Consider the following 60948-nt stretch of genomic DNA (forward strand, 5'->3'; position numbering starts at 1 on the left):
CAGGCTGGCCCCAACAATAAAACTTTATTTACAAACACAGGACCGGGCCAACCTGAAGCCTGTCTTGGCTGATCGTTCTAAGGGATCTGGTTTGATCAGTGCTCCCCCTGCAGCAGGGCAGCTGGCCACTAAAGGCTGTGGGACTCAGAGCAAATCCCTGGTCCCTCTGAATCCATTTCTTCACCTAAGAAATGAGGGGATGTTCTGGGCGAGTTTCTGGGTGAGGTTCCGTGAGGAGAGCGAGATGAGACTGGCCATGGGCAGCGCCCCCAGAAAGGCACACTGTTCCAGCACTCTCTCTGCATCACAGACCACCCAAGACCTCGTGGTGTAAGACAACCATTTTACGACGCTCCCAGATTCTGCGGGTCAGGAACCTGAACACGGCACAATTTGGGACAGTTTGTCCTGATCCCCGATGTCAGCTGGGAATACCTGAAGGATGACTCAGTGGCTGGAGGCTGGAATCATCCAGAGACATTCTCAGTGGCAGGTCTGGAGACTGATGCTGACTGTCAGCTGGGAGCCCAGTCGGGCTGTCGCCAGAATGCCTACACAGGGCCCCTCCCACGGGACTCTCTCTGTGTGGACTATTTGGGGTGCCTTACAGGATGGTGGCTGGGTTCCAAGGGAGGGAAGTGGAAGTGCATGTTTATGACCTAGCTTTAGAAGCCACATAGCATCACTTCAGCCGTGCTTTGTTAGTCAAAGCAGTCACAAAAGGGAGGGAAAACAGGCCCCTGCTGCTCAACAGAAGGAGAGTCAGGGTCACATCATGAGAAAAGCGTGTGAGATGGAGGATGATGTCATGGCGTCCTTGGGAAACACAATCAGCCCCACACATGTGGCGGGAGGGCCCCTGAGGTGGGCTGGGCCCGGGATCTCCTGGTTGAGGACGGCATCAGTGCTGTCCCTGGGAGACACAGTGCTCGATCCCTCCCTCAGACCCAGTCATGCCTTTCAGGTCAAAGCCAGCCCGTGCCCAATCCCGGATTTCCTTCCAGAGCTAATCCTGGGGCCTTCCTACACGGGGAACATATGAGCCATCACAGCGCTGTGAAGCTTTCTTCTTATAAACAACGGAGGAAGCAAAAGCGAACGCCCCCTACCCACGCATCGCCCCGGTGACCGGCTTTGTAGGAGGGTTGGCCGAGCAGCTGGGGAGATGCGAAGACTAAACCAGCTGGGAGGAGCCTCCTCAAGCCAGAGGACATGATTAAGGGCTGAGCGCTGGAGGGTGGAGCTGGGGCCCTGGCCTGGGCCCACAGAGCGGGGCCCCTCAGAGAGCAGATGGTCCAAATAGGGCCCCTGGAAGAGGCTGGGGCACACCAGGGTCATATGGTCCTGAGCGGCTTTCAGAGTGGACAGAAGCGTTGAGATGAGGGTCCTGAGATTCTGGGGACGATGTGAGAGCCAGAGCAGCCTCTGTGAGATTGACAACAGCTCCCTGATCCAGCCGGTTCCAGACTTCCACCTCCTCCACCATCTGACTCTCCCCAGCAATGGGAGGAGAACCCAGGCCTCAGAGAAGGGGAGGGGCTTGCCTGGGGTCCCACAGTAAACCGGTGGCCAAGCTGGGACTGGAACCCGGGGCCCTGCCTCCTTCCACTGCGGTGGTCCAGCAGAGGCCTCTTAAGGTTCAGAATCCCTTGTAAATGGGTCTAACTAGTAATCATGTCCCCTCCCACTCCTGGCACTTCGCGTGCTGCGTGTGACATGCATCTCCTCACCTAACCCCACAACAGCCCTGAAGGGTAGGGACACTTCCTGGCACCTCCACATCCCAGAGGAGGGGCTGTGACTTACACAGGGAATCAATGGTTGAGCTGGGACAAGACCCAAGGCCTGGTGCTCATGCTCAGGTGCACGTTTAGGGGAGCGAAGTGGCCCACCCCGGGAGGGCCGGGGACTCTGGGCTCTTGGAAGCCCTTGCTGAGGCACACTGGAGCTTCCTGTCTCAGGTCCTTGGCAACCAGAACCCCCAGGAGCCCCGGCCCGATGTGGCTGTGTCCGCAGCAGTTTCTAGGGGCTGTGGGAGGAGGTGGGCCCCACAGTCATCTTATTCTCAGCCATCCGGCCCCAGCGTTCTGAGTTAGCACCAGGATTGTTGTCCCCATTTGAACAGATGAGCAAACTGAGGCCCAGAGAGGAAACCAGGTCCCCCCTCCTGGAGGAGTTGAGGGTGGGGAGCAGAGGCTGCAGCTGCACCCTGGCTGACATCCTGCTCACGGCCCCTCCCCGGGGCGAGCGGGGTGCGGAGTACTGATGGAGGAAGAGCAAGGAGCCAGGGCTCCCTCCCGCAGACTTCAGCTGTGCAGACAGTCCTGTGACTCATCTCCACATCCTAGTGGCCCCGAGGCTGCCCTGGCCTCAGCTTTCCTGCCCAGCCTTGTTCCTCAGCAGTGAGGGGGGCACCAGCCCTGCCCATCCCCACCCCTCATTCCCCGGGGAGGACTGTGCTTCAACGGAACGCCCCAGATGGGTAGGGAGACCACATCACTGATTACCCAGACTGGAACACTTTGGGGAGCTATTAATAATGATGTGGGGACAGTAGGCACTCACCGAGACTGTCCAAGGCCAGCAGGGGTGTCTCCTCACCCTACTGATGGGTCGTTGCTTAACTCAAAGTATTAGAAGCACGAGGGTCAGACGCGGAGGCACAAGCCACAAGCTAGGACAAAAGATTCTGGGGCAGGTATATTTTTGAGAACTCCTCAAGTCGTGGGGCACCACTTGGGGGATTCAAATCTATGTGTAGAGGTTCAGAGCACATACTCTGACGTGGGGCTGCCTGGGTTCGCAGCCTGCTTCTGCCACTTATGGGCTGTGTGAGCTCAGGCCTGTTACCTTACCTCTCTGACCCTCAATTTTCTCATTCATAAAACCGACCTCCACCCATGGGATTGGTGTGAGGACAAAATGAGATAACGCAGGTAATCATCCACAACAGTGCTGGCACAGATTAAATGCTCAGTAAATGAGGTCATTGGTATATGGTATTAGTTTTATTGTTGTTAATTAGTGATGCCAGGTACTGAGACAGGCAGTCCTTGAGGCCTCAGACAGGGCCCTGCCCTCAGGTTATACACAGTCTCATGGGAACGAAGGCCAGGTTAAGGACAAAAGTGCTGGGCATGAAGGATAGGCCGAGGGCCATGGGGTTCAGAGATGTAGGAGGGTCTTTCTGACTGGGGGGGGGGGGGACATCAGGGTGGGCTTCCTGGAGGAGGTGGCCACTAGGCAGGGTGGTAGTCCAGGTTCTTTGCAAGATCAAGGTCATGGCTCTTGTTTCTAAAGAGCTTACAATGCCCCCTTTTCTCAGGATAAGTACCAAGAAACAAAGTTCCCTGAAATTCTGCTTATCTTTACGACAACTTCCATGCTCTCTTTGAGATGTCAAATATAAAATTCTTTTCCCTCAAGAGTTCCTTTTGGGGTCCTTGAGCTCACATTTCGTCTGCCTATTGTTTTGTCCCAGTTGCAAAGAGCACAAGTCCCTAGAGCTTGCTGAAGCGGGAAGCGGAGGGCTGGGGTGTGGTGGCGAGTGGTGGAAACCGTGGGAGCAGGGCAGCCCGGCCTCGGCGGGGGATGGGCCAGCCTGGAGCCGGGGGCCATCGCTGCCTCTGGGTCCCTTGAGTTTGGCTCTGGGCCTGTGGGCTTTGGTCCTCCCCCCGAGGACTTCTTTTCTGCTTTCTATGGACATGGCTGACACAACAGCCCTCTGCTCTTGAGTTTACACATGCTCGGTTCAGAAACTGCCGACCATCTCTGATTCCCAGATCCGAATCCCGGGAAAAGAATCTTATTGGTAAGCTTGGTTCACATGGCTATCTCCTCGTCCAACTGGCTTGTGACCAAGAGGCCCACGGCGCGGAATAGCAGAGAACGAATTCACTCTGCAGGAAGGGAGAAGGCTTTCCTGGGAGGAGGGCACAGCAGGGGCGAAGGCTTAGAGGTGGGCAGTCGGAGGCTCTGTGTGGAGGACGCCGAGCAGCTAAGTTTGTGTCGGCCCCTCTGTGGTTGCTTGAAGGGCAGCTCCAGTGGCCACATCCCTTCCCCGGCGCCTAGTGGCACAGATGTGGCCCAGAGAGGGAAGTCACAAGCCAATCGGCAGCAGAAGCAGAGCTCAGACGCCCTTCCTTCTCCCAGCCCAGGTCTGAGTGTCTGAGGTGTAGGAGGAAGCCCGGGTGGAGGAGCAGGGAGAATGAAATCAAGAAATAACAGGCTTCACAGGAGCGATAATGACACTTTAACTTGAAAATTGCAAGGAGACAGGGCTGTGGAGGCGTATGCAAATTTACATGCAGATGAGATGCAAATGAGCCTGCTTGCTCCTGCCTGGTGCACCTGGATGTGGCTCAGTGACAAATCCTAATGGGCACCGCATGGCTGCGTGATTGATTATCAAAGCCAGCTGGGATGACAACTGCACGCCCCTCCTGGGAGCTGGGGGAAAAATGAGACTGTTTCTAGAGTGCTCTCTGATGGAGCATCCAGAGGCGTGGCCCTAACTAGTTCAGGGTTGGCAAATTTGGGACACATCTATTATCTCTATCCCTGCTGGCATTCAGGGCAGACATCATTAATCAATCGTAGAATTCTGTCTTACTGAGCCAACCAGGTGCTCTAGGCAGTCCCTACTAATAGATCAAAGTTGGCTTTCATTCATTCCTTCATCCATCCATTCACTTAACAAACTTTGTTGACTTTCTTCCCTGTGCCAAGGATACATTGAACAGGCAGGTTCGGTTCCTGTTCTCAGGAAACTCACAGCGTAGTAGGGGATATGAGCATTAATAAAATATCGCAAAATGCCAACTGAGATACGTGCAATGAAGAAGTACATGGTTTTTCTGAAAGGGGGTTTTGACTCCTTCAGAGTAGCCAGGAAAGACTGATGCTGTTGCTGATGTGGAAAGATAAGGAGGGCTTAACTAATTTAAAAGGCGGGGAAGAACATTCCAGACCTTCAGAGCAAAAAGAGCCTGTACGCAGACCTTGTCAATGCTACGCCCAGATTCCCTAGGATTATTTTTCGTGTCTGTGCATCCCTCTTCTGGCTTTTTTTTTTTAAAGCTTTATTGAGACATAGTTCACATATCGTAGGGTTCTCCCACTTACTGTATACAAATCGATAGCTTTTAGTGTGTTCACAGGTACATGCAACCATCACCACAGTCAATTTTGGAACATTTTCATGACTTTGAAAAGAAACCCTTTACTCCTTAGGGATCCATACCCTCCCACCCCGCACCCCAGCCCTAAGCAACCACTAATCTGCTTCCTGTCTCTACAGATTTGCCTGCTTTAGACATTTCATGTAAATGGAATCACACAATATGTAGTCTCTTATGACTGGCTTCTTTCACTTAGCATAAAGTTTACAAAGTTCATCCATATTGTAGCAGATATCAGTCCTTCTTTCCTTAAAAATTTTTTATCGTGGCCAAACATATATAGCATGAAGTCTGCCATTTTAACTGTTTTGAAGTGTATAATCCAGCGACATTAATTACATTCACAGTGTGCAACCATCACCACTAACTATTTCACAACTTTTTCATCACCACAAGCAGAAGCTCTGCATCTGTTAAACAACGATTCTCCGTTCCCCCTTCTCCCAGCCCCTAGTAGCCTCTAGCCTACGTTATGTCTCTGAATTTCCCTGTTCTAGATATTTCATATAACAGAATCATACAATGTTTGTCCTTCTTTGTCTGGTTTATTTCATTTAGCCTAATATTTTTTAAAATGGTCCGTATTGTAATGTGTATTAGAAATTCATTCGTTTTTATAGATGGATAATATTCCATTGTATGTATATACCACATTTTGATGGACACGAGTTATTTCCACCTTTTGGCTATTGTGAATAATGCTGCAACAAGCATTGGCATGCAAGTATCTGTATGAGTCTCAGTTTCCAGTTCTTTCGGACATATACCTAGGAGTGGAATTGCTGGGTCATTCTATGATTACCTTTCTGAGGAACCACTCAAATGTTTTCTATAAGGGCTGCACCATTTTACATTCCCACCAGCAATGTAGAAGGGTTCCAATTTCTCTACATCCTCACCAACATTGTGATTTTCTTCTTCTTTGGTTATAGCCATCCTAGCAGGTGTGAAGTGCTATCTCATTATGGTTTTATTTTGCATTCCCCTAATGACTAATTATGTTGAGCATCTTTTCATGTGCTTGTTGGCCATTTGTATATCTTCTTTGGAGCAATATCTATTCAACCTCTTTCATCCATCTTTAAATAGGATTGCTTGTCTTTCTATTGCTGAGTTGTAGGAGTTCTTTACATATTCTGGATATTAAACCCTTATCATATATACGATTTACAAATCTTTTATCCCATTCTGTAGGTTATCTTTTCATTTTCTTGGTAATGTCCTTTGATGTACAAAAGTTTTTAATTTTCATGAAATCCAATTTACCAATTTTTTCCTTTGTTGCTCATGCTTTTGGTGTCGTATCTGAGAATCCACTGCTAATCCAAGCTCATGAAGATTTACCCCTACGTTTTCTTCTGAGTTTTGTAGTTTTAGCTCCGACATCTAGGTTGTGGATCCATTTTGACAATTTTTGTATATGGTGTGAAGTAGAGATCCAATTTCATTCTTTTGCACGTGGAAATCCAGTTGCGCCAACGCCATTTGCTTAAGAGCCTATTCTTTCTCCGTTGAATGCGCTTGGCAACCTTGTTGGAAATCGATTGACCACAGCAGTGGAGGTTTATCTCTGGACTCTTGTTCAGCTCTGGTGTCTCGATGCCTGTCCTTACGGCGGTGCCACACTCCTTTGATTACTGTAGGTTTGTAGCAGGTTTTGAAACTGGAACCATGAGTCCTCCAGCTTTGTTCCTCTTTTTCACGTCGTTCTGGCTGTTTGGGACCTCTTCCAATTCTCTATGAATTTGAGGATTGGCCTTCCAATTTTGCAAAAAGGCCGTTGGAGTTTGGACAGGGATTACGTTGAATCTGTAAGATCGCTTTGGGTAGTATCGATATTTTGACAATGCGGAGTCTTCCTATTCATGAAAACGGATGTTTTTCCATTAGTTTGGGTCTCCCTTAATTTCTTTCAGCAATGTTTTCTAGTTTTCAGCACGTAAGTCTTTCACCTCCTTGGTTAAATTTATTCCTAAGTATTTTATTCCTTTAGATGCTTTTTATAAATGGAATTACTTTCTTAATTTCCTTTTCAGATTGTTATTGCTGGTGTAGGAAAACACAACTGATTTTTGTATACTGGTCTTGTAACCTGCAGCTTTGCTGAACTTGTTTAGTAGCTTTCGTGTGGATTATTTGGTATTTTCTTTTTTTCCTTTTTTTCTTTTTTCGTTTTTTTTTTAAAGATTTTATTTTTTCTTTCTCTCCCCAAAGCCCCCTGGTACATAGTTGTGCATTTTTTTTTTTTTAGTTGTGGGTCCTTCTAGTTGTGGCATGTGGGATGCCACCTCAGCATGGCTTGACGAGTGGTGCCATGTCCGTGCCCAGGATTCAAACCAGCGAAACCCTGGGCCGCCAAATCGGAGCTCAAGAACTTAACCACTCTGCCACGGGGCCAGCCCCTGGTATTTTCTATATATAGGATGATGTCATCTGTGAATAGAGACTATTTTATTCCTTCCTTTCCATCTGGATGTCTTTTCTTTCATTCTTTTTCTTCTTTTCTTGGCTAATTGCTCCTTTTCTTGTCTAATCAGATACCTTCTATTTTTTTCTCTTCTCTCATTTTCTTGTCTAACTCCCAGGACAACAGTGCATAGCAGTGGTGAAAGCAGGCACCCTTGTGTTGTTCCTGATCTGAGCGGGAAACTTTCAGTCCACCTTTGAGTTTGACGTTCCTTCTGGGTTTTTCGTAAATGCCTTTTATCGTGTTGAGTAAGTTCCCTTCTATTCCTAGTTTTCCGAGTTTTTTTTTTTAATTGCAAAAGGGTGTTAGATTTTGTCAGATGTCTTTTCCGTGTTACTTGAGATAATCATGGTTTTTTCCCTTCGTTCTATTAAGATGGTTTATTACATCGATTACTCTTCTTGTGTTTAACTACCCTCGCATTCTTATGGAGAATCCCACTTGGTCACGCTGCATAATTCTTTTAATACGCTGTAGCGTTTGGTTTGCTAGTATTTTGTTGAGGATTTTTGCATCTCTATTTATAAGGTATATTGCTCTGTAATTTTCTTTTTTCGTGATGCGTTTATCTGGCTTTGGTGTGAGGATAATGCCTGCTTCATAGAATAAGTTAGAAGTGACTTCATTCCTTCTTGGGGCTGGATAATATTCCATTGTATGGATAGACTACATTTTGTTTATCCATTCATTAGTTGATCGATATTTGGGTTGCTTCTTCCACCTTTTAGCTATTCTGAATAATTCTGCTATAAACCTTCCTGTATAAATGTTTGTGTGGACATTGTTTTCCTTTCTCTTGGGTGTATACCTAGAAGTGGAGTCTCTGTGTCACATGGTAACTTGATGTTTAGCCATTTGAGGAACCTCCAAACTGTTTGCCAAAGGAGCTGCACCACTTTACATTCTCACCAACAGCGTATGAGGGTTTCAGTTTCTCCACATCCTTACCAATATGTGTTATTATTTGACTTTGTTATTCTAGCCAGCCTAGCGAATGTGAAGCGGTATCTCATTGTGGTTTTAATTTGCGTTTCCTTGATGGCTAATGATGTTGATGCTTATTGGCCTTTTTTGTACCTTCTTTGGAGAAATGCCTATTCAGATCCTTTGCCTAGTTTTTTTGTGTGTGTGTGAGGAAGACTGGCCCTGAGCTAACATCTGTGCCAACCTTCCTCTATTTTGTATGTGAGACACCTCCACAGCATGGCCTGACAAACTGTGTAGGTCTGCACCCAGGATCGGAACCTGCAAACCCCCAGCTGCCAAAGTGAAGCACGTGAACTTAACCACTACACCACTGGGCCAGCCCCTCCTTTGTCTATTTTTACACTGAAATTTAAAAAAATTATTATTTAGGGGCCGGCCCCATGGCTGAGTGGTTAGTTCACACGCTCTGCTTTGGCGGCCCAGGGTTTCACCAGTTCTGATCCCAGGCACAGACATGGCACCACTCATCAAGCCGTGCTGAGGCAGCGTCCCACAGTCCACAACTAGAAGGACCCACAACTAAAAATACACAACTATGTACCAGGGGGCTTTGGGAGAAAAAGGAAAAATAAAATCTAAAAAAAAAAATTCTTATATAGTTGTAAGAGCTTTCTATGTAATCTTAACACAGAATATTGTCTTCTATGGGCAACGCCCTTCCAAGGACTGCCCTCAGGCTGGCGGCCCTGCGGAGCGTGCTTTTGCAGAGAGCACGAAGTGCCTGGAGGGGGATGGCACCCTGCAGAGTTCCCCCCCCCTCCCCCGCACCATCAGGCAGAGGCTGGGACTCTGTCTGAGACGGCACCTTGGCTCCCTTCCCTTCTCCGTCCTGCTTCCCTCTTCCCTCCACTGGTTCCTCTCGTGATCGCCTTTTCAACAAGTCACTTGCACTTAATCTTCACCGCCATGCTTGCTTCTAGGGGAAGTTGACCTCAGAGAGAGCCTGGATGGCTGAGGAACTGAAAGGAAGTCAGTGTTGCTGGAAGTCAGGGACCGTGGAGCTGGGGGAATAAGGCGGGGTTAGAGGGTGGGTGGAGGCCTGGCCACACGGGGCTCCGTGGATCACGGCGAGGGGTGGGTTTCTATCCGGACAGCCACGGGACGCCACTGGGCAGTGTTAAGCGGGGACTGACGTTACTTTATATTTTGCAAGTTCCCTCTAGTTTCTGTGTGGAGGACGGATGAAAGGGGCCCACGTGGCTGCAGGAAGATCCTTGAGGATACTGTTTTAGCTGTTCCTGGGAGAGCGGGTGGAGGCTGCTCTGAGGGTGGGGAGGTGGAGGGAGAGAGAAGTGGAAAGTTAGAGGAGATGGCGGGGGGTGGATGTAGGGCCTGTTGGGAACTGTAAGGACAGCTTGCAGGTTTCCAGCCTGGGCACCTAGGCGGATGGTGAGGGCACAGAGAGGGGCCGGGGTGGGAGAGGAGACAGGGTTCCACACACAAGGCGACACAGTTGGCCATGCCTGGTCTGGCCCAATCCCCCCATTTCACAAACGAGGAAAGTGAGGCCTGAGGAGGTGCGGTGGTTCACCAGGGTCCCTCATCGTGCTCCAGAGGGGAATGGGACCCCAGGAGTCCTGCCACCCAGCCAGAGCACTTATTCTCCAGGGGGCCCACTGACTCCCGCCTCAAAGAGCTATTTTTCAGCTGGGAGGAGGGGGTTGGGGCCAGACGGGTTTGTCCTGGGCTGGAAGGCAGTTTACAGCCCCCAGAGAACAAACATGTCTGTTTGGTGAGGGCAGGCTGTGCCCTGACCCCAGCCAGCTGTCCTGCCGGGGTCTGGTGTGGGTGACTTGAGGGTGTGAGGGGGTGGCCGCCTGTCTCAGAGGGGCTGACAAGAGGGAGGCCCATCTGCTCCCCTGGCTTTGGCAAGGATCAGAACTGGGCCCAGATGCTGAGGTTTCCCCTTCTCCATCCCTCTTCTTGCTATGTGACCTTAGGCAAGTCACCTCTCCTCTCCTGTCTTCTGTCTTCTCATCTGTAAAGTGGGGACATCCTAGAGTATGACTTTTGTGCCCTCGGGTTGAATATCAGATGAGGAAATGGATGGACAAAAGAGTACTTTGTAAACTGTAAAGTGCCTAAACTTCTCTTTGGGCTCCGTCCTACCTCTGCCTCAGGCCTCTGCCCAATGGGGTTCTCAGGCTTTGCTCCCTCACCAGACAGCCACCCCTCTGGAGAGGAAAAAGGCCTGGTGTGCAGCTCGAGGATCCCAAAATCTTATTATCCTGGCCCAGCAGGCTTGACAAACCCATCAAACAGTTGGGGAAAACTGAGGACCAGAGAGGGGAAGCAACCTGCCTGGGGTCACGCAGGCAGTCGGCCTCGGGGCAGAAGTGGCACGTGAGGTCCCTGACTCCCAGGCCACTCTCCTCCTACCACCCCTAGCCCACCACCCTTGAGCTGGAAAAAAGGGCTCCCATCTCAGTGGGATATTCACAGACTTGTCAGTGGCAGACTTGGGGTTCCCTGTCTGACCCGCCTTCTTCCCGCCAGAACAGGCTCAAACTTCCTAAAAATCCCACAGAGGGACATGGCCCCTCTGCCTCCCCGGCAGCCTGTAGGGGCCGAGGCTCTGCCAACGCAAAACTATGGCGTCACCAGTGGGGACTCTCTGGGGAGCCCACGCCACGCCCCCATGCAGGGCGGGCTAGGGCAAAAGTCAACAAATCAGGTCTCTTTGGCCTTCGAGAGACAACTAGGGATCCAGAAAACAAATTAGGGAATTCACATAATTCAAATTGTCATTCATTGGTGGCCTCTGGAGAAATGTCTTCTGTGACTTGTTAGGTAATGAAAGCAGGGGCTGGCCCGGCTGGCGCCAAAGTATAAGACTAGATACCATTTAACAAGCACTTACGAGGCTCCACACACTTTAGCTCATTTAATTCTTACAGCAAGCCTCTGAGGTCTGAGTATTCTCATGTCACAGGTGAGGAAACTGAGGCACAGAGAGGTAGCGGAACTTGGCCAAGGACTCACAGCCTGTGAGGGGTGGAGGCTGGGCGGGAAGCCCATCTGTCCAACTCCAGAGCTATGTGACTGACCACTGTACCACACTGCCTTGAGTGCTACCGGAGATGGGATGTAAGTGCTAGTGCTGCCCAAAGGACCACGCCCGGCCCAACCACAGCCCCTGGGTACAGGGCGGTGGCCAGACACAGCAGGACTTCTGAGGGGACCAAGTCCATGGCCACTGCAGAACCAGCAACCAGCCCAGGCGTGTCGGAGGCTGAGTCCGAAGCATCGGCGTTGTATCAAGTCCCAGCTCTGCCACTCACTGCGTGGCCCTGGGAGAGGCACTGCCAAACCTCTCTGAGCCTCCGTTTCCTCCTCAGTAAAACGGGCTGAAATCAGTCTTGTCTTCATAGCATTGCTGTGCAAAATTCGCTGAGCCCTGGGAAGTTTTTAAAGGGCTTAGCACCAAGCCAGGACAAAGGAAATGCAGAATAAATGTTAGCAGTTAATATTATTCTTCATTATCTTTATATATTATTCATTGTATTTCATTTCTGCATCTCCTTCTCCCCCAGGGGCTGCTATGAGTAGAGGAGTTGTTGGGGTTCAGTTCTTTTTGGAGACAGAGGGATGTACAAGATGGCTTTGGGGACTGCGCCCTCACTAGGATTCTTGGACCATCCATCTCGCTCAGCCCCCCTCATCCCTAGCAGTAGCTGTGGTCGCTCAGAAGTCAGTTTCCATCCTTGCACTCCAGGTACCCTGGCTCCCTGCCTGTGGTCCCCACTGGCTGGATGCTGTTGCTGTGGCAACAGCATTTTAAGAGCCTTCGGCTCCCCTCTGAGGCGACAGGCACGGATGGAGATGGGCTGATCAAACACCGCTTGCATCCCCAGGCCTGTCTGGATGGAAGACGGGAGACTGGGATGCAAGAATCAGAGCTGGCTTGGGTGGGGGCCAGCTCAGACCCCAGCCCCAAATGTTTCCCAACAGCGTCCCTCACCTCGCTGAGTCAATGGGAAATACCTGAGCAGCTGGTTACAAACGCAGATTCCAGCCACTCCTGGCCCCAAGGGTCTGATTTTAATTATCTGGGGTGGGTTCCCCTAGGAAGCTGCCTTTGATCAGCCTTGCTCGTGGTTCTGAGGCAGACAGGCCTCAGACCACACTTGACGAAATCTTGAGTCTTGGAAGATTCTTGAAGCCACTGTGGGTATTGAGGTTTGTGTGGCTGTCTGCTGAGATGACTCCTGAGAAGCCCTGTTTGTCCTCATAGGCCTGTTCCAGTGCTGCCTGCCCCTATTCCATAGCCTCATTTGTGGGAGGATGTGCGCTCCACCCTCTTCCCAGAGCCAGGAAAATTCCAGGGCTGGGCGGCCAGAAGGCCGTCTTGGTAATGCATCCTAAGGCAGAGATGTGGGCGCACTTTCCAGCATAATGATGTTCAGGGGAGGCTCTAGCAGGGCGGTTGAGAGGCTGGCTCTCTTCTAGACACTCTGACATCAGAGATGTAAAGGCCTCTCCCTCGGGCCCCCGCACCACCTGCTGAATGGGGACGTGGCTCCCTACCCCCTCGCCCGACCCCAACCACCAGCAGAACCCTGTGATGCTGGGCACCAGAGACTGTGCCTAAAGAAAGGTGGGGACCTGTGGGGGAGTGGATGCAGAGCCTGAGGAGTGGAGGGGAGGGGAAGAAGACAGAGAACATCGGAGGGCGAGAGTCCTTACTCTCCAGAGGGCAAGGACAAGACTGTGGGGTTCCTTGACTTTGAGACCGATGGCCCGTGTCAGTTGGAGGAGCCCAGGGAGACAGAGTAGAGAGGGCAGCAGACATTCCATCGCCCTTACCCTTCTGTGGGCACTAACTGGCTGCCAGCAGGTGATTCTCTTCACCGGAGGCCAATGGCGCCAGCGAATAAATAGCACACGGTAATTTACTTGACAACAACACCCTTTATTCCCTCCCCAGACTCGCCTCCCTACGCCTCCACCAGGGGTTCCTGGGATCACAGCCAAATAGATGTGCTCTCGAATCCTTGTCTTGAGGTTTGTTTCCATGGGACCCTGAGACAAGGCGCCCCTCCGGCATCTCCCCACCCATGGTTCTGTATGAGGGCAACTCTGCCCCTTGCTCTCCAAGGGGAAGCTGTGTGCCCCTGAACTCCAGGCGGGCATCGGGCCTGCCTATGACTGACACCCCTGGAAGGGTCCGTACCAGCAGCTCTTTCCACAATGAGACCCAGGGCCCGTGAAGCCAACCACCTGCTCCACTGCATCCTGCCTTGACCTCTCTCTCACCGTCGTCAATGTGCGTAAGTCGGATCTTCCTGGAGTTTTCTGGAGCCGGGAGCGGGTCCAGGTGCTCTTCCCCCCAGCACAGGCCAAACACACTGAGGGCTCAGGAGCCATGTCTCCATGGGATCGGCCAGGGCTCCCCAGCTCCCTCTGCAGCTGGGCCCCAGCCCAGCTACCCCCTGGAGCCTGGTGACATGGTGGGGGCTCCCAGCTAGAGGGATGCTGGGGGACTTGTCTGTGGCGAGTCCTCCAGAGACGTCTGGGAGTCTGTCCCCTCTGAGGAGAAGCTGCCCCCAGTGGGGCGGGGGCTCTGACCCTGCCTGGCGAGCCGCTGCCAGGAGAAGAGTGTGGCAAGAGACCATTCAGGGGCAGGATCAAGGGGTTCACGGGGGCCCTCACCATCCTCAGCCTCTACAGCCTGGCCAGCTTCCCTGGGCTGGGGGCCCACCAGGAAATTTCTGTTGTGCCCCACTCTGGGGGCCCAAGGAGGCCAACAAGATTTGGGTGAACTGTCCAGGCCCAGTGGGTGCTGGAGGGGCAGGTCCCGCTTTCCCTTAGAGGTGACCTCTGCATTCAGACCCTGGCCCTTGGTGGCTGCCCCTCTTCGCTCCGGGTGTGCCGAGTGGGCAGTGGGACCCGCTGGGCACGGACAGTGGGCCATGGCCTTCTTCAGGAGGGTCTGGATCTCCTCGTGTCTCACCCGGGCCTCCTCCCACAGGTCCTGGCCCAGGCCTCCCCGGCTCAGGGAGGCCACCTGCAGCCCCATGGCCGTGAGCTTCTCCTCAGGGAACTCGGACGCCAGTCGCTGCAGGTAGCGGTGCAGGCGGCGCTGGTCCCCAGGGCTGGTCCTTTGGGCCTTGCCCAGCCTGAGCTGCGTCATCAGGTCCTGACAGTCCCTGTGGAACCAGGTCATCTGGGAGATAAGCAGAGAGGGAGTGGGGCTGTGGGGGCTCGGTGTGGACAGGGACGTGCCTCTCGGAGCAGAGAGGGGACCTGAAGAATAAATATTGCTGGATCGAGTTAATAACAAGCACCCAATCAATGAGAGGGGCCCCTCAGCGTGGCCATGATTTCCCCCGCTGACAATGATGACAGTGGGCTTCCTCTCTTCCCAGGACACACACGCCTGCCAGCAGGAAAGAGTCCCCAGCACCCCTGGGATCTTCGGGCACCGGCTGATAGACCTCGGGGCCAGCAAGCACTTACCCTTTCTGGGGCTCAGTGTCTCCTCCTGTAAAATGGGAGGTTGTGCCAGAGGATCATGAAAAGGCTTTTGAGTGCTGAAAACTTGGATGCTGGAATTGTGCGAACCCCTTATGAGAGGGGCTGAGAGAGGGGGCCGGCTGACGTTTATTTGCCAGGCTCTCTTGTGTCTCATGTGTGACACACAGAACTGTACCCGCAGCCCATTTTATGGAGGAGGAAACCGAGGCTCAGAGACATGAAATCACCTGCCCCAGATCCCAAGTCAGGGAGGAGCTGGGTTTGAACTCAGATCTCTCCGGCTTTCCAGACAGCATCTTCCAAGCAGCTCCTAGCACAGAGAAACTGGCCCAGGTAGAGTCGCACCCCTGCAGTCACCAGTGACGGTCAGCAGACCCAGCCCCGAGGCCCCTCCCTCTAGGCCCTGCGCCCCATTTTGGGCTTCTGCCATTCACCCAAAATATCTGCAGGCTGCAAAGGAGCCAAGCCGTTCCCAGCAGCGTGTGAAAAACATAATCTTTCTCTCCATTAATTTAGAAGCCGACAGCGAGCTGTTAGCTTGTGGGATTGGAGAGCCATTTTCTCCGAGGAAACCGTCTTTCCGTGGATTAAGGAATTGTCTTTAGATAAATGGCTTCCTATTGGTGGAAGCACATGGAGCTCACGGCCGCGGAAGGGCTCCATAAATCTCCGTTAGCCCCACAACTGTGGTATTATTATTTAGTGCCCAAGCCGCTGCCCGCACGCCCTCCACCCGGGGCTGGGCCCAGCGCTGGGCTGTCCTGTCTGTGTGTCTGTCTGTCTGGGACTCCATCTTCCAGGCCGAGCTGGACAGAGATGGAGAGCACCTCGGAAATCATCTCGCCCGACCCCTTGTTGTGTGGATTAAAATTCCACGCCAGAGAGAAGGGGCCTGCGCAGGTCAAGCAGCGGGGACGGCCATGGCGGGGCTTGGGGTCAGAGCTGCCACCTCCTGTGCCATTTCGAGGCAAGGGTCAGACTCCACCCTCACACACTTACCCCCCGCCTGCCTTCCTCTCCTAACTCGTACTCTTCCTCCCACCTCTTGGCCTGTCGTCCTCAGCATTTCCGAGCCCCCTGGGCGCTGGCCCTGTGCTGGGCACTGCGGACAGGACCAGGAGCAGGACCAGTCAGCCCCGGCCGCCGCCTCTGGGAGGTCACTCACAGGTGACAGACAAGGGACAAGCAGGTGACGAGGCAGCAGGATAACGTCAGATCACAAAGGGCACCAGGAAACGATAAACACAGTGTGATGAGAGAGAACGGGGGTGGGATCTGGGTGTCAGGATGGGGTTCTCGGAGGAGGGGACACATGAGCCAGAGCACTGAAGAAAGACAAGAGACCGTCCGGTGGAGGGGAAGAGCGTTCCCAGCTGAGGGAACAGCAACTGCAAAGGCCTCAGAGCTGGACTAAGCTTAGTTTCTCCAGGGAAGGCCAAGGGGCTGAAATTAGTAAGCAAGGGAGAGAAGCTTCCAGACACCCTTAAGCCATGAGGCATTACTACCCCTCCCACCACTACTGATAATAATATTGATGTTAATAATAATCGTTCCAAATTTGAGCAAAGCTGGGGGGTTACTTACGTTTAAATTAATTCTCCCACTACCAGGCACTAGAGCTGGATGGTCTGGGTTTGAATCTTAGCTCTGCCACTTCTTAGCTGTGTGACCCTGGGTGAGTTATTTGACCTCTCTGTGTCTCCTTGAGTGTAAAATGGGCATAGTAATAGTGCCTGCCTCATAGGGTTGGCGTGACAACGAAACGATATGCAAAATGACAGGAACAGAGGGCCTGCCACGTAGTAAGAACAACATAAGCATGGGTTGCTGTTATTATTATAGTCATTATTATTGACGAGGAGCTGAGGCCCAGAGCAGTGAAGACTAGCGTTGAGGTCACACAGCCCCTGTAGGCGTAAGTCGCCTTTGACTCAGTCTCAGATCCAACCCCTGCCTCGCTCTACTGCACAGCTGGGAGTGGGGCATCCCATCGCAATCACTGCCCACATCCGCCTCCCTTGCCTGCTGCCCCAGAGAGACAGAGAGCGGCCTGTTCTCCTGGCGCCCCAGGCGTGAGTTGACCGGGGTCCCTCCTGCTGCACTCTGAAGCGTCCTGTGTTCTCTGTCCCCTATGTGCTGGGTCAGCGTGACAGCTGGGAGAAGGGGTCAGCCTCTTCCCACACTCTGTCCTCGGTGGTGAGTGCGAGGGGCGGCTGAGGGCACTGGGCTGGGGCCAGAGATGTGGGTTCCTGACCCAGCTGGGTTACAGCTCCCTCGGGAGCTCAGTTTCCCCATCGGAAAACCGAGGGGTTTGGCTTCATGGTCTTAGGAAGGGTGGGGCTCTTCGGGCAAATCCTGCTGGACCACAGACCCTCTGGGAAACCTCGAGCAAGTCACTGTCCTCTTTGGGCCTCAGTTTCCTCATCTGTGAAATGGAAACCATGTTGGTGCCCCTCCCTTATAAAGATATGGTGAGAATTAAGTCAGGCAGGGTTTGTGAAGCGCCCACAGGAGGGCCTGGGTGGAGGACACAGTTGATAATGTGGGCTCCCGCCTAAGGGTCACCTAATCTTCACCATCCTCATGCTGCTGGGACATGGGAGTTGGCTGCCACCCCCCCACCTTCGGAGAAGAATACGGGGCATGTTATGGGGCGCAGACACATCTGTGTTCAAATCCCAGCTCTTCCTTCCTCCAGCTGTGTGGCCTTGGGCAAAGTGCTTCCGTCTCTGGGCCTCAGTTTCCGCATCTGTAGGATGGGGCTGATTAACCGTGGCACACTGGGCTGCTGGGAGATGAAGATGCAGTTCCTCTCGCCTCCCACCCCAACTCTGCGCTCGCCCCCCACGTACACACACAGTGGCGCTACCCCACCACCCCCCCCCGCCTCCTGGCCAAACTCTGGTTCCTGGTGAAGACTGAGGCCTCTGTTCTGAGGGTGCTCAGGGCAGCCTCTGGGCCCAGCCTCAGCTGACTGCGCCCTCCTCCCCCGGCGCCCCCACCTTGTGCAGGGCAAGGTGAGACAGAGGAAAGAGCGCTCGAATGGTGCCATGGGCTTGCTGTGTGACCTTGGCTAAGTGACAGTCCTTCTCTGATCCTGCTTCCCCAACTCTGCCACAGAGGCGGGGCACGAGGTCAAGGTTCTCAGCCTGGTCCTGACCCCTGACGTCGCCTGCAGAAATCCATGTGTGGAAGAGTCTACGGCTTTGACGGGATGCTCAGAAATCCCCGGGCTCCTTCCCCTAATCCCAGAGTTGAAGAAGCAGGTGATTCCTGAGGGTCCTTTGAGAGCTGACACCAGGTCAGTGGGAGGCTGCCTGGTGTAGTGGGACAAGCTGGGGTCAGGGGTCACCCGCCCTGGTTAGGAAGGTGACTTAACCTCGCAAACCCTGTTTCCCTTCTGGAAAACGCGGGTCATGCTTTCTCCCACTCAAGGGACGACGGGAATGAATCATGCAAAGAGCCTCGTGCTGTGTCTAGGCAGCTCCCTGCCCCCCCCACCACCGGGCCTCGTGGGGGTTGCGGGGGTGTCTGTGCAGGCGGGCCGCAGGGCTCACCCTCTTGCAGAAGTGGTGTAGGTGCAGCTGCGTCTCCAGGTCTGTGCGCTGCCGCTCGGCCGCCATGTAGAAGTGGGTCAGCTTAGCCTGGAAGGCCCGCTGGGTGGCGGCGAAGGCGGCCAGCTCTGGGAGCTCGGCTCCTCCCGCCTCTCCGGCCCCTCCTGCAGCTCCCAGCTGGGCCGCCTGCTTAGACAGCTCCAGGCCGCGCCGGTACTGGGCCTGAGCGGGGAGAGTGGGGGGTCCACTCAGCTCCCGCCTGGGCTGCAACCTCCCGCTACCCGCTGCCGAGTCTGAGACTCCCTGAGCCTCAGTTTCCCCATCTATACAAGGGAGACTCAGGCCCTTGCCCAGGCCGCTCACTTCCTCTAGCTGGACTCTGCTTAGTGTCACCTCCTTCTGGGAAACTTCCCTGACCCCAACGTCTTCGTGTCCCCACAGTCGTCCCTTTCTGCCTGTTTCCCTGTTTGTCCCCCGCCCCCATCCCCCTGGCCTGGGCTTTCCCTGAGGGCTGAAACAGAGGCTCAATCACCCTGTGCCCAGGACCCAGTGCACCAAGGATGCAGATTCCCCAGCCCTGCTCTCTGGGGCTGACTTTGTAGGCCCAGGGTGGGACCCTGGAATCAGCATTTTAAGAAGCCCTCAGAGATTCTGAGATTGGTCATCTGTGGACTTGGGGGTCCTGGAAGGCTTCCTGGAGGAGACACCATCTAAGCGGAACCATTTGTGATCTGCGCTGGCCTCCTCACTGTCTCTGGAAGCTTCCTCGCACTTTCCCACCTCCGCCGTGCGGTCCTGCCGTGCTGCCCCCTCTGCGCCCCTCCCTCTGCTCGGGTGTTGCTCCTCAGTTTCCGAACGCACTGCAGCCTGCAGGAAGAAGTCCTCAAACGCCGCGTGGGCCTGCTCCACCGTCTCCAGGCTTCCTTCCCGGGGGGTCAGCGCTCGCAGGCACCGGCTTCCTTCCTGCTCCATCCAGTTGCTGACCTGGGGCGGGGCAGGAGGTCTGGACGTGAGGGGGCTGCCGGGAGACGGCCCCTGGCCAGCGCCCCACCTTCCGGGGAGGCCACTGGCCTGGACGGAAACCCTCCCAGTTCTGGGGGGAGAACAGACACCCTGGGGAAGGGAGTGCTCTGTCATGTTCTTCAAATATCCGAAAGGGAGAGGGCTCCCTGAGTGCACCCCAGAGGGCATTTGGCCTGGCCGGTGCCCTGCACACATTAGGTGCACACTTGTCTGAATGAGTCACAGGGTGGCAAATTTCAGCTTACTCTAACCATTCGGTGCCGCCCAGTCATCAAAGGGGCAGCCTCGGGAGGGATGAGCTCCCTGTCCCTGGGGGTGTGCAAACAGTGCTGGAGAAAAGCTGCCCGCTGTAGAGGAAGGTGCACGGGCCTGCTATGAACTCACTGTGTGACTGGAGCAAGGTGCTTCCCCTCCTGGGGCCTCAGTTCATTCAGTGGCAAAATGGGGTAGACGTGAGGATTCGATCAGGCACAGGGGTGTTCTTGAACCCATGGGCAGAAGTCCTTTCTTATTCTGGGGTGTCTTAAAGGCGTGTATTCACTCACTTCATCCTCACAAAGCCCAGTGTGGCAGGAACTAAGATTATCCCCATGTAACAGATGAGGAAACCGAGGCACTGAACAGTTGAATAACTAATCTAGGGTCACACTGCCAGTAAGGGCCGGAGCCACGACCGGACCCACGCCATCTGGCTCCAGAGCGCACTGCGCCCCACGGCCCCAAGGTGACGGGACATGTTGCTCTGGGCAGCGCAGTCACATGAGGTGCTGCCAGGTGTGGGCTCCAGGATCAGACCATGGGGTGCGGCCACGGGGCCGGTGATGTAATGTCGCCTGGCCTGGGTTTTCTCATCTGTGAGCACCTTCCCCACAGCACGGGGAAGTGATGAGGCTGGTAAGCGATGCTGGGTGCAAGGGCTCTGGCCCAGCCTCGGCACACAGCTGGTCTCCCATAAGTGTAGCTTTGGGGGTTAGGTCTTCACCCATTAAGCACTTGCTGAGTGTCACGTCATGTGTCCCAAGGATGCCTGCCCGGCCGTTGAAGAACTGCCAACCTCGTGTCCTTACACCAGGGCAGAGTGCCCGGCTGGGACACGGCCTGGAACAGGACCTTCCCTGTGGGGGTTGGCCAGGCAGAAGCCGCCACCTCCCCCAGGCAAGCCTCCCCTTTCACCTGGAGGATGGCAGCTTCCAGGCGGCCCAGGCGGACGCGGAGCTCCAGCCTCCCCAGGAGGTGGTTGGACGCGGTGACCAGGACATGCAGCTGCTCGTCCATGAGGCTGTACAGAGCAGTGGCTTCAGCCAGATGACTCCTGGGAGGTGGAGGAAGGTGAGAGAAGCCTAAGATGTGACCCTCCCCAGCACTCCTGCCCAGCATAGGCCTGCCCCCTAACTCCCACCAAGCCCGTGGCCCCGGCTGGGGTATTCCAGCTGCTGACTTGCTGTGTGACCCTGGACAGGTCCCTACACCTCTCTGGGCCCAGCCTTGGCCTTCCATGGGACTGGGAGGACTAGAGGACACAGCAGGAAACCAAATGACCCTTCCTTTCCCTCGGAGGGTATGAACGGAGCTGGACAGATCCGGGTTCAAATCCCAGCCCTGCTACCTCCTGATAGTGAGGCCTTGTGCAAATTTCTTTCTGCATCTCTGTGTTTACATCTATAAGAAGTGTGGGTAACAGAACCCACCTCACAGGTTGGTTGCAGGGACTGAACCATCTCATGCCTTAGCTCTCAACCCCGGCTGCACGTGACAACCTGCCCCGGGAGCTTTAAAAATCTCGATGCCCAGGCCACCTGGGCCAAGTGCGTCAGGCTCCGAGTGTGCCCCGGACGTGAGTGCTTTCCAGAGCCCTCGGGTTTCCGGGGCCGCCCGGGCTGGGAGCCGGCCCCCCACCTTCACAGCCCTGACCACGGCGCGGGGCTCGGGGTCTGCGATTTCCCCTGCCACGGTGGAGAGCGGCTGTCAGAGGCCTCCCGCTCTGGCCTCCGTTTCTCAGATGGGAAAACTGAGGTCGGGAGAGAGGCCCCGACCCCAGCCGGGCAGTCGGGACCGGCGCCCAGCCCACGGCTTTTTCTGCACATAATTTGCAAAATTGGTCCAAGCCAGCAGGACGTAAATGGAGGGGTGTAGCTGGGACTCCAGGCGTGGCCACGCTTGGGAAAGGGAGGGTGCTCGGGCGTTCCATCACCCCTCAAATCCCGCCCACCCTCCTCTGCCCTCGGGGGTCTTACTACAGAAGGAGAAGGAGAGAGAGGGGATGGGAGGAGATCCGCTTTCCTGAGGGGGCCGCGCTGCGGGCCGCCCCATCTGACGGCCGCCCCCACAGGTCACTGCCCCCCCGCCCCAGGAAGGCGTGAGCCCCCGGGTGCGTTCGCGGGATGGACAACGCCAACCCGCCCGGCAGAGGGAGGGGGCAGGGCCGCCAGGCGGGAGCCCGGGACCGTGTGCGGGAAAACCGCGCGCGGGACTCATGTGGGGCCACAGCGCCCCCTGGTGGAGCCGCCGGCGGCCAGGGGTCTGCAGGGACCTACGGCGGACAAGGCGGCTGGGGGCCCAGCAGGGAGGCGGGGACGTGCGGGGAAAGACGGTGCCAGCCCACCGGCCCGTGTGAGGGGCAAGGAGGTGACTCCACACGCCGCGCCAGCACCCGCTGCTGCCCGGCACTCACGTCAGCGTGAATCTGCCCGTGGGCGCAGCTCAGTGTGATGCGTTCAAGATTCTGGGCCAGGCTGCCTGGGTTCGAGTCCTGGCCCACACCACATCCCAGCTGTGTGACCCTGGGCAAGTCACTTAACCTCGCTGAGCCTCAGGCTCCTCCGCTGTACAAGGAGGATAACAGCAGGATCTCCCTCATGGGTGGGGATTAAGTGAGTCAATATCTGTAAAGCCCTGAGGACAAGGCTGTGTACATCCTTAGTTCTGTGTACGTGGTGGTGAAATAAACAAACTGCTCGTTAGAAGCTGATGCAAACTTTGTAACTGTGTTTGTTCTGATGGAGAGAACAAACACAATTCTGGGGTCAGAGAAGGTGCTAGGTCCCCGAGGGTGACCAGAAACGGCCAGAGGCTGTCCTCCGATGCTCACCCCGGCTGAGGATGGCTGGGGTTGAAGAGGAGCAGCAGAGAAGGGACGGGGACCTTGCCGAGGCGTCAGTCCAGGATCTGAGCCCTATGAGTCCCCTCAGCGGGGTGGCCCCAGCTCCAGGCTCCCCAGCCAGGGAACAGGGTGGGGTGGGGGCGCAGAACCCCGGGGTCTGTACCTGACGTCGGGGTGGAAGTCCAGCTTGCTGGCCTCCTGCTGCAGCCTGGCCAGGGTGGCCCCGCCCTCCCGCTGGAGGCCCAGCAGGCCCGGGTCCCTCAGCACGGCCTCCATCAGCTCCTTGGACCTGCTCAGACACCTGGAGGCCTCCTGCCAGTGGAGGGAGGTGCCCTGAGGCCCAGTCCCCACTCTCCCTCTACAACCTTCCTGAGCTCCCCACGCCCAGATCACGCTCAACTCCCCCAGTCTGGCATTCATGGTCCTACAGGAAGTCTGTGCTTTCTCACTCTAAAACATCTCCTCAAGCCATGCCTCCTCTCATCACCGTGGCAACCTCACTGGGCCCAGTGCCATCATCTCTTGCCGGGACATCCATCCCAGCCTCTTCACCCGTCTCCTTGCCACACTCTGGCTCCCCCTGCAGTCTGTTCTCCACATGGCAGCTGGAAGGATCTCAAAGTGCCCGACTGATCATGTCCCTGCTCAAAACTCTCCAGTGGCTTCCCCGCCCACTTAGAATCAAATCACAGCCCAGCTCCTCCTTGATAGAGCCCCCCCCCGGACCCGGAAGATCCTTTAGTTCTTCCCTCCTTCGCTGCACCCCCAACTCACTCTGTTCTACCTGGGCCTCCACGCTATTCTTGAACATACCAAGCATAATCCCACCTCAGGGCCTTTGCACATGCCTGCCCTCTGCCTGGAGCTCAGCCCCCTCCCATTCCCATGGCAGGCTCCTTCTCATCCTTCAGGCCTCAACTGAAATACCAGCTCTTCAGGGAGGCCCTCCATCCTTCCCCATTATCCTCAATCTTACTTTCCTGGCATTCCGCACAATTCGTAACCACATATCCATTTCTCTGTTTACTTTTTAAATGTCTGCCTCTATCACTGCACCATAAATAAACCCCATGAGAATAAGGACAAATCAGTTTGCCTCAGGCTGGGTCTCCAGGGCATGACACCTAGCGGGCGCCCAATAAATATTAGTCAAACTAATGGATGAAAAGCAGGGGTGATGGCGCCCACCCCGGCTGTCCCCTTCACGGAGCCCTTGCTCTTGGAGGCCGGGGTGTGACGTGCTTCCCTACCACTCGCTCCAGGCTCACCTGTACCCCTCCAGGGGGGTCGCCCCTGTCAAACTCCTTGATGGAGGCCTGCAGGAGGGAGGAGGCCCGGCGGAGCCCAGCAAGGAAAGGGTCCAACCTCTGCAGGATGGAAGGCCAGAGAAGGGGTGTCAGTCCGGGCCAGTGAGGAGGGCGCACCCCAACCCAGGAGAACACGAGGGGGCAGGAGGTGTTGGTTCTCAAACTTCAGCCGCATCAGAATCCCCTGGAGAGCCGGTTCAAGTCCAGACTGCTGAGCCCCACTCCTGAGTTTCTGGCTTCGTTCCCCTGGGGCAGGGCCTGAGAATCTGCATTTCTAACAAGCTCCCAGGTGATGCTGATGCTGCTGGTCGGGGGGCCACACTTTGAGGACCACTGGTGCTGGGAATGCGGGAGGGAGAAGAAGGAAGACAGGCCTGAGCTACTCCAGGCCAGTGGGGACACCCTGGGGGAGCGGAGGGGGAAGGAGAAGGGGGCATCCTCCGCTGGGCCCCACGTCAGCCCAGCTCCACCATTTCCTAGCTGTGAGACCTTGGGCAAGTTACTTAACCTCTCTGTGCTTCCTCTTCCTCCTCTGTAAGATGGGATCACGTAGTCCCTGCCTCACAGGCTTGCATGAGGACTCAATGGCTTCATTTGTGCGAAGCACTTAGACTAGCACCCAGCACACAGTACTAGTCTCCATCATTGGCAGCTTTGTTTTCTGGGTCTATGGGTATGACGTCACTTCCAGGGGAAGTTTTAAGGTGAAAATATAGTTCCAAAGCCGCTGGATTAATCGGAGGCCTCTGGAGAGGAGAGCTGGGGCCTGGGGTCCGAGCAGGAAAGACCTCTCAGCGCAGACCCTTTATGCCCTTGGAATTCAGAACATACTGCCTATTCAAAAACAGACAGGATTTTAAAAAGGGGAGCACGGGGCCAAAAGCGGACCACAAACCTCACGCAGCCTGTGTGCATGGACCGGCGGTTCTCGGCGAAGGGTGATCCCCCCACCCCAGGGGACACTGCCAGTGTCTGCAGACATTTTCTGTTGTCACAATTTGTGGGCTGCTACTGTCAGAGCAGGTCGAGGCCATGATGGCGCTAGTCAAGCTACTACGCACAAGACAGCTCCCCCCCAAAAATGAGGATTCTCTGGCCCACACCTGGATGGCGCCGTGGTTGCGCAGCCCTGTCCTGGGGGAGCCTGGGGCAGTGTCCACAGGCACGGGTGTCCACGCAGCTGAAGCAGTAATCTTTGGTGCACTGTTGTGCCCATCACCCGGGCCTGTGTGTCCCCACAGGGTGACTGGGCATGACCTGCCCCCTCGCAGGGCTGTGCGGAGGAGGGACTGAGATGGCACAGGAAAGCAGCCCAGCGCCAGCGGTTCCTTATTCCCTCGCTCTCGCAGGAGGGAGCGCATCTGCACCTCCCCGCCGGGCCCTGAGTCCCCTGAGTTGTGGGGCTCCACAGAGCAGGTAAGTGTATTTCCAGTTAACATAGACATACTCCAGCATGTGCTAGACACTCTTGCAAGCTCTTTACCCACAGTAGCTCAATTAATCCTCGCGACAGCCCCATGAGGAGGTACTATCACTAACCCCGTTTTGTAGTTGAGGAAAATGGCCCAGAGAAGGTGTATAACTTACTCAAGGTCACACAGCAGAGCTGAGATTGGAACCCATGCTGTTTGGCTCCAGAACCTGAGCTCTTAAATACTCCATTCTGCACCCTCATTATAAATGTTTGTTGAATGACTGTTTTTGACCCCAACAGAGTCAATGGATCTATGGGACAGGATGGTGGAGGGAGAAAGAGAAGGGGTGTTGGGGGATAAAGGCTGTGACGGTGGGCACCTGGAAGAGCTGCACCCACTTGCTGTGGCAGTAGGGGAAGGGGCCGTCCAGGGCTGCGGGCAGCTGGCTGGGGGCCACATGGTGGCTGAGGGCCTTCAGTGAGGTCAGCACCTCTACCTACAGACAAAAGAAGAGAGTCAGGAGGACCGGGGACCCAGTGTGGGGACAGACATTTGAGAAGGTCCTGCCGGATCCTGGCCCCAGCAGCCCCCCGCCCCCCACAGCCGCTGGCCCTGGCTTTAAGAGTTGCATTCTTCTGGGCAACAGATCTTCTCTGGAAACTGTGACAAGTCAAAATTCAGAACCAGACCATGGGTAAGGAACGGTAAACAAACAGCACTCAGCCCGCCACTCTCCTCGCCTGTGCCCAAGGCAGACATCGGTAATCAATCACAGCACGCTTTCCCTCGCAGCTGGGCTCTTTCCCAGAACAGCTCTTCAGGCCATCACACAAAGTGACTGAAGCCAGCTCCTGTCAGGTACCTTCTCTGTAATCCTTGTACTGTTCTCTGGTGACCCATAAGGTGCTGCCTCCTCCCGGAGGCTGTTGAGAAAGGTCACCAAATCCTAACAGTGTCCCCTGAGACATGGAGGAGGGACGAGGCAGTGAAGTTTGAGGCTTAAGGTGGGAGCAGCTCCAGACATGTAAGCTTGGGGTTGGGCAGAGTTTGTGGGTTACCCCTGGTACTCAAAGCTGGTCCACAGGCCAGCGGCATCAGCATCACCCAAGAGCACGAGAGGAGCGCAGGATCCCAGGCCCCATCAGAACCTGCACCCTGACGAGATCCCCAGGAGATTCGTAGGCTCATAAAAGGGTGAAAAGCACATCTGTAGCTCACGACGTGCCTCTTGACTAACCAGGAGGAAGGAGAGCTTTTAAGTCATCTCCCGAAGCAGGCCAGTGGGCGGGGTGCCACGCTCAGGACTGAGGTGTGTGGCTCTCATTAAAGGGGGCCACGGGGGTCCTTCCTGCAAAGTCCCCAATCAACTCAGCATCTGAGGTGGAGATGCTGAGACAAACTAGGGAGAGAATACAGGAAGATCAGGGCGGAAAAGGCACCTCTGTCCCTAGCTTGCAGTGCGGCCTTGGGCCTCAGTTTCCCCATTGGAAAAGAAAGGAGGGAGGAACTGGCTAGATGAAGCTTCATGCTTCATGCCTTTTGTGCCAGGCGCAGCGCTCAGTCACGTGGTGGCGGGCACCAGGAGCTGATAGGCTTGCCAGAGAGAAATAGTTCTGTGGCTGACCGGACAACGTCCTCCCCGGGGGCAGGGCTACAGGGTTGCAGCATCCGGGCCTCGGACGGATGGACCGACACGAGATTGTTTCAGGGCCTCTCCTAGCTCGTGAACTCTGCAATTCCTCACTCCAGCTCAGCCCCAGCCCAGCAAGTCCCCTATGCCTCGGCCCCCGGCCGCTGCGTCCCCCTCACCTGGATGTCGGGTAACGCCCGCAGCTGGAGAGCGGCCTCCTTCTCCCCCAGGAAGAGCAGGGCCCGGATGGAGGCCGGGGGCAGAGCCTGTCGGAGACAAGCACGTCAGAGCCGCTCTGCCCAGGCCTTCACTGAGCCTCCTGGCTAAGATGCAGGCAAAGGGGCCACGGGCATGGGGTGTGTGGGGGGGTCCCTGTGGCTGGACCCTTATGTGGTATGTTTGGAGGGCGAGTCATTGGAAGTCAAGAGAGCAGCAGGTCCAAGCTGTGTTGCAAACTTCCTAGACACCCCGCTCCCTCTGGGCCTCAGTTTCCCCATCTATAGAGAGAGGAGGAGGGAGAAGGGGAGGTGGAGGTCAGACCACGAGGTGAGCAGATGCCAGCCTTCCATTTACTCTGCTGCCCAACCGGCTCGATAGGAATCTCTCCCTCCCCCATTCTCCGTCCAGGAGGCTCCTGTGAGCCAAGTCTGAGCCAGTCGGTGCGTCCCACTCCCCTGCCCACAGAGACTACGTGACGGATGGTCACCGGCACCAATCGGGGCTAAGGAGACACGAAGGAACTTTGGCTGGGACCTCTGGGAAAGGAATCTCTCGTTTCTTCCTACCCAACTTAAATGAAAGACCATCGGAATTCAGAGCTGCTGGGAGCCGGACTGCCACCGAGAGGGAGCCTGGCTGAGAAGGGGCCAGAGATGGGGAGAGAGGAGCCAGATCTTGCTGATGGCATCTGAGCCCCTGAATCAAGCCACACTTGAAGGTGGATTTAACTCCTGGAATGTCGAGTCGCAGGGACCAATGAATGACCTTTGTCTCTAAGCCAGTTTGGGCTGGGGTTTCTGTTATCAACACTGAGAGTCCCTGCGTGGGGTCCTGGGCCCAGCTCTGAGCTGCAGGAATGTCACAAGGCCCCCGGTGCTCCCAAGACTCACTAGGCTGAGGCTGTCCACCTCCCACTCACCTGGGTGGCCTGCAGGGCACTGACCAGACCGGGATGCGGGGGCTGGCTCCTGGCGTCAATCACAACTGCCAGCCCCTTGGCTTTCTCTTCAGGCCTGTGGGTGGTAGACAGAGTTGGCAGTCTTGCTGGGTGAACCGGGACTCTCGAGGGGGAAGGACCTAGTGGGAGGTGAGGGGAACTGGCTGCTAGAAGCCTTGATTTATTGGAGAACTCTGCATCCTGTAAGACAAAGTCCCAGTCCCCCCGCTTTCAGGAAGCCCTCCCTGATTCTTCTCCAGGCAGAGCTCACTGCTCCCTCTTCAGTGCTCCCACAGTACCTCACATAGCTCTCTCTTACACCCCAATAATCAGAAACTATAAGCCACTCTCCCAGTTGCAGTGGGTGAGTCCCCAAGGCTCACCCACCCCTTTCGTGTGGGCAGAACCTCACTTTATTAAGAATCCAGCTCCCTCCATATAACCACGTGTATCCTTCACGCACCAGTGACCCAAATCCCCTGGCCAATGATTGGTTTAGATATGGGTCATGTGACACTTTTCTGGCCAATGAGATGTGAGGGGAAGTTTGCTGGGGGACTTCTGGGAAAGACATTCTCACCTTTAAAAAGTTCTTACAAAGAGATATAAGGCCGGGACATAGAAGGATAGTTTTCCTGATCAGGTAAGACTTTTTGAATTGGAATCGGTTCATCCTCACAGGTTCATGATGCACTTTTCAGGGATTACCTTAGGATTTCCCAAACTGGCCCGCTTCTCTGGACTTGTCAAAATACCGATTCCGCACCCCACCCCCACCGCATCCCCCAGACATCTGGCCAGCGGGGCGGGGCAGGGCGGGGTGTCCGGTGTGGTTCCAGGTTCCCTCGGCCATGCTGATGACCAGGCAGGTTAGTACAATGACCTCCAACTGCATTCAGGCCCTACAACCACCAGTTCACAGGCGAAACCAGGGGGTCGGCGTGGGGGTGGAGCTGGGGCATGGCCACATGTCTGTCACCTGGGCCCGCGCATTGGGCGGAGTCAATTTCGCATCTGTAAATGGGGGTGGGGTGACGGCTGATGAAATCGCGACTGTAAAGCGCTCAGTGGCTGCGCAGAGTAAGAGGGATATGAAGGTCTGCTATTATTACAGTCCTGGAAGGGGAAACTGAGGCACAGGGCGGTGACGTGGCAAACTGAGAGGAGGCTGTTGGAGGCGAGGCCAGGTCTCTGGCTTCACGTCCCGCTCCTCACCTGCCTCGGGCTGTGCCCAGGCTTGGAGAGAGGTCTCCTCCACACCTGCCTCCGCCACCAGCCTGGAGGCCCCTAGAGGTCAGGGCCCAAGGTGAGGAGCGTCTGGGTGGCTAGCATGGCCCAGCATAAAGCCGACCCAGAGCAGGTGCCCAGCAATGCTGGTTCACAGCAGGAGTGGAAAAGCAAGCCCAGCACACAAGACCCCATGGACATGGCACTCCACAGTTTACAGTGCACCTCACCCCCACCTCTTGTGACCACACTGGGTCCTCAGAGCCCACCTGGTCATCCCCTTTTATCAGGTGAGCCTCAGAGAGGGGGTGTTACCACCCCAAGGTCACACAGCAGGCTGGTGGGATTCCAGGGTTCTGTCTACCACGCTGGCCACTTCTCAGCCTCGAAAGGGGGTTCCATCTCCCACTCAGGCCAGAAAAGCCACTCCCCCTTGGACAAGAGGAAGAAAAATCCCAGTGGCCAGCAGGTGGCAGTGATGGCTCCTGTGGAGTGGAGTGAATGGAGAAGCTTCCAAGGATCCCTTCCTCCTCCCCCGGGGCAGAACCTCTAGGTTGGGTTGAGATCTATGCCACAGTCCCAGCAAACCACCTCTGCGACAGCCCTGGCTGGGGGCTGGGGGCTGGGGCTCAGAGAGGGTGGCGCCTCTTCCCCAGCAGTCCAACGTGAAGTCTGAATGGGGTGGGGCTGGTGGATGTTAGAAGTCAGCCTGGCTCACTTTCCTTCACTCCCTCCCTCACTCATTCTTGTTTTCACTCTCTCACTCACTCATTCATTCACTCATTCGCCCTTTTCTTCACTGGTTCAACAAATATTTATAATTCAGAAGCCAGCTCACTTATCACCTCCTCAGGGAAGCCTTCCCTGATTTCCCCATTGAAATTAGTCCCCCGACCCTTCTTAGTACAACAGTGGTTCTCAATGTGTCTCCGACCCAGCAGCATCAGTACCAGCAGGAAACTTGTTAGGAATGCAGATTCCCAGGCCGCACCGCAGACCTGAATCTGACGATCAGGGTGGGGCCCAGCGGTCTGCTTTCATGCCTGCCAGGTGATTCTGACGCATGCCGATCTACAGCATCCCTCTGTTCTCTTCTCCACACGGACACCCCTGAGAGTTGCTTGTCCGCGGCTTGTTTCTTGCACGCCTTCCACCTCCCCCACCAGCCTAGGGACCCCCAGGGTGAGGAGTAAGTCTGTCCTGCTCCGCCCAGCAGGGGGCTCGGGACTGACTCTGGGAACAGACACTGGATGGAAGGCTATGGTGTCTCTCCATTGGGTCCTGGGCTCTGGGTGACAGGTCAAGGGTGATGGAGTGGCCAGCTGGCCCACACCCTTACCTGGGGACAGTGCACAAGTAGGAGAGCAGTTTGGTGACCTCTGAGGCTGTGCACCATGGCGCCTCCCAGGCCCCCTGGGTGGTCGACATCAGAAGCAAGGGCCGCCCAGCCTTGTCCCGACCACCTGGAGGAGAGAGGACATATGTGAGCAGTGAGAAGGTAGAGCCCCCTCGACAGGGGGAGCCAGCTCTGTGGCCTCCAGACCTTTGCCTATACTGGTCCTTCTGCCGGGAAAGCCCTTTCTCGCCTCCCCTGTGAACTCTGAACTCCTATTCATCCTTCAAGACCCAGTTCAAAGCCACTGCCTCTGAAAAATTGTCCCTGAAGCCTCCTCCGGCAGAGGTAGCCTCACCCTCCTCTGGGGTCCCTCTGTCCTGGTTCCCGGAAGCAAAGCTCATGGAATGAGCTTTGGGTCACACGGGCAGAGGTTTAAGTCCCAGCTCTGCACTGACTTGCTGTGTGTCCTTGGGCAAGTCAGTGTGTCTCTGAGCCTCAGTTTCCTCATCTGTTAAACGGGGAGAATAAAATACTGAGCTTACGAAGTTCTTTGAAGGAGTAAGTGAAATAGTTCTGAGAAGCGCTCAGCACACGGCAGGGCTTACTGAGCAGCAGCTGTCCTAACCATCCTCTGTCTCCAGTCCCCTGTGGTGACCATGCAGCCCGCGGCCTCCAGCTCCCTATCTGCTCCTGCAGATTTTCAGCCATGGCTTCTCCAGACTATTTCCTCTTCCAGGAACCAGGGCTGTACGCCCCGCCGTCCCCACAGGGCTCACGAGTCCGAGGTCCAGGGAGTCAGCGCAGCCGTCTACGCTGGGGGAGCGGGGAGGCGCAGCAGGGGAAGGAGGCCCGGCCTCTGGAGACAGCCCGTCCTGCACCCGGCTCAGAGGCCTGCCCTGCAGCCACCGCCACCCACCCGCGTGGCACAACCCTCCACCGTGCGCAAGTGTGTGAGGCCCTTCACAGCTCCGACAACCTTACCCACCTCCCCAAGGGCTGCCTCGCACAGGGCTGCAACCACCTGGAATGTTCTTTCTGCCACACAGGTTTGAGAATTTGATGTAATTGAAAAATTTAAAAATATCTACATATATATATTTTATACATAAACAAACATTGATATTTGTATTTGTATATAAACTTCATACCCTCTCGATGGCGTGGGTTTGCCTTTTCCTAATATTCATTTACAGATGCCAAAAGGAAAGACATTTTGTTGAGGGCAATATGGGAAATTTGAATGTGAGCTGTGTATTGAACAGCATTAGGAATTATTTTTAATTTTGTTAGGTTTGCTCATAGCATTGTGATTATTAAGGAAAATGTCCTGATAGTGAAGAGAGGCAGGCAGGAGGATTTAGGGGTAAAAGTTGAAGATCTGTAATTTACGATAAAAATTTTCAGGAAAAAAAGATGAAACATGCCAAAATGTTAAGATTTATTCAAATCTGAGTAATGGGTATAAGGGTGTTCATTATACTATAATCTCTACTTTTCCGTATATTTGAAATTGTTCATAATAGAAAGTCCAAAAGAAGTGAAATGATTAAACCATGAAAAAGTTGGATAACCGGCAAAGTTGGAGCTGTTTGTCCAGGCCCCTCAGGGGCCATGAGTCCCTCAGTCAGGAAATGCTACCGCGTGTCCTTGGGCCCATTTTACTGATGAGGACACTGAGGCCTGGAGAGAGGCAGCAGGTTCCCAGTCTCCCACAGACCTGGGCCCCCAACTCGCCAGCGAGGGTGGGGATGGCGCCTGATTCAGCCCAGAGAGGAGCTTCTGTCTGCTGTGGACCTGACAGCTGGAGCTCAGTGACAGCTCCAGGGTGCACTCCCTGCTCTAAGACCTGCCATGGCTCCTCATGGCCTCGAGGACCAGGTGCAAGCTCCTCGACCCGGCACTCAAGTCTGCCCGGATGTGGACACTCTTCCAGCCTCCTTTACACACTCTGTGTCATGGACTGAAGGGGTTCCCCTCTCCCCAAAATTCGTAGTTTGAAGTCCTAACCCCCAGGGCCTCAGAACGCAACTGTATTTGAAAATAGGGTCTTTAAAGAGGCTCTTCAGGTAAAATGAGGCCAGAAGGATGCGTCTGAATCCTGTAAGACTGGTGTCCTTATAAGAAGGGGACATTTGGACACAGTACAGAGGGAGGCCCATGTGAAGACAGGAGAAGACGGCCATCGACAGGCCCAGGAGAGAGGCCTCAGGAAAACCAACTCTGCTGGCACCTTGATTCAGGCTTCCAGCCTCCAGAACTGTGAGAAATCAGTTTCTATTGTTGAAGTCACCCACTCTGTGGCACTTTGTTGTGGTGGCCCTGACAAACATGCACTGTGTCTCCCCTCGTCGCTTGTGGCCCAGCCAGAACGTGACCCATCCTTCCGCCCTGGACAGAAGCCCTGCTCCCCCCAGGCTCCTGCAGTGACGAAGGCCTCTACTGGGTCCTGCAGGATGGAGGGCTCCTCACGGGTGTTCAGTGGCTCAGGCTCGTTGTGCCCCCACACTCAGCACAGGCCTGCAGCAGATAATTGAGGCCAGTGATCGACTGGCCAATGAACGGAGGACAAACTTCCCTGTGCCTGGGGATCTTGTCAGAAGGCAGATGCTGCTTCAGCCAGCCTGAGGTTCTGCATCTCTCCCTAGCTCCATGGTGATGCCCATGTAGTTGGTCCCCAGACCACACTCTGAGTGGCACAGGAGTCAACCGCTCTGGACATCCAGCCAGGACACGGTGATCAGTTCCTGTGTCTGGTGGGGACCCAGCTGTGCCTGGAATGGGGCTCTGCACACTGCCAGGGCTGGCTGAGCACAGACATCGGCTGAGTCCACTGTACCGAGGGGTCGCTGTCCTCTGATTTGCCTTCGGCTGGGAGGCCTCTTTACCCCAGATGCCACCCTCACCTGACAGCTGGTGCCAGAATTACCATCACCAGCATCTCAGAGCCCTGACTCGAAGCTGTGCTGCTCACACTGGATTACGAGTCTCAGGTGGGCGTGGGGACTGCAGGCTGGGAGGGTCTGGGTGGGGCACAAAAACTGTTGCAGCCACCGAAAAGCTGTCGCACCTCCTGTGGCATCATTCACTCCCAGTTTGGAGGGAAATTGTGAGTAACTTAACTGGCAAGCAATTTAGAGCATTTTTCGTATTGAAACAAACATGAATGTATTCTTAAGTAGAATACAAAATCTATAGAAATTTTAAAAACAAAAAAGACTTCAAAGAGATGTACAGAGCAACTGAGAGCTCAGGGTGAGGTCTCAGGCCCGGGACCCGGGTCCTCTCTTCTCCATCGGGGTGCATTTTCCAGTGAAAAGCCTGAGAAACCCTCTCACAGGCTTTGTGCCTGTGGGAGGCAGAGTTATGGCTCCAAAGATGTCCACGTCCTAATCCGCAGAGCCTGTGGATATGTCAGCTGACCTGGCACAGGGACCTCACGGACGCGATTAAGGCAGGCCCCGGAGATGGGAGAGCAGCCTGGACGATCTGAGTGGGCCCCGTCTAACCACACGCTCCTCAAAAGCAGAAACCTTTCCTAGCTTCAGTCAGAGAAAGGCGTCAAGACAGGTGAAGTGTCAGAGATGTGATGTTGCCGGCTTTGAAGATGGAGGAAGGGGCCACAAGCCAAGGAATGTAGGCAGCTTCTGGAAGCTGGAAAAGACGAGGTACAGATTCTCCCCAGAGCGTCCAGAAACGAATGCAGGCCTGCTGACACCTCGATTTTAATGAGTCAGACTTCTAACCTACAGAACTGTATGACAGTAAGTTTATCTCATTTTAAGTCACTGAGTTTGTGGCCATTTTCTCTGGGCACTGCAGGAAACTCATACAGTGCCGGCTAAAATGGAGCCCCGACCCCCGGCATGGGAGCAGTCGTTCACGTTAGCATTGATCGGTCTCTTTCCTGAGAACAGATCTCTATGGAAAGTTTGAGCTCAGACCTGAGGAGAAGAAGGGGGGTGAGGAAGAGATCCTGGAAGGGGACTGGGACCCCTGCTCCACAAGGGCTGGCCTGGAGCAGAGCTTGATCTTGGAACAGTCTCTGGGGACTGTCTGGGCTACAGGGGAACTCCCATGGAGGCCGGGAGACCAGCAAGGAGACTGCAATAGGCGTGGATGCTCCTTATGCTGGTTTGGACCTGGGTGGTGTGAAGTCATCAGATTCTGCTTACAATTGGATGGAAGAAGTGACAGGATTTGCCAACAAATTGGATGTGGGTGTAAGGGAAAGAGCGCAATCAAGGATGGAGCTGCCACCTTGTGCTGTGATGAAGATAGACTGGAAGGCTAGGAAGGTGGAGGGCCTGTGAGGTCAGGAGCCCTGTTTGGACATGTTGAGTTAGACATACAAGCGGAGACATCACATAGACAGCTGGAAGAAGGATCGCAGAGTTGACAGGCGGGGTCCAGGCTGGAGAAATAAGTATGGGGGTTGTCAATGCAGAGACAGCATTTAAAACAAATATTCAACGGGGAGACTGATGACATCGCTAAGGAAGGGAGTGTGTATGGAGAGGAGAGAGGGTCCGAGGGCTGAGCTTTGGGGCCCCTCCGAGGTCTACAGGCGGAGAGGTGAGAAGGCAGGAGGAGAGGCAGAGAAGGGGTGGCCGGTGAGGAGGAGGCAAACCAGTGGGAGTGTGGACTGAGGGGCGGGAAAAGAAGGCATTTCAGGGAGGAGGGAGCAGTCGTCCGTGTCAATGCTGCAGATGGTGCACGGACAATGAGGACGGAGAATGGACCACCGGGTCGAGAAACGTGGAAGTCATTGGTGACATTGAGAAGACCTGTCTCAGAGTCAAGGTGGGGAAGGAATTCTGATTAGAGTGAGTCGAAGAGCGAGGGAGAGGAGAGGTGATGCTGAGATGGGAGCCCAGACAACTCCCACGCGGGGTCCTGATGTAAAAGAAAGATAAGAATGAAAGTGTGTGAGCCCCTGATGGGCGTACTGCAGCATGTTCTTATGCCAGTAGAGGTTCCACAGAGGGCAGGAAAGGTGATCAGTAGGGAAGAGAGGAGGCTCTTGCCAGAGGGCTGTCTCTGAGTAGCGAGGAGGAGCAGCGCACCAGCGGAGAGCGGTTCCTCTGGGAGGGGGGCGCGTCTGCAGGAGAGAGCTGTATGCGCCCCTACAGACGCCCCAGGGAGCTCAGTGTGCGGGCAGGAGTTTGCAGTTTTCCTTCTGAGCTTCTACTTTCTCAGTGAGACAAGAAGGATGGTCTCCACTGAGAGTAAGGCTGAGGGAGGCGGTGTCGAAGGTCAGAGGGACAGTGGAGGAACCATTCCGGGCTCTGGAAGTCACAGAATCCACAGGCACCACTGGGACCCCCTGGAGGTCAGTGTCAGGAATCCAATGTGTGACCAGCCAACATGGTTGCTTGGACCTCCCGGGTTTGCTCAGCTGTGAGGGTGCAAGTGGGAGCGGGCGGGGACTGGACTGGCCTGAGGTGGGGATTTCTCCAGGAGAGCGTGGAGGTGGGAGAGCACGGCGAGGGAGCTGAGAGTGTTTGGAAGGAAGTGACTACGATGAGCCATGGAATCTAAGCTGGGAAGGAGGAAGTGGGGACACGATGGAGTGTGGGGAGGGACAGTGAAATGTGGTTGGATCAATAGGTTGAGGGTGCTGGGCGACCAAAAGGTTATTAAAATTGGGGTGGCGGGTGAGCTGGGAAGAGAGGCAGTGTAAGGAGGGAGGAGCCGTCAGTGTGGGGACGGCCATGGGAGGAGGAGCTGGGGGGAACAAGGACAAGATCACTGAAGAAGAGGAGGTCAAGGAAGGGAGGAAGGAGCATCCATGTGGAGAACGTTCATTCACGCGACAAACGCTTTCTGAGCACCCACCATGTGCCAGGCGCTGTTCCAGCCACTTGGGACTCGTCAGTGGATGTTGCAAGCCCAAAAAATTACAAGAGAGTAACTGTGTAAAGAGTGATGGTGAGCCAAGTTCAGTGTGCTTCTTCTCTTTCTCCTCTTACACAAGGAGGAGCTTGAGGCCCAGAGAGGGCAAGTGGCTCCTCCCAGGTCACCCAGGGAGCTGGGAGAGGAACTGGAAACTAGAATGAAGGTCCCCTGCCCCCAGAACAGGGCCCTTTGATGGATAAAAGCTGAGCTCTTGGAACACGACAGCCCTAAAAGGATCGTGAGAGCCTTCATGTACAATTAAAATGGGAACACATAGCAAGAGCTTCAACAAAGATGACCAGGAAGACGACAGACAGTGCCTCCAGGAGTTTCAAAAGGACAGAGCAGTGGCCCTGGTTCCCCAGAGACGGAGAAGTCCATGAAGGAAAACAGAATTTCAGGACAGTCAGTTCTCAGAAAGCACAGTGGTCTCTCTTGCCCGCAGATCTTTACACATGCTGTTCCCTCTGTCTGGAACGCTGTTCCCACCCCTTCACATGGACAATGCCTACTCACATATGGAACTGAGCTTCACGTTACTTCCTCCAGAAAGTCTTCCCTCACCTCTCCCCCACCCCAAGCCTGGGCCAGGGGCCTCAGCTGTCCTCCCACAGCCACCTGTACTGCCCTGTGGTCACACATTTTTTACACTGGATTGTAATAACCTGTTGTAATAACCTGTTGAATTTTCTTCACCACCAGCACAGACTTCCTGGGAGCAGAGCACATATCAGACTTGTGCCCTCCTAAACCCTCAGTGCTGGGCCTGGAGCCTGGCACACAGCAGGTGCTCAATAAATACTCATTGCAAAGATGAAGAGATATTAAACAGGATAACGCCTTCAGTAGTGGGTGCTGTTAACACCCACCCAGACCCCCTCGTCAGGTCAGGGCACCCATCCCCCATGGGCTGTAATATTGGCTAGAATTGGCTCACAGACGCCTCCTTCTCTGAAGAATTGCCCTCGGCTGAACTGGATCATGGGCCCAGCTGTGCCCCCACCCCAGAACCAGCCTGCAGTTGATGACTGACAGGCCCAGATGTACAAACGGCCAGCCCCCTGCACTTAAGACAGAACCAGCTCTGTGGTGTAATGCATGCTCCAGGGCCCCTGTGGGGTCAGGCCACATCCTTGCCTCCTCTGCCCTGCCCCCCTCACTGCCCTTCTCCTGAGAGCATCCTTCAGTAACGTAACTCCCTTTCCCAAGGACCCCCGGCTCTGGCTCTGCTTCTAGGACCCCGGCCTCAGACAGCCACCTTGGCTGCCTCACCAAAAGTAGTACGGACGGATGGAAGGATGGATGGATGGATACCTAGAAATCACTTTCATATACTCCAGCTCCTTCATTGGAAAGATGAGGAACCTGAGTCCTAGGGAGGCTTGGTCTCCAGGACTTTCCCTGCCTCCCCCACACCCACCAGCATATGAGGATGCTCAGGGACCGCCCACCCCCAGCCCCTTCCACCAGCCCCTGAACCCAAGGACCTGGCAGGCATGCTATCCCGGAATGGAGGACCTCCACACTCAGAGCCCCAATCCCTGGTTCAGGTCCTGGCGGCTCCGCGTCCGGAGGGCGGCCTCTTTCTGGAGGGCCTGCCAAAGCTTCTGGGAAGCCAGTTTTTTCCCCAGTCAGCGGGCCTGAGTCAGTGGCCAGGCCAGATGTTTTGGTATGAGATGTTCCAGCTGGGGAAAAGCAACAAGAAAAGGGTGTTAAGCAAAAGATGGGTTTTCCCAGGGGAAACGTTTTCTCTTTCGCCTTCTGACTGATGATAACAGCTTACAACCATTGATCTCCTACAGTGTGCTGGGCATTGTGCTAAGCTCCTCACTTCTGGTGTCTCTTTGAACCTCAAAACAACTCTGTGAGGCAGGTGAGATCCCCACCGTGCAGAGAGAGGCTGGACTTAGAGAAGTCAAGTCCTTGACCAAGGTCACCTGGCCAGCATATGGCAAAGCTGGGGTGTGGACTCAGTCTGTCAACAGAGTCACAGGGCCTTGCTCAGTTCCAGACCCGTGACACGAAGTCTCTCAACATGCCACCCCTGCACTAAAGCCCTGAGACTGAGCCAGCCCAGGTGGGTCTCTGTCCCTGACAACCTGCGCCACCTTGTCACCTGACCACATCCAGAGGACAGTTCCACTGTCCAGCCGAGCAAGGGGGTACCTTACCTTTCCCCGAGCACCCGGCTCGGGGGGGCGTGGGCGAGTGGAGCGAACACAAGACTTTCCAAGGCCGGTCGTGCTGGAGCGAGGCTTTCTCCGGGGCTTGCCTCTGCCCCTTCAAGAACGAGAATTTGAGCCCAGGAGTGGGGGATCTGGAAGAGGAGGTGTTTCTACTGGGGCCCGTCACGGCCTTGGGGAGCCTCCCACTGACCTGTGTGGCCCCCTCTCCCATCTTGGTTTCAGGGGCTGGAGCAGCAGGAGCAGCTGGGCGGAGCCGAGGAGAAGATGCTTGTTTTGGTCCAGGCCTGAGCTGGACCATATTCTCCAGGTTTCCCAGAGGTCCCTGCATCTTGGAGGCAGCTGGCTTTTCTGCGACACCTGCCTCGAGGCCAGAGGCACAGTGCAGTGGGTTCCCAAGAACGTTGCAGTCGGGCTCTTGGGGCTGGCGTGCTGAGTTGGTGGTGGTAGCTTGATGGTTGACCTTTTTCCTGGAGTCCAAAATGCAGGGCTCCTGCTCTGAGCTTGACAGCTCCGCACAAGCCCATTTTTCCAAGGAAGGCCCCCCACTGGCCCCTGAGAGAGGCAGCATTCTTTGAGAGACGGGCGTTCCCTTACTTCCAGATGCCTCCTCCAGCGCCCCAAAGGGACACCCATGGCATTTCCCCACCTCCCGACTGGGAGACCCTCCTCTGCTCTGCAGGGGAAAGTCCAGGAGGGCCACATAGTCCCCCTCCAAGTCCTGGCTGGCCACATCATCCACCCTGAAGGCCGCCTCCCCGGGCCCGGCTTGTTCCACCTTGATGAGCCCCGGGTACTTGTTCCCATACATCCTGTCCCTACCCTTGGCCGAGCTCCGGGCAAGCAGCACCTGGCTGCCTGGAGACGTGGCCTGGTGCAGCTCTCGAGGGCTGCTCAAATCGAGGGCCTCTATTTGAAGGGACCCCCAGGCCGGGGGAAGGACATCCACTTCCTGGGGTCTGTCATCCACAAACTCTGGGCAGGTTATCTTGGTCCAGGGCACAGGGGCAATCCCATCTTCTGAAGCTACCAGGCAGTTGCGTAGGGGGCTTCCCTCAAAGTCACTGTTGATGGCCTCCAGCCACGCTGGGGTGAAGAGGAGAGGGTAGGATGACACGGGAACAGGCTTCGTGTCCACCGTGCGGAGGTCCAAGGAGAGGTGCTTGACCGTGATGCAGACGGCCTGCTCCTCCCGGGGCTCAACCTGGAGGTAGAAGTCGCCCTCACGCAATGAGAGGGGACTGAGGGGTGCCAGGTGGAGCACGACCTCGCCCCGCAGGCACAGCGGCCAGCCCTCGTGCAGGAAGAGGCAGTGTGCGTAGGGGGCCTGCGGACAGAAGGGGCCGGCATCAGAGTCTGGCCCTGGAAGCTGCCCCCATCCCTCTGCCAGATGGAACCTGGAACAGGCGGGGGCCGGGGTGCGGTGAGAGAGGACACAGCACTTCAGGGGGCCTCGCTCACGGGGTCCTGCAAGTCCCGCAGCCCGAGAGTGACGCCTCCTTAAATGTTGTCCCTTCAGCGCCTCTGTGTCACCCCAGTCCCACCAGGAACCTTGAAAATACTTGCTAACCCACTGGCCCAGGGGAGGAGAGCTCCGAGTGCCAGGCGCCAGTTAGCAAGTGCCCCGCCCACGAGGCTCCTGCGCCCTTCTCCTCCCCGTCCATCCAAAGCCCCTCTCCACCCAGCTGAAGCCGGAGTCCTCCGCTTTACAGCCAGGGAGACAGGGCCCCCAAGATCTGAATCGCTAATGTGCAAATTACTGAATTTCTTTGAGCCTCAGTTTCCCTACCTGCAAATAGGAATAACGATACATATTGGTATTAGTGGTTTGGGATGAGGATTAAGCCAGATTATATAAATGTACCAAAAAAACCCCAACACAATGCCTGGCGTATAATAGGTAGATGTAAAATAAATATTAATTTCCTTTCCCTTCGACAACATTTACTCTTTGAAAAATTGTGGGGATTTTCAATTAAAAAACAAAAAGGTAATTTACTGCCTTTATACCATTCTCTAGAGAGATTACGGCGTGAAGTAGAAACAGTACTGCGTGGGAAGTCAGGAAATCTGACCCTGCCTGCCTTGCTCGATGACCTTGAAAAAGTCATTCCACTATTCCGGGCCTAAACGTTTATTATTTATTTGTTTGTTTACTATGAAATTAATTAATTTATTAATTTCCCATTGGTGGTAATAACATGGCAGATGAGGCAAAACCTAAAAAAAACAATTTTTTTTAAACAGAAAGTGCCAGCAATTCTCGGTATAGGTGGACACAGAAAGTCATCCCGAGTCGGCCCCAGCACAGTGACCCGTCTGGGCTGAGCCTCTCCACTGTGCTGTGTGGGGACCGGTGTTCAACTGTGACACCACGTGGCAACCACGGAAACAACAGCTCCACCGGGCTGACGACATGTCTTTCTCTACCTGGCTTTTGGAAAAGAGTCTGATCCTGTCGACCGAGCAAGCCCCAGATGATCTTATATAATTTGGACGTGTAGACAGGAGACACTGAACTTCCTGTTAGTTAAGCAGGTGTTTCCTGGAATTACTAATTGGGGAAATAATGAGATCTGACCATACTTGTGCCCCAAGCTGATAAACTAGTTCATCCCATTTACGCCGTAGACCTGGCTGCCTCAGAGAAGCTTCCTATCCATAAACCCCATGAGTCTGTGAGCTATTCCACCCCTTTCACCGAGCCCTCTGCTGTTTAAGACATGCTTTCCTTCACCTTCTCATTGAAGGAGACGGAACAACCCAGCGATATTTTGCAAACAGCAAAGCGCCACAGAGATGACAGTTACGATTATCTTATCTGACACTCACAGTAACTCAGTGGTGCAGGCAGTTCAGTCATTATTATTCTCTCTTTACAGATGAGGAAACTGAGGCTCAGAGAGGTCAAAGAACAGGCTTATAGTCACACAGCTGATAAGCAGCAAAAAGCAGGACTTGGGTCTGGACCCTATATTATGAATCGGCTCTGACTGTCCTTAATATCCACTAGGCTTCATCTGAGGGTGGCTGCCTCTGGGTGCCTGTGGTTACAAAGGCAGACTCTGAGGCTGGCACAGTCTTATTTCAGAGGGAGAAAGGAAGAAGTGGGATAGTAACAGCCAGCAGCTACTGAGCACTGCCTGCCTGCCAGGCTCTGCGCAAGGCTGTGAGCATCATCTCAGCGAAGTAGGTGCTGTGTTATCAACATTTCTACTTTCCACACAAGGAAACTGAAGCTCAAGAGGTGACATGGATCCCCCGAGATCACAGTGATGGAGCCTGGATTTGCACCTGGGGTTCATGTGGCCCCGAAGCCATACTGTTAGTCCCAGGCTACTACCCTCTGCTCTGAGGTGACATGAATTCATCTATAAGTACAATTAAATTAAAGTTGTCTATAATGAAAAATAAAGAAGTAGAAAGGTGACCCTCGTCCCTGGGAGAAATGGGGAAGAGGACAGTGCAAATGCAGTTTTAATTGCCAAATAAAGGAAGTGGGCAATTGGATAGCTTGCCAGGGAGAAGAAATATGGATGGGGAAGGATATGCATGAAACAATGTCAATGTGGATGTGTGGAAGTCGGCCACAAGTGTTTCAATGAGACTCTTCCTTCCCCTGTAATAACAATGAATGTGTATGTAGCTATTTCTGCACGCTGGGCAGTGTTAAGCATGTTAAATGAATGATCTGTTTTTTTCCAGTTCCAACCATCTCTGATTCTGGCTCCTAAGCCTGAATTTTTATTTTTCCTGAAGAAGATTAGCCCTGAGCCAACATCTGCCGCCAATCCTCCTCTTTTATTTTTTTGCTGAGGAAGACTGGCCCTGAGTAACATCCATGCCCATCTTCCTCCACTTTATATGTGGGACGCCTGCCACAGCATGGCTTGCCAAGCGGTGCCATATCTGCACCCGGGATCTGAACTGGTGAACCCCGGGGCCGCCAAAGTAGAACGTGCAAACTTAACCGCTACGCCACGGGGCCAGCCCCACATTCAGTTTCTGTCTATCACTGAAGCGACGCACATGGTCCCCACCCTTGCTTTTTGCTCCTGATGTACCATGTCCCTGACAGGCATGAGCAGCTCAGGAAACGCTGGTGGGGCCTAAGACCCTCTTGGTGATTCTTGAGGCTGGGGGGGGCAGGGGGTGGGCATTACTAAAGCAGAGCAGGGCACAGTTGGCAACCCTGTGAAGGGGGTGGGCAAGTTCCAGCAGTGGGCATCTGAGGATTGCTCTCCTCATGCCTCTCTCCAGTCATTACTTAAAACAGACTCCATCCTCTGGCCACAGAGGTAGTCATATGACTCAAGCCTGGCCAATCCTGGTACCCCACTCCTCTGGCCACAGTGATTGGTCCAGGGATGGACACAGGACCCAAGCCTGGCCAATCAGGATGCTTGCTTGTGATTTTTCTATCTGTAGCTGATGGGGAGGAGTTCCGTTTCCTCTCCAGGGTAGGATTTGATCCCAGGGCTGCCCTGGGCTCCAGCCTTGTGGGAACACCCAGCTTGTAAGAAGGATGCTGGCAAGCAGAAGAAGCAGAGACAAGAGACAGAAAGAGTCCTCAAGGGGTTTGATGGGAGGGTCCACTCGGGCCCGAGGCCAGATCACCCTGTCCCCATCAGAGTGAGGATCTGTCATTTGCAGGCAGTGAGTCCTGCCTGAAACGCTTTTCTTTCCCCTTTGCCTCAGGAGAGCCCTCCCTGAGATCTGGTTTGAAGGGATCTCCTGGGAAGAAAGCGAGAGTCCTGCGGCCTCAAGGTCTCCCCAGAAGGTCTGGAACATTCTCTGCTCTTTCCACTGAAGCTGCCCCACCGCAGCCAAGGCAGCCTGGCAATGCCCACAATGCCAGACCCAGGGCAGACTTGCTTTTATCCAGGGCTTCCTCCCCGCCAGTGAAACGCAAACGCGATTGACGACTCCGTGTCAGAGGGTAAAGGGCTGAAGGAGCTTCCCGCTCCACTAGGGGGCTGAACTCTCCCCTTAGGAAGCAATGATACCTGGAAAACCATCCCACATCTTCAGCTCCTGCTCTGAGATGAGACACACATCAGCCCGCTTCCTTCTCTGCTCACCTCCAGCCCCATGGCCTTCTGGGAGAGCTCGCCCCCTGGCCCTGCATCCCCCCGACTCACACAGGCTGCTTCGCGCACTTGCTCACACAGGCGCTTGGCAGGGATCAGGAAGTCCAGGAGGAAGCTCAGCCCATCTCCCCGGAAGTCAGAATCCAGGAGACGGAACACTTGACCGAGGATGGTGGGCGCCGTGGCCTCAAAAGGGGGATAGAGGCCCGCCAGGGCGTGCTGGATGGCTGTGTCCAGGGATGGGGGGTCCTGTGGGGACAGGAGGAAAGGGTGAAAAGTGATAGTAAGCAGTAATAATAAGGGTGGCCACTTCCCATGACCTTCCTGGCCCCGTATGACCAAGGCCCCTGCTAACTCTCTGACGTCCTCTCCTATCCCCTCCCGCTTGTATACCCTCCTCAACCACATTGGCCTTCTTTCCTGTTCTTCAGACACACTGGCCACAATCCCACCTCAGGCCCTTTGCACTGGCCGTTCCCTCAGCCCAGAATACTCCTCCTTAAGACATCCTCATTCCTTCACGTCCTGTAGATCTTGGCTCAAATGTCATCCACTGGTCCAAGGTGGAGTAGACAAATGGGGGAAGTCATCCGGGTCAGGGCTAGAGGGAAGGGAGAGGGTAGCCTCCCCAAATCCCACCCCTTGGCTGACCCACGGACCTGCAGTTTGAAGCTGAGCCATCAGTGAAGCCCAGCCTAGATCAGACAAGCCCCAGTCAACATGCAGGTTCACAAGTGACAGTAAGGGATGACTGTTTTCCACCACTGGGTTTGGGGTGGTTTATTACACAGCAATAGCTAACTGATACAAGTTGACTGATATATGTTTATATGATATATAATTACGTGACACCTAATTGACATATGAGCCCCAGACTCATATATCCAGCTGCCTCTCGGATGCCTCCCGTAGACGTCTCTCAGGCGAAGACCATCAACACATCAAACCCAACTCAACACCTTCCGAAGCCAACTGTCCCCCCATGTCCCCAGCTCAGTCCCCACTAGCCTGTCAGACTCCTTGGTCAGAAATCTGCCATCATCCTGCCCCTCTTACTGCCTCCCCCGCCCACGCATAGCCCTCGGCCATGCCCTATACTGTCTCCTCACCTCCAACAGCTCGCCCACCACTCGCTCCCGCCAGATCCAGGCCTCCATCGCCTCTTCCACCGAATCACCTCCTCACTGGGTTCCCACTTCTAGTCTGCCTCACCTCCAGCCCTTCTCCACAGGACCCCAGACGGCCTTTCTCAGATGCTGACCTGACCCCCTCAGGCTCCTGCTCAGAGTCCTCAAAGGCCCCCCACTGCCTTTGAGCATCCGGCCTCCAGGCAGCCAGATCCCCATGGCCCCGCCAGCCTTGCCTCCAGCCTCACCACCCCTCCATGCTTCCGCCTCGATGACACATGCCTTCTCTCGCTCTCCCCTAGGCCTTTGCACATGCAGTTCCTTCCTCTTCCACTCCCTCTCCACCTGGCTGACTCCGTCTCGTTCTTCAAGATCCAGGGCAGCCCTCATCTCTTCCAGGTTTCCTCTGTCTTCCCCCGCCCCAGCTGAGTCAGGTGCCCCCTTCTCTGGGCTTCTCTGGTGCCCCATCATAGCGGTTCACACACTGAATGCCATCTCCCTCATGGACTCCAGGCTCCCTGAGGACAGGAGTGTAAGGAGAATAATGGCCCCAACGATGCCCATGTCCTCATCTCTGGAACCTGTGAATATGCTACCTTACTTGGCAAAGAGGAATGAAGGTTGCTCATTGGCCGGCCTGAAAATAGGGAGATTATCCTGGATTATCCAGCTGGGCCCAATCCAGTCACAAGGGTCCTCGAAAGCAGAAGAGGATACAGAAGAGCTGAGAGCCAGAGAACAATGTGACCACAGAAGAAGGACAGAGAGATGCGATGCTGCTGGCTTTGGAAGTAGAGGAAGAGCCAAGGAATGTGGGCGGCTCCTAGAAGCTGGAAAAGGCAAGCAGACGGATTCTCCTGTGGGTCTCCAGTGTGCCCGCACCCCGGGAGACCCCCTTGATCTCGAATCTACAGAACTGCAAGATAATAAGTTTATGTTGCTTTAAACGACTAAATTTGTTTCAGCAGCAATAGAAACAAACTGAGCAGGCACTGGCTCCTATCCCTCCAGCACCTGGCACCAAACAGGTAAGTAAACATTGTGGCAGGATAAATAAAAATGCCTTTCTCTGAGCCACAATTTTCCCCTCTGTAAAACAGGAAAGTTGGACAAGGCCAGAGGTTCCCAGCCAGGTAGAGTAATAGAATCCACGGGTTATGATTTTCAACTCTTAGAAAGCCTCATGGAAGCCATGCTGGGTGCCCCAGACTCGTCGCAAGCTCTGAGTGCACCTGTCTCACTGGGGGATGCAGAGGAAGATGAAAATGAATGAGAATCCAACATAAAGGGAGTTTATTTAGGACAGAAGAATCATTCTTATAAACAGGACCCTGGAGACAGGGAAATAAAACAGAGACTCCGAGGAGGAGGAAGATGGCACTTCTCGATTCCAGCAAGATTCCAATGCTAGCAAGCTGTAAAACAGAGGATGCCAGCCCAGGGCATTCAGAGAAATGTCAGTGTCACCACTGTGTCCCCAGCACGCACACGGTGCTGGGCACAGGGTAGGCCCGCCATCACTATTTGTAGAATGAATGTCTACAGTCCCCATTCTGATGGAAAGAGTGTCCTGGCACTGTCATGGCTGTGAGCTCAGAGGGGACAATGTTCGATGTCGAAAGTGCACCTGCCCAGGAGGGGCACTGTCACATGGGGGTGGGGTGGGTCTTCAATTTGACAGAACAGGGAAAGGCTCAGCTGGCCTTGTAACCTCTTCAACCTTGTCATTCGCTGTCCCCTTCAGGAAGTTTAGCATATCCTAGTGCCATTTGGACTGTTAGCTCTCACTGTTTTTCTTTAATCCACTCACTTTTTAAGAATTTACATAATTGCCTTTTAAATGAAGACTCTGTGGCACCATGTTGGTGATGACAATGCAGCAGACTTCTGGAGTTCAAATTCTGCCTCTGCCACTTATGGTCATGTGACCTGGCAAGTTACCCAACCCTCTCTGCCTCAGTTTCCTGATCTGTAAAACAAGATGGCAACCGTACCTGCCCTGAAGAGCGAGCGAGCGTGAACGAGGTCATCCACGCAGATTTGGTAGGTGCTCTAAATATACAGCAGCCAACACTGCTAATTTGGTGATCATCTTCTAGTTATTATCGTATCACCAGCGTAAATGGAAAAATCAGGACCCACTGGCATAAACAGAACGTAACTCCAAAAATAAACCAATGATGGATTGGGTGGTTTTTATGTTATTTTACTTATATAAATATATTTATATGTATTATTAGAATAGCTATAGTATATATCTCAAATAATATATATTTATTTAAATAATATAATAGATAACTATATAATAAACATAGATTTATTATATAAAATATATTTTAATTTTGCTGTTCTATTTCTATAAAAATAATCTATTTTTTTAGTGAAAAAGTAAAGAATGAGAACAAATACTGCCATGACCTTCTAGGGGCAGCTGGTCACCTCCGGAAGGCCCAGGAGGTCTTCTCTGTCTCTTTTTTCCAAAGCAGGGTCGCCACGCATGAGAAAGATGTTACAGGCATCCTCCCAGCAGAGGGAGGCGTTCTGTCTGGTCCTCAGCAGATCAGAGAATTCCAAAGGGCCCAACCCTCTCTCGGCACGATTCCACACTACTTAGTTCCAGTCTGTGACAACCTGTGTCGCAGCAGCAGTCTGCAACCCCACCTCTGGGAAACAAGGAGCTAAACCGTCTCTTCCTTGACGTGCCTCCGTTTCCCCATCTGTAAATGGGGATTCTCGTTCCTAACCTGTCTCGCTCAGATGATTGTTCTGGAGACACATGGAGATAATGGATGTAAGGGGTGTCGGGAAAAGTACAAGGTGTTGCTGCTATTGTTATCATCCCTGCTTTTTATTTTTACTCATCGCGTCCAACAAGGCTCAGGTCCCAGCCTCTGTGTGAAGACATCTTCCCCGTCCTGGTCTCCTCCTGAATCCACTAGCTTCACCCCAAGAATAACAACGGTTTCCAGGCACCTGCTTTGCACCAGGCCCTCTACTCACATCCTCCTTCTCAGTCACAGAAAGATCCTAGGGGCACAGTAGGACACCCCATTTTCTAGATAAAGAAACTGAGGCTGACAGAGAGAAGGAGAAAGACAGAGCCAGGATCCAACCCAGCTCTGGGCTGGTTGAGTCCGCTCTCTGCCCCTGTCTCCTGGTGCCTCGTCTGCCTTGGGGCCACCAGCAGCCACCAGCCTTGGGGGTGACCTTCCCAGCTGCCGGGCCTCTGATAATTCAAATGGGGCCTAAAGAAGCTGTTTGCCTTTTGCAGACTCAGCCTCGCAGCCTGGAGGCCTCTGGCGTTCACAGATTGGCTCAGCGGGCCGCAGACTGTAACCATTTAAGGAGCAGCCACTCAAAAGGAAGAATGTTCCAAGTTAACGGGACTCCGAGCTCTTGGCCAGAGCGTTACCTGCGGCAGGCCTGGACCCCAGGGGCTCCTACGCTGTCCAAGGATTGGGGGACGCACATGGTGAAGGGCCTGGGCTCTGCAGGAGGAAGGCTGGCCACTCCCCACTCAAAATCCACCGGGCAGCCCCGCCTGCGACCACAGGAAGCCAGACACCGCCGGCCAGACGTGGGCCCCTTAGAAGGACTTCCGTGAAACTTAATCGACGTGTTTCCATTCCTTCCCCCTGAGTGCAGCGCGGCTGGGCCTTTAATTGCCCCTGGGCAGCAGCCGACGGGGGAGACAGCATGAAGCTGGAAAGGAAGAAGGTGAGACAGCCAGAGCGCTGTGCAGCCCTCCAGCCCCTCCCCTGCAAGCAGGCCAGAGAAGGAGCCGCCAAGGGGCCCAGCAGAACCGGCCCGCAGGGCTGGCCTCTATGCGATGCTCTCGGACCTCCTGCACCGACACGGGGCCCCTTGTGTGGTGCCAAAGGACGCACAAAAGTGTCTGTTCCCGGCGGTTCCATCTGGGCACCGGAGGAGGCGGGAGTACAGGTGTTTGTATGTTTCTGTTTCCAGGTCTTTGCGATGGGCCTCTATTATTATTGTAATCTTAAGTGTTATCTTTATAAAGTAAAATAAATTTGAGATACACAGGTTGATGCATTTTCCCCTATGTACACACTCCTATAACCACTCCCCAGACCGGTATCCGAGATTTCCATCCCCCCAGGAAGAGGCCCCCTCCCAGACAACTCCTCCACCCCAGGGGGGGCTATTCTTCTGTCTACTGGAATGTTTTTAAGGAAAAATTCCCATCCAGTATGATCTCAAGCCAAGAGGCCATGAAAGAAAGTATTAACTGCTTCCCCCTGAGGGCTGTGAGGGCCAGGCCTTGTAAGGCACCGTTTTAATTTTCTTCATCTTTTGCTGGGTTTTCCAAAGGTTCTGTAACCAGCGTGTATAGCTTTTATCATGGGGGGGTGGGGGGAGGATAAAACAGGGATTGTGTGTGTCTTTAAGGCTGGTTCCCTCTTTAAATGGTCTCACCAGATGTTGTTAGTTGGACCTTCTGAGATGTGGACTGAACCCTTCTTAAAGGTCCAGATTTATCCATTTACTCCAACAGGCAAAGGCTTTAGTGTCGCTTGGCACCCGCAGCTCCTGGCTTGGGAAGAGGGAGGGTTGAAAAAGCTGAGTAGGCCGTGTCCTAGGGCCGCCTTCAACCCCTGCCCCCTCCATGGCAGAAATACCCAGGGAAGGTGAGATTCCACCCTTGACTTCCTGGGTGAGCCTGGCCTCAGTTTCCCCATTTGTAAAATGGGGGCACTGGGCTTATCTATCTCCAAGGGCCCTTCCAATGGGGCCATCCTAGAATTCAAGGTATAATCAGGTTCAGGAAGGTTTGGGGCTGGGATGTGGTTTCCAAATGGGAGCCATTCATCCTCAGTTGGTGAGAAAGGTTTAAAAGATCTGTCTCATCCGTCTCCCTCCTCAGGCCCAGGGAGAGTTTAAACCAGCAGCCACAGAGGCAAATGCCTACTACAGGGGCCTGGCAGGTGACAGGGAAGACAGAAGAGCACCGAGTGTGAGAAAATAACCCCTTTAGCCCCTCGGTGAGCGGCCCCTGATAGTCAGCCTCAGTGTCAGGGAAGCAATAGGGAGTAGTGGGGCATGGGGCACACGCCCCATCTCATCAGCTCCAGCTGAGGGTTGCCGTCACCCAGCATTGCCTGATCTACTGATATTTTAGTAAAACCTCCCAATTTTTTAAAGGTTTGCCAAACCAAACACCTCTGTGTGCCAGACACAGCCCCGTGGGTGTCAGGATGTGACCACCAGGCTCAACTGCCTGGGACACTCCTCCTGAACTTCTCCAGGCTGGAGATGCTGAAACCAGCATTCTGTTGCTCTGGCTGCCAGGAAGTTGTTGCTCACTTCCAACGAAAACTTCTCCTGCTTTAAATCCTTCTTATTCTCGTGTGGGTGGAGGTATGAGCGAGAATTGGCTCCTTATTAAAAACACCTTTCAGAAACTGGAAAAACAGCTCAGACGCAGTGACCCACGAAACAAGTGGGCGTCAGAAGACCCATGTTCAAGTCCAACTCTGTCATGGATCATCTGTGTGACCTTGAGCAAGTCACTTCACCTCTCTGGGCCTGAGTTTTGTGTTTGTTCTTTTCTCTCCCTGTCCCCTTTGCCTCTGCCTTGGGGTTCACCACCTTGCACCCAAACCACACAATGACAACAGCAGTTATAACTAGAGCTTCTTCTTACCGAGCACGCCTTCTGTATCAGGCCTTATCCTAAGTACTTTCAATACATCATTTTATTTCATCTTACCGACAATTCTATGGGATGGATATTTTAATTCCCGTTTTACAGATTGAAGCACTGAGCCCAAGGCTCTTCCACCAGTAAATGGTAGACCGGGATATGAACCACACTCATAAGCACCAGCTCTTCTGCCCCTTCCTGGGTCTCCCTGACACCAGACCAGGCTCCCCTTTGGCCACTGCAATGGCCTTTCTAACACCCAGATCGAGTGATGACCCTCCACCGCTCAACAATCTTGAGTGGCTCCCCAGTACCTTAGCCACCCAGCCCGGCACTGGTGGTCCCATCAGTCCACACTCAGCACACCTTTCCTCCTTCTTCTCACACACTTTACTGTTCCAGCCCAGGGCTTCCCAATCACCCACGAGCCGCATTCGTGAGTTTTTCCTGCTGTTCACATATCTTAATTTATTGTTTACTTAATATTGATTATTCCCTTCCCAGTCTTCTTTCTGTCAATTCATTTTCAACTTAAATTTATTTCTATTTATTCTCACGTGTTTGTGCTATTTAAATCACTTCCTAACACTCATTAAGATGAAAAGCTCCAAAGTAAATAATGTTCATCTACGTGCCATTGCAAGTCGCCCCTCCTCGGACCCGTGGTGGGTGCCCCACCTGGGGAATCGTTGCCTGCACTCACGCCACGCCTCTCCCCGGCCTGGGAGAGCCCCTTCCCACCCTTCAGAGCCTCGCTCCACCTGCATCTCTTCTCTTTTCACGACACATGTGCTTCCAGGCAAAGGGACAGAAATCTCTGCGTGGGCAGGCCTTCCCCACCCACTGCAGGCCCCCGAGGCAGGGCCCAGGGCTTACTTACCCCCCCTCTCGGTCCTTACACAGGGCCTGGCACACAGTAGGTGCTTTGGGGCACTGCCACGAAGTAGGTACTTTGCAATGTTGCATGAATTGAATTAGGCTCAACCAGCTTTTCTCAAAGTGTGGGAGGGGATGACAGGTGGCCCGCAGGATGAACTGGGGAGGACATGAGCTCATCGTGAAATCACAGTAAGGAAGTGACTGCAACTCTCTCCAGTCCTTCTGTTGACACCAAGGAGAAAGTCTCAGTTCAGCGCCAGTGTACCTTAAACACCTCTCTGACACTTGGTCATTGCTCCTTTTAACAAAAAGAAAGCAGCTGGGGGGCTTGGAATCATCCACGCCCACCTCCTCCAGCCGGAAGTTACTAACACGAATTTGTTTATATTTTCACAGTTACTTTCTACTCATGATGATGGATATTGATTTTTCACAGTGAGATATAAAATTTCCTATTTAAACAAATTTGTAAGTTTATAAAGTAAGTTGATTTAAAGAAAAGTATTAAGCAAATAAGAAGTAGTAGATTTTATTATTTCTTTAAAATAACTTATCTAGTAGATGGATATGCAAAAATTGTTACGATGATACTAAAATTTGGGGAATGTGGGACTGGAAAGCCCCTTTGTCAAGAGATGCTCTGACACTGGGCTGCCCCAGAACACTAGATAACCATTAATCGAATCACCCCATGAAAATTACAACTGTGATGGGTGCCGTGAAGGAGAGATCTCTGGCATGCTAGAGTGAGAGTCGGGGAAATCGGGAAAGGCTTTCCTGAGGAGGTGACATTTGGGTGGAGATTTACAGGATGAATAGGAATTCATTAGGGGAAGGTGTTCGACCCAGCAAGAATAGCATGTGCAAAGGTCCCGTGGCACAAAGGAGCATGGAACATAAGAGGCTTTGAACCAAGGTTAGAGTGGCTGGAGTACATAAGTGAAGCCAGAGAGATGGGCAGGTGACAACCTTTAACATTTAAAGACAGAGGTGGGAGAAAAATCTGTCCATCATTCCCGCTTGGGACAGACTTACTCATCGTTCGAGAGGAGCCACCCAGTGTCTGACCCTTGATGGGAGGGTCTGCGGTTCAGTGAGGAGTTTCTGGATTCTATGCTAATAACTGGATTAGGTCCAAAACCTGGCAAGGTTTGGCAAACACCACTTGGCGCAGGTTGTGGCTCTGGGGTGGCCATGACAGCTGAGTGCAGGTTCAGAATTCAGGTTGTTCTAACCCCCACTTCCTGGGAGGGTGACCTTGGGCAGCCATGGAAGCTCCCCAAGCCTCGGGTCTGCACAGTGGGGTGGAGACACCAGCAGGTCTGCCCTTAGAGTTGGCGTGAGTTACACGAGCTCCCGCATGTCAGTCACCAGCACTGAGCCTCGCCCATGGCGAAAGGCGAATGACTGTTAGCTTACGATGGTTCCGGGCAAACAGCTCCGAGAGCAGTGTGCGTGTACACGGCCCTGCTGGAGCATGGCTTCAGGAGCCCGGCTTTGCAACATATGTGTGGTGTGTATGCACGTGTATGCTCATATTTTGCAGTTCGGGAGAGCAGGGCACGTGTGTGCAGCCGTGTGGGTCAGAGGGAACACGCTTTGGTGTGCTCTGTGCATATGTGTGTGTGAACGCATCTCTATATAGAATTCTTCTGCATATAAATGTGCACATAGCGAAAACCCACACAAACCCAGCGTGGTCGGTGACAGTCAAGGGGTGAAAGCCATGGCCTGTCGTCATAGCTCTTTCCCAAACCACCACGGCTCCCGAGAAGCCGCCTGGGGCTCCCGGGCCTGTGTGCGGCTGGGCTGCAATTCCCTGAAAACAGGCTTTTCTCTCTTTCTCTGTTCCTAGATACTGGTGCAAACACACACACACGCACACACACTCCCCTCTTCCAGAGCACCTCAACCATCCCCAGGTGTCAGCCCAGGAAACCACGACATCCAGGTATTGCCCTCCTCTTCCCCCTCCGCAGGCCCACCTCCCACCCCATTCCCATGGGAGCATCTCTCCCAGTGCTACCTGCATATCTGCCTTTCCTGCTGAGTCTCAAGCAGCGAAACCACCCCAAGCCTGGTGAGCAGCTCTACCCTCTCCCCTCGGCACCCCTAATCCCCCTTGCCCCACACTGCCCGCCTGGGCTGCCAGGGGCCTTTAACCCCCATCCAAACCCCCGTGGGGACAGTAGGCATATCTGATCCTCAGCTCGCATTCTAAAATGCGACACTGGCAGGTTCTGTCCAGGGCCCAAGAGCTGGGGTGCCAGCTCCGACCTGCGCTGCGGGCCGGGCCAGTGTCGAAGTTTGCAAGTCCTCTCATCTTACTCCACCCACTTCACACGGACAGATGGAGGCCCAGAGAGGAGCGAGGACGTCGCCCGAGAAGGGTTCCTGCACCCCCACCCCTACTCCTGCTGGTGGGGGGGCAGTTAAGCACAGACCGCTGGCGAGGACCCGAGGGTCGTCTCAGCGTAAAAGGCAGGGGTCTGCCCTGGACACCCCCTCGAGGGCAGCGACCCGCCAAAAGGGGACAGAGCGAGGTGGTCCAGGCCTTGGCAGGCGTTACCATGGTGACGGGCTACAAGTGGAGGCGGCGGCTGCTCCTCTCCTGGGTGCCGGGTCAGTCGGTCCGCTGGTCGATCTGTCGGGTGCAGCCCCGGCCCCGGCCTAGCACTGGGGCGAGCGGAGCGGGCTGGCCCGGGGCGCCGACCCCAGCCTCATCTCCGAGGGGAGGCCAAGGACGCAGGGAGACAGACAGAGACAGGGGTGCCGGGGAGACGGGCGAGACCGAGCCTGGAGACGGGGAGAGACGCGGCGGCGGGGGCCGGGCCACCACCGAGGGGCGGCCGCAGGGGCGGGGCGGGCAGGCGGAGGCGGCCCGGGGTCCCCGCCCGGGTCGGAGTGCGGCTCCCCGCGTGGGCCGGGCCGGCGCGACGGCAGCCCCTTTGTGCCGGCGCCGCGCCCCCACCCGCCCGCTGCGGCGCGAGATGAGAAGCAGGCGGCCCGCTCCCGGCCCTCCGGCCGCCGGCTGCCAAGACGCGCTGAGCCGCCCCGCGCCCTGGCCTCCCCGCCCCCCCTTCCCGGGCGCTCCCGCCGCGTCTGGCTGCCCCGCCCGCCCCGCGGCCCCCGTTGTTCAGACCGGCAGAGGGAGGGTTCAGCGCGTACCCCTCTTCGGAGTCAGACCTGGATGGGGGTCTCCTCCTCGTCCACTTTCCAGCTGGGGGATTCCAGCAAATCATCAACTGTCCTAAACCTCAGTTTGCTCATCTGTACAATGGAGATGATGATGATGATTATACTGATAATACCGGCCTCCTAGATTTGGTGGCAAGGAGCAAGCATCTGTCGTGTCGCCCTTCCTCTGTGAAGCCCACCCCACCCACCATCATGATGGCCCAATTCAAGGCTTAGAGATGATGGTAGCCCTATGCGCGTTCTGGTCTCATTTCTCTCAGATAAAGACTAGCTTTGTGACCTTGGCCAAGCCATTGTTCCTCAGCTTTAGAGGGAGACTAGAAACTAGATGACTCTGGGATTCATCCACATATTTATCAAACATTGGACCCAGAACAAGTCAGAGTCCCTGCCCTCAGGTAATGTATAATCTAGTAGGGGGTGGGAGTGAGGAGTAGGGGGAGAAACAGAGTTCGAAGCAGAAGGAACAGCATGTGCAAAGGCCCTGAGGTATTAAGCTTAAAGAAATTGGGAGTAAGCAAAGAACTGAAAACAGCAGAGTGTGGTAGTAGGGGTTTAAGTTCAAAGCTCCAGCCTCATTCACAGCCCATCTTCCACCCCACACAGCTTAACCAGTCTTTTAACAGAGAGAACCTGAGCTAGGAGCCATCTCAAGGTGCTGCATAACTTTTAACAAGTTCCTTCACATCCCTGGACCTCCATTTGGGACTAATAATTCCACCGTGCCACACAGCCCAGAGGTCCCGTCCATGGTATGTATTCAGCAATCAGATAAATCCTCTGCTGTCTTCAGGAGCCAGTCTGGACGGTTTTGGCATCACTGCTCTAGACAAGAATTTGGGAGAGAACAGACTTGTTGATGTCGGGTGCACAGTTCCACTGCAAGTCGGGGGCTTGTATCTTGGAGGTTCCAAAGGCCCAGCTTTGCAGTGAGACAGAAGTGACACCTGGGGTTCTGGGCTTGCGGGCAACAGAGCCTGACTCCAAGTGAGTTAAGTGGAGAAATAATGGATTGGCAGGGTTTCAGACTCAGTGAGAACCACAGAATCGATGAGCAGGCTGTGGGCCCGTCCTCTGGAAAACACAGGAACAGGGGAGATGCTCCAGGGGCCTCACTGGAAGGAATGAATTGTAAACCCTTGAAGACTGGTGGAATTGCATGAAGACAGACAAACACACCGAAGTAGAACTTTCTACATGTTAGGTACTTCTCTAAGTGAGTGACAGTTATGAGGTAGATCTTACTATTATCCTTGTTTTACAGATGAAGAAACTGAGGCACAGAGAGGTCACGCAGCTTGCCCAGCGTTGGATAGCTAGTAATCTGCAGAGTCCAGAATTGGACAAGGCTATCCATTTGCAGAAGTTATGTTATTAACCACCGTCCTGTGCCACCTGAGTGAATTCCATGACCTCGTGTCACTCCTTGCTAGATTCAAAGACTTAAAAGAGAGATTCTAACTGGGTCATGTGCCCAAGGTCCCACGAACACAGAATACACCAGGAATAATTGGTCACCCAAAAGGAAATGAGGTTGCAAGAGAAGGGTGGGAATGAATCTGAAATGGCTTATAAATAACAAGCGCTCATTAAGTCCAGCCCTTGGGGCTCTTGCTATCCTTTGTTCGTTTGTTCCCAGGCACGTCCTTCAAAAATAGTCTCTACTGACATGCTGCAACCCTAGATGCAACCACAAATGTAAACACGCACATCCAGACACGCTGTGTGGTTTCGTCCCATCCTGTGCGTGACCTCAAGGAGGTTCGCCTTTCTGAGCCTCAGATTCGTCCTTTGTAAGGCAGAGAATAATACTTACTTCCTCACAGGACTATGGTTGTAAATCAGTTAATCAATGCGAGGTGCTTTGCACTGTGCCTGGTATACAACACACAAAACCGTGTTGTTTACGTTAGGGGCCCATGGTTGTGAAACCTGCCTCCAAACGCGCAGGCCTAACTGGTGGGCTGGACACGGTTCATCTCTCAGGGGCTTTCTGAGGATTTTTCCAAGGACCGTGCAAGTATTCATTTCCTCTCTCTTTGGTAAATGAATAACTGAATCGTGCTCCAAGTCTGCACTAGATTTGGGAGAAATAACAAAACCCATCCCTGGTCTTACACATGGTGGAGCAGAAAACAGGGGAGCGAGGTGGACATGGGTTCTGCTACTGATTTGCTGGGTAGCCTGGCGTAGGTCCCTCCCGTCTTGGGGCGGCAGTTTCCTCAGCATAAAATGGAGGTTATAATCCTCTCCTCACGAGACTTCTGTGAGAATCCGACGAGATAATGCATCCACAGTGCTTAGCACAGTGCCTGGCATGTACTAGGTCCCCAGCAAATGGCGGCTTTATCTACGATTCTGAGATTCCCAGGGCCAGGTGCCAGGACATCTCACCAGGGGACAGTCTCATTGGGGTAGGTGAGTTGCCTAATTTAAACAGAATGTCATGGGATTCAGAATTCACTCATTCAGTAAATACTTATTTGTTCCTACTATAAGGATAGCAAGTGCTTGGCATCCGTGCGTACACTCTCCCCTCTCCTACCCACGGTAGACATCGTTAATCAATGGTGGAACTTCCTAGTGAACCTGGAAGCAGCCTCAGAATCCTCAAGACAGAACCCAGGCAGCTGCTACCAATCAAGATGAGTTGGCATTAGAGTCAGTGCTTGTCGTCTGTGGTCCTAACGTGTAAGGAAGATTGGCACCGAAGAAGACAGAGGCTCTGGAGGCAGAAGGCTTGGGTTTAGGTCTAACCTTAAAACTCCCCACAGACCTTTATTATAATGAGCAGCTGCCGAGGCGTTGTATCAGCCATGGAGTGTGCAGCTAGACTTCTCTTCAGGAAGGAGACTGCTGCGGGAAGTTCCATGAGCTGTGGGTACCTCCAGGATGCGGCTTTCGAGCTGAGGCCACATGCGTCCTGGGCAGCCCTCAGCGGAGCACAGTGTGCACAGGGGTCTGCCATTTCTGCCTGAGGTGGGACTCTTCTGCGCACAGTCTTTGGGCCAGAGCTCCCCATCAGGCTGGCTAGACTTTCTCAGTGACGTGCCACATTCTGAAGCTCTTTTCACCCAATCCTCCTTTCTTCCCCCTTTTCTTGCACAGCTGTCAGACCCGCAGCCTGGCCTGAGGTTCTCCCTTGCTCTTCCTGCTCCCTCTCCCCTTTAGCCCCACGGGCATCACCCCCAATGAATCTCGGGTACTTCTAACTCTGTCTTTGGTGTGTGTTTCTCAGAGGATGCGACTAACCCAGCATGGAGTCATGTAAGTCTGGGTTGGAAAGGAGTGTGCCCCTCTTCTCTGATGGTGAGAGTAAGGGGTGGCACAGAGATTATTGTGAGGGCTGGGGCAAAGAGTGACCCAGAACTGGAGGCTGAAGGGCATGGTACTATGGCCTCCTCTGGATGAAGCTGGCCTTCCCTGTCAATGACTCCTGATTACAAGTGACAGAAGTTCAACTCAACCTAGCTTAAGTCAAAAAGGAACTTCAGGGTCATAAAAGTGAGAACTGGTGCCAGAGCTTTTCCTCATTCTTTGGGTGGTTTCTTTCCTCTGGCCAGGGGAGGTGGCTTCCAGAAGCTCCAGGCCTGCATGGTCTCAGCTCAACAATCTTAGTCCAACAACATTTTTTTCCCACATCTATATACTAATCCTAGGGAAGATGCTGATTGGCCTTGCTGGGGTCACATGTCAATTCCTGAACCAATCACTGTGGTCATGGTAAGGAGGCTATTCTGATTGGCCAGAGTAGATTCTCCGCCCACTCCTGGGTGGGAGCACGTGAAGGTGGCTCTACCAGGACTGCATGGAGTGGGGAGAAGTTCTCCAAAGAAAACAGGAGGAGGGGGATGGAGACACAGGTACGCCAACAAAAGCTTTGGTGTTCCTCGCCCACTTCACAAACACTGGGAAGAAAAAAGACACAGTTTTATCCCTCAACAACCTTCTCGCAGGGGAAAATAAGCTGTTTAAATGAGCTTCCCGATGCCAGGTCTTGGGAGGGGCGTGGAGGAGACCTGTGGACACACGGGTACCTCAGACACTGCTGCCCCCTCTCCTAGGATGCCCGCAATCTGGTGATAGGGACAGAGATGGAGACCACCCATGAGAACAGAACCTCTCAGAGGCCTTGAGACTTAAGCCTTACTTTGTTCAACTGTCCTCATTTACAGCAGGGGGAGCCACCCAGAGAGGGGCAACTCACGCAGTGCCACACTCCCCAGCCAGGACAACTACCTGTCATACTCAGTCTGCTCTTAAAACTGCTTCCTGGAGAGGAGCCCATGATATATACGTAGGGGCCTGAGTTCAAGTCCCAGACTTCCCACTGACTCCCTGGGGATCAGGGCGGTTCGCCTAAGTTCTCTGAACCTCAGTTTTCTCAGCTGTGCAATGGAACCAATAACCTCCGCTTGGCCTTCCTCCCGCGCCTGCTCTGAGGCTATAGCCGTGAGCATTTGTCACATCTCGCACGGGATGGAGCCATGAGATACAGCTATTGACCGCCTGCTCCATGCCTGGAACAATGTGCCGGGTGCTGGGGGTAGCAGGGCAAACACAACACAGCCCCTGCCTCCTGGAGCTCACGTGTAGTAGGAGATCAGATCTCAACAGTGAATGCATCCTACAGGTGGTGGTACCGTTGTTAAAGGGGGGAAAAGCACCTATCAAAGGAACCCGGTAGATTCTAAGGGTCTGGGAGGGCTTCGGAGGGCTGCCCTGAGGCTTAAGCTGAGATCTGAAGCAAGAGGAAGTATTAACTAGTGAAAGAAGTTAGGGAAGAGCATTCCAGTCAGAGGGAACAGCACATGCAAAAGCCCTGAGGGAGGCACAAAAGAGGCAGAGTGAGGGGGACAGGGACACAGGAAGAGGTGGGAGAGGTGAGCCAGGCTCTGCACATTGCAGAGGAATTTTCTCCTTAGAGCCTTGAAAAGCCATGGGAGGGAGTTAGCAAGGGAGTAACATGATCAGATTAGTTTTTTTCAAGAGATTCCTCTAGCTGCTGGGTGGAGGAGACAGTAGAAGGGGGTGGGGGCTGCAGGGAGACCCACCAGCAAGGGGACTGCCGTGGAGGGCTGGAGAAAGGTCTCGCTCCAAGGGCAGTGGAAACCAAGAGCTGAGGCCCCAGGGGGACTTAGGGCTGGAGGCCCCAAGGCAGGGGGTGCTGAGGGCGCTCCGCCTCAGCCCATCCCTTAACCCCCGCCCCCTGGGCCCCGCAGCCCTGGGGTTTCTCTTGTCCTCCCAGTCCAGCCCTTTCTTATTATTGTGGGACGGACTCCATCGATGACTCACCCAGGACTTGGGTTTCCTGTTCAGCCAGCCATCTCCCCCTCCCCAGCTACTTCAAGCTCCTCAGGGCCTGCAGACCTCACCCCTCGCCATCTGGGGAGGCAGCCAAGAGCCCTGCCAGCTGCAAGGAGGTCTAAGGAGGAAGGAGCTGGGCCTCTGCCAGACTCAGGCACCTCCCACGCTTTCCTGCCTCTGTGATTTTGCTCATCCTCTTCTCCCTGCCAGGCAGGGGATCCCCCTTCCTGCAAATCCTGTTCATCCTCCTGGGACCACTTCCTCTGGGAAGCTCTGCCCGGTGCCCCAGGGCGATCACTCGTGCTCTGCTCAGCAGCACCTGTCTTTTCATTCATCCCTGAGGAGCTCACCTTCCGGGGAGGGAGACAGGGGAATGCATGGATGGAGCTGTGGACACAAATATGGTAGGAGCCTAGAGGAGGAAAGCAGTAACAGCCCTAGAGGAGGGTCAGAGGAGGTTCCCGAGAGGAACGGACATTTGCACTTGGAAGTTCACTGTGGGGAGAAAGATGAGAAGGCATTCCAGGCCAAGGAAACAGTGTGTGCAGGGGCTGATTGCAAGTCATTTCCATAGTGTGTGAGAGGGGCCCAGTGCATATAGTTGGTTCTTGAGTGAATGAATGTTTGGGGAGAACATTGAGAAATTCACTGTGGCTGCGTCAGAGTTTGCAAACTGATAACATCTGGGCCAAACCAGGCAAATAGTAGTTTCAAAATAAAAACTGAATAAGTTGTCAACATGTGA

The 60948-nt window shown here is 54.3% G+C and overlaps 1 protein-coding gene across 3 annotated transcripts; it reads right to left on the reverse strand.

Annotated features, from left to right (window-relative positions):
- Nucleotides 1-13563: 13563 nt before the first annotated feature.
- Nucleotides 13564-54736, reverse strand: KIAA1755 (KIAA1755 ortholog). Of its 3 annotated transcripts, none has more exons than XM_046677919.1 (14): nucleotides 54268-54736; nucleotides 44079-44276; nucleotides 38926-40264; nucleotides 38242-38439; nucleotides 30863-30986; nucleotides 28279-28372; nucleotides 27320-27406; nucleotides 25890-26006; nucleotides 24057-24155; nucleotides 22952-23100; nucleotides 20862-21000; nucleotides 19527-19649; nucleotides 18669-18887; nucleotides 13564-14800 (listed from the first exon to the last, which is right to left on the reverse strand). In XM_046677919.1, the coding sequence occupies exons 1-14, from the start codon at nucleotides 54268-54270 to the stop codon at nucleotides 14099-14101; spliced, it is 3591 nt and encodes a 1196-aa protein (XP_046533875.1). In that variant the 5' UTR covers nucleotides 54271-54736; the 3' UTR covers nucleotides 13564-14098. The 3 variants fall into 3 exon arrangements, with proteins under 3 accessions (XP_046533875.1, XP_046533876.1, XP_046533877.1); XM_046677920.1 differs by having other exon boundaries at nucleotides 14519-14783; XM_046677921.1 differs by lacking the exon at nucleotides 13564-14800 and adding an exon at nucleotides 17925-18428.
- Nucleotides 54737-60948: the final 6212 nt, after the last annotated feature.

The sequence above is a fragment of the Equus quagga genome, chromosome 12 (assembly GCF_021613505.1).
Source record: "Equus quagga isolate Etosha38 chromosome 12, UCLA_HA_Equagga_1.0, whole genome shotgun sequence".
Lineage (NCBI taxonomy): Eukaryota > Metazoa > Chordata > Mammalia > Perissodactyla > Equidae > Equus > Equus quagga.

Excerpts from the sequence above, each read along its gene's own strand:
- KIAA1755 (XM_046677919.1), bottom strand. Across the intron at positions 30,987-38,241 it reads CGGGATAGCATGCCTGCCAG|GTGGTCGGGACAAGGCTGGG; the intron begins GTCCTTGGGTTC and ends TCTCTCCTCCAG. Across the intron at positions 18,888-19,526 it reads ACTTCTTCCTGCAGGCTGCA|GCCCAGTACCGGCGCGGCCT; the intron begins GTGCGTTCGGAA and ends CTCCCCGCTCAG.